Below are 72089 nucleotides of genomic sequence, written 5' to 3'. Positions count from 1 at the left end.
GGGATCCAGGACGTCACGAGGAGCTCCGGAATGGTCCGGAGAATAAGATTCATATAAGGGAAGTTGATTTCTAGGTTTCGGAAAAGTTCGGGATTTTTCCGGTGGATGACCGGGAAGGTTCTAGAAGGTTCCGGGGGTCCCACCAGTGGGCCCACGACCCTAGGAGGCCTAGCATGGGCCAAGGGGGTGCTTCCTAGCCTAATGGGCCAGGGGCACATGCCCCTCAAGGCCCAGCCGGCCAAACCCCTAGGGTTTCCCCAAAACCCTAGGGGGGATCAACTTGGGGGGGAAGAAATCCCTCTTCCCCCCACTTGGCCGCCGCCCCCCCTAACCCTAGATGGGAAAGGGGGCCACCCCAGCCGACCTGGCCCCCTATATAAAGAGGGGAGGGGGTGGCCGGCCACCCCATCCCCCCGTGCCGCCTCCTCGGGCCGCCCCTCTCCTCCTCCATACGCTGCGCAGGCTTAGGCGAAGCCCTGCAGCTTTTCTTCCTCCACCACCACCACCACGCCGTCGTGCTGCTGGAACTTGGAGGAGATCTACCACACCTCCGCTGCCCGCTGGAACGGGGAGAGGACGGGCTTCATCGACACCGTACGCGCGACCGAGTACGGAAGTGCTGCCGGATTGCAAAGATCGGGGATGATCGTCTACACCAACAACGAGATCTAATCTCGTAGGCTTTGGAAATCTTCGAGGGTTAGTCTCACATCAATCTCGTTGCTTCGATCTTGTAGATTGGATCTTGGGTGTTCCATAGATTAGATCTTGGTTTTATTCATCTTGCGGTAGGAAAATTTTTGTTTTCTATGCTTCGAACCCCATCAGAAGGAAAAGCTAATATTCCTTACAACTAAATTTTCACAAGTTTTAGTTGATTATGCCCTAAACAAATTAATTGAGTTGTGGAGGTTGATTTGATGCGAGAAAATAAAGTGCATAAAAAAGGTTTTCTCTTATAGGACAAGACAAAGGTTTTCTCTTATAGGAACAATGGACATGGTTTCATGGGTTCACTCAATCCTCCCTTTCAATCTATGGTGGTGATCATGTTATAGGTAATAAAAGTACACAACATAGTCATGTTTTAATGCAGCATATATAGTCATGTTTTAACGGTAATACTACATGTCCAAGAACACATAGGTGAAATAAATAATCCTTTGTGTTGTTGTTGTCACCCCAAAAGTGGTTATTGTCACACCACACATGATATTTCTCCCCTTTTACTCCCAGATAAAGGATGTGGTGCTGCAATGTTTGTGTCACTCAATGCATATGCCAACTATCACTTGGCCATCCAATACCTACATACATCATACTACTTTATGGTAAACACTTTTAGATATGGATGCAATGATTTATGTGTTGTGTGAATCAAAAGTTGGTTTAATTGTCCACAGTACTTGTTCATTTACTATTATGCAAGATTCTCTTGCTCTTATGCATATTGGAGGCTTATGTTTACTTCTACTTCATATGATGATTCTCGCTTCTATTTACTTATAAATAAACTTTATGCTTTGAGTAGAAATGATCATGAACTATTTATTGTGTATATGTTGACAACAAACTATAAAGCCCATTTAGTTATCACCTTTATGCTTGAGGATGAGTATAGGTTAAGCTTGGGGATGTTGATGCATCTAAAATGCATTTACGTTCTTTGTAGTTTATTGTGCCATATTCCATAACTATTGATTCATATAAGTGGTTATAATCATGATTTTGAATAATTTTAGGGATTTACCTAAAAGATCCCTTTTATTTGCATTATAATTCTGAAGGGCTGAAAAACCGTATTTTCATATTTCTGTCTTTCAGGGATCTTCACGAACTCAAGATGACGTAGTATTTTTTTTTGCAAAAGTTATTATGGAAAAAAGAAGGTCTGGAGTACTTGGGCCACACCTAAACTGGCCGGAGTGTCGAGATATTCATGGTGGTGCGGCCTGATACCCCCGCCGTACCATATCACCCTCGTGGCTCCGCTGGTGTCCATATTCACGTTGATCTCCTTGTATTGACCTAAAACCATGTACAAAAAGGGTCCCAATCGCGATCTCACGACGTACAAAGGCAGAGATCGAAAAAACAAAAAATTGATAGTATACTGCCCGATGGCGGAGATCGAAGGAGTGAACCGCTGTCGGAATCGCCTTTGGTTGGCTCCACGCCCCTCCGGCATGGTCATCATGAACATCTACAGCAACACTGGCTTCATCCTTTCCATACCCACAATGTAATATCTTGCCAAACATGATGTATGAGGCGGTATATCGTTTTTCCATGATGTACAAGATCTCTATGTCTAGTTTTGAGTAGTAACTTGTTCATGACTGTGGTAAAATAATTTATTTATGGTTTCATACAAGTTTGTTATCTTCTATGATGGTCTTACGTGTACTGATATATGAGTGTACACATATATTGGAAAAATGCATAAAGTTATCAATGTTGCACGTGTTCAGAGGTTTAGGATGACCGAAGATGATAGAAACCGTGTCCCGCATTTTAGATGCATGACCATTAATAACGTGTTAATCAACGAGAGGATAAACTAATAGAGACCTTGAAACTTACAATGCTAGTTGGACTTTACATCTGAAAGGACACGGATGTCGCCTAGAGGGGGGGTGAATAGGCGATTTAAAACTTTTACGAGATGGGCTTAACAAATGCGGAATAAAACTAGCGTTTACTTTGTCAAGCCCAAAGCCTATATACTATTGTTCACCTATGTGCACCAACAACTTATTCTAAGCAATGGTTCACCTATGTGCACCAACAACTTATGCTAAGCAATACAAGCAAGTATGTGATAGCAAGATATATATAACTTCAAGCACGATGGCTATCACAAGGTAAAGTGCATAAGTAAAGAGCTCGGGTATAGAGATAACCGAGTCACGCGGGAGACGATGATTTATCCCGGAGTTCACACTCTTGCGAGTGCTAATCTCCGGTGGAGAGGTGCGGTTGCTTAGTGCTCCCGAACGCCACAAGAGGCTCACCTTGAGGTGTGGTTGCTCGATGCACACCAACGCCACAAAGGTCTCACCCCAAGATGCGGTACTCACACCACACACCGAACGCCACGAAGGCGCCTCACCTAAATCTCCGGTGACCCTCGCCACAAAGGCCTAGGTCACGGTTCCACTAAGGGATTTCCTTCGAGGCGGAAACCGGGCCTTACACAAAGCTTGGGGCACGCATCCACAACTTAATTGGAGGCTCCCAAGAAATCGCCACAAAGGCCTCAAATCCGTCTAGGGTTCCAAGAACCCAAGAGTAACAACTTTCTTGCTTTCACTTCCACGAATCACCGTGGAGAACTCAAACCGATGCACCAAATGCAATGGCAAGAACACCACAAAGATGCTCAAGTCCTTCTCTCTCAAATTCCAACAAAGCTACAAAAGCTATTGGGGAATAAGAGAGGAAGAACAAATAGGAGGAGGAACACCAAATTTCTCCAAGATCTAGATCTAGTGGGTTCCCCTCACAAAGAGAGGGATTTGATTGGTGAAGGTGTAGATCTAGATCTCCTCTATCTATCTCTCAAATAGATGCAAGATTCATGGGAGGGAGAGGGAGATAGCAAGCTCAAAGAAGGTCAACAATGGAGGCAAAAACGAGCTCAAACGGTTGGGGAACTTTGGGGAAGAAGACCCCCTTAAATAGGGCAAGAGAAATCTGCCCGTTATGCACAAAACTCGTCAAAACCAGAACTTCCGGTCATTTGGGGCGGAACTTCCGCCCCCCGGAAGTACCGGCCAACTTCCGGGTGAAGTCGGGCGTCCCCGGAATGCTTACAGTATACTTTCTGCGTGCAGATTCGTCATTTCCGGAAGTTCACCGGAAGTAGGGCGGAAGTTCCGGTTCCGGTCACCGGAACTTCCGGCCAACTTCCGGCCAAAAAACTGCTTCGCGAGAACTTCAAGAACTTTTGCATCCGGACTCCGATTTTGATGATCTTGGGCTCGTTTCGAAGCTAGTAAAAATCTCTACAAGATAATGCAGGAAACCATCATAGTCCAGTAAGGTAGGATAGAAACAAATGGATAAAGGTTTTACCTATCTATAAACAGCAAACCGGTAAAACCTCCAATATGGAAAATGCAACAACTTGAGTTAGGAAACTCGGATTTAGGTGAAACCAATTTTGTTGTAAAGAAGATGACAAGAGCTACCCCACAAAGAGTGAAAAGCTTAAGAACAAGTGGGGTAGGTTTTTCTATGTATTTTAGAGTGAAACCTCTCAATACGAGAAACCGAGAAAAACTCCAATATCGAAAACGCAACAAGTGATTCATGCGGAATCCGTTTTCGATGAACTAGAGCTTGCTATGGAAATAAACACAAGCTCTAAATCACCACATGGATAAGATCCAAATAACAACCAAGAAATATGATGCAAGGATGCAAAGGTTTGAGCTCTCTCCGAACGATGCGATCGAGTTACTCACTCGAGAGCCCTCTTGATAGTACGGCAACTAAACTATAAACCGATCTCCAACTACACTATGAGACCGGTGAGAAAGAAACCCTATCAAGAGCAAACCTTATACTTGCGCATTCCACTTGAGCTCGATGACGACGATCTTGACCTCAACAAGATGGAACGCCTTTCTTGCTTGTGCTTGCTTGACGAAGTCTTGTGGATTGCTCCCCCATAATCCACCATGGGAGAGCTTCTTCTTCGGCGCATCTTCACATAACCATGACCACCATGTGGATTGCTCCCCCATAATCCACCATGGGAGAGCTTCTTCTTCGGCGCATCTTCACATATCCATGATCACCATATGGATGGCAAGACTCAAGCAAAGGATCTCTTCGAGATGGCTCATCTTGAACTTGCACTTCATTTTTCCATGGCAAGCTTCAAGCTTATGAACTCTTCGAGTTGGCTCATCTTGAACTTGCACTCCATTCTTCATTCTTCATCATATTGATGTATTAAAGTAACTTGAGGGCTCACTTCATCTTCATCTTCAAGACATACTTGACACTTGATATCCTTCATCAATTTCTTCTTATTGCAACCTTGAAGCCAACAAATGGTTCAAGAAATGCCTATGGACAACTCCTATAAATATAACTCAATGCAAACATTAGTCCATAGGGATTGTCATTAATTACCAAAACCACACATGGGGGCTCCATGCACTTTCAATCTCCCCCATTTTGGTAATTGATGACAATCTCTTTGAGAGGGTTTATATAAGCAATTTAAGTAACAAATAAGTTGAATATATAGAGCAAACTCCCCCATAATATATGCATGTGTGAATGATCTTGACTTTCATTGCATATATTGGCATTCAAAGCCTAGTGGTTGCATATATTGGCATTCAAAGCCTAGTGGAGTTTCCTCTAAATATTCAACTATGCAAAGCAACAAGATGCAATGCAATAAAGGCACATGCTTAAGCACAAAGCAAAGACATAACCAAATTCCCTTAAACCCTCCAAACTTCTCCCCCATTGGCACCAATTGCCGAAATGGGTGAAAAATTTAGAAGGCCAATATAGTGAGAGTTCCTCCATAGCGTGTGCATTTCTCATAATTTGAGTGGAATCAAATGCACATATCCAATGATGAATATTCGGAAGGAATCACACTATAGATAGGATCAAAGATTGCAAAAAGATAACAAAGTCAAGAAGCTTCAACAAATGAAGCAAGCAACCAAATGAACCACAAGGAAGATACCAAAAGAAAGATAGATATTATGATAAGATCAAAAAGATTGCTCTAAATAATATGAGGAAGCTCCCCAAGGTTTGTGCACAAAACTAGATAATTTGCATTGGAGTATAAAGTGCACAAACATGGAATTATCACTCCCATAATATCATTCAAAAACAAAAGATACCAAGTGAATCAAACTCTAATGATCACCACAAGATAGTGTTCTAAATCAAATGCGGAAGCTCCCCAAGGTACATGCATAAAATAAAATGTTGCATTTGAATACAATATGCATAACATGGAATCCTCACTCCCTCATTTAAAACACAAACATTTGTAATAGATCATAGATAGAAAAGTAAGCTAAACACTTGCAACAAACAAATAGTTGAGCAACAAGTAAGAGGCACCATAATAAAAGGCTCAACCAAGAGGATATGTGAAAGGCATGATAAAGCATATTATAAGACTATTACAAGGATGAGCAAAAAGCATCATCATAGTCTTCAATGAATTATATTGCTTAGCATGACCAATCAACACGCAATAAATAAATAAGATATCAAAAGGAGATGTATCATCTCTTATGTGTATAAGTTTCTCTAAGTGGGCAATATCACAAAGATATTTATCCACAAAGAAACATGCACACATAAAATAGATACGCAAGAAAAATAGTATGATATCCAAGACGAAGTCATGCAATATACCAATAAGAATTTTTGCTTAATAGCATGGCCAAAGGCTCAATTTTATCTTATTGTACATTCATGAACTTCAACCACAAACAACTAAAATACATCACAAATATCAACAAGGGATAGAAGATAGTTGGGATGCATTTGAGAAAGGCAACAAGTATCACAAATGGGGATACCAAAAGAAGTAACTAAATTTGCACTTTCATCTATATTGCACATGTGAGAGCCTTGAGGAATTGATATGCAACAAAATTGCTAGATAGGCATAGTTGGGATGGATGAATCATGAGCATGATTTAAAATACTTCCCAACAAATGCACTCATCTCAAATTACTCACATTCACAATAAAGAGGTTTCATTAAGACTTTTGCAAGAAGCACAACATTTGCAAATCAAGAGATTCATGCCAAGATGCAACCATAAGGTTGGATACAAGAAAATTATGCATGAGAAGATACTTGTTACCAAGATAGCATTGGTGTGGATGTAGTAGATATGTGTTCGTTGACCATCCTAGCTTGCCTCAAGTTACCATTGAGTCACCACTTCTTTCCAAGAGTGAGACAAGCATTCAATGCATATCCATTGTACCTAACACAAAGGTAAGTACAAAATGGTTCCCAAACTAATTGGGTCCGAAGTAGTTAGGCACACTACAACATATAGGACAAACTCCACAATTCTATGTGCATATAGATATGAAATTGAATTTCATGCACATCTTAGCCAAATTAGGATTTGATGGAGTTTACCCTATATATTGGATCAAAGAAAGTGACACATGCCATAAGATATACATATATTAAATATGCATGCACAATACTTTCAAGAACCAAAGGAAGATACAATTTGGACAAAACACCAAATAAACCAAGAGACAATGGTTGTCCAAATTATATCAAAGAATCAAATCAACACAAGATTGACTTCAAAGACTTATCTCATTATGAGAAGCTAATTAAACCTAAACACAAAGGAATGAGATAACCAACTCCCAAGAGAGCAAGGTTCCAACAAATAAACCAAACCCTCGACACTTCTTATGATGGCACAAAGTACCAAAAAGAAAGTTTATGTCTCCCAAAACCAATTTTTTTATAATGATCAAGAGATGTTAAGCATTTTAATAAATATAGAAGAGCTCCCCCAAGATTGGTGCATTATCTAGGATTTTTCATATGAATACAAAATGCACAAAACTAGGATCATTACGCTACCTATATCTTCTAAAAATGCTAGAAAGTTTGAATAGACAACTTAGATCCATAAGTTGCAAGGAAGACACATGGGAGTCAAAGCACAACAAATTCATGGCAATAAATAAGGCAATTTAAATACAAGAGCCAATGTAGATATGATCAATAAATATCTACCTCATAATTGATTACCAATTATCCTAGGACAAGAGGTATTAGAAAATATTTCCCGGTGGTAGTTTGTAAGTATACATAAGATCATATTTACAACGAACAAAGCATATGGTAAAAGATACGAGTTAACCATCATGCAAAGAAAGTTTCTTGATAGCTTCATTTAGTCATACCAACATGCAAGGCAATTAATAGTATTCATACCAATATGCAAAGCAATTAATAGTATTCATACCAACATGAAAAGCAATTAATAGTATGACTTGAAGCACACGGTTTTCCAAAAATGTATTGAGGGACACGTTGTGAAAAACCATGCCAAGAAAAACTTTCACAAATAAGATCCACAAAGATATTAGCAATGAAGCTATTTAAGCAAATCGGAGCTTGTTTGAGCAAACATGCCACATAGGAGAGAGATAATTTACGATATCAATTCTATGTGACACAACCTCAAATGTTCACATTTTCTAGGCTTGTAATATGCACAAAGCTTATTACTCCCCCATAATGTGATAAGGAATTTATTTTCACAAGAGGCAAATAAGATCCAACTAGAGATATTAATGGACATTAGAATTTGAATTTCTCATGAAGATGACATACCACATAGAGAATAGATAATCTTGCAATATCAATTCTAAGTGATATTCCTCATGTACACACATTGTTAGGATTGTGAAATTCCTAAAGGCATATCACTCCCCCAAAATGTTATAGTCCATTAATCTCTCATAAGAGCCATATAAGATACAACAAGATGCAAAGAGGCTCCAACACAAACACAAATACATGGTGTGCAACCCAACATGCATAGACTTGATTTCTCAAGCAAAACTATTAGGAAGCACAACATATACAAACACATGTTAGGAACAAAACTAACACATGCAAAGGGGCGAGTAACTTTCAATATAAATGAGTTGAGCACATGTTACCGCAAGGAGGAACATTGAATATATGATAGAAGCAAGATAACCAAGACTTGGCTTGAGATAATATAAATGATGAAGATCCCTTAATTCTTCATGATGTAGCCAAGTCTCCAATGCCCTCCAACAAGCACCTATTGATCAAGTTTTGGATTGTTGGTCCCCAACTAAGTTGGGTCCTAAGAGGTTAGTCACAATAGGCTTGGCAACCCAAATGGTTCTTTTCTTGACACCACTTTGAGCACCAACATATTTGGCAAACACATTGCCACCCTCATCCTTACGAATAGAATAAACATCATCAATGGTGATAGAGTTGGATGAGGTACCAATAGTGCAACAGGAGGAGATGTGGCCCTTCTCGCGACATATGTAGCAAGTTCTTGACTTCTCCTTCTTCTCACTAGATTTCTCCACAATGGGAGCATTGGCTTGGTTCTTCTTGGGAAGTGGCATTTCTTCAACTTGAGGTTGAATATGAGTTTGAACTTGAGGCCGCTTCACTTTTTGCTTCTTCTTCAAAGGGCAAGATCTAACATGGTGCCCTTCAATTTTGCACTTGAAGCAAACAATCTTGGCCGGGTCTTTGACTTGTACTTGGCCCTTCTTCTTGTTGTTGTTATTGTTCTTGGACTTGTTCTTGTTGTTGGATTTGAATCCAAGTCCACTCTTGTCATTGGGGGATTGTTGCACACTTAACATCGCGTCAAGTTTGCATTTCCCTTCATGACTCTTTACCAAGTCGGTCTTCAAAGAAGTGACTTGAGCCTTGAGCTCTTTGATTTCCTCTACATGGTTAGTAACAACACAAGTACTAGAGGAAGTAGAATCTTCATTATTAGAGCAACAAGGCAAGGAAGATAATTCATCACAAGATTTAGCAATATTATGAGTGGATGAATTACTAGGACTAGCACATGGCAATATAGCATTTTGAGTAGTAGTGCTAGTATCCACATGAGGCTTACAAGGTGTTGCCTTTGATATGATAGCCTCATGAGCTAACTTTAGCCTATCATGAGAGGCTAGAAGATCCTCATGGGAGCTAGAAAGCTTTCCATGATTTTCTTCCAATTTCCCATAATTGCTAGTTAGCAAATCAAGTTGAGCCCTTAGCTCAACATTCTCCTTCAAGATAGATGCTTCACAAGAAGTAGAGTTAGTAGCACAAGCATCATCACAAGACACATCAAGAAGAGAGGGTAACATAGCATGCTCTTTTAAATATGAAGCTTGTAGTTGCTCATATGACTTGGTGAGGATAGAGTGTTCGCTCTCCAAGGCCTTGTGGGCCTTGTCTAGATCATCTAGATCCTTAACAAGTTTATCATGACCAACACCAACTTTGGACTTTTCATTTTTAAGCAATTTTAATTTAGCTTTAGCATGATCTCTTTCTTTAGTGAGTTTAGCAAATATTTCATTTTGAGACACCTCAAGGGTTTCAAGTTGCTCCTCTAGAGAGGCTACGGTATCTTGTTCTTCTTCAAGATCATTCTTTAAGGATGCTACATCATTGGCATACTCCCGTTCAAGAGCACCCTTTTTATCAATGGTGTTCTCATGCATCCAAATAAGTTTTTGGCTCTCAATAGCGGTAGTCAAGATTTCAAAGAAGTGAGTGCTAGCAATTTTATCTTTGCAAATAACCTTGAATACGCTCTCACCCTTATCGCGTAGAGAGACAACCCAATCCTCTTCTTCATATTCATCCTCATCCTTATCACCACGAGACATATTAGGATCCATGGCAGGAGGTACCGTGGAACCCTTGGCCATAAGGCATATATGGGGACCGTGAGATAAAGATGAGGAGTTACTTGAGGCTCCTTTCAAGATCTTGTCTTGACCAATAGAATCTTTGGTTTCCTCTACAATGTTAGTCACACAACAACTAGAGGAAATAGAAGCATTTTTATCATGGCCACAAGACAAAGCAAGCATATCATCATTAGATTTATTCAAGCAACTTACACATGATATGCAAGGACTATCAACACAAGCATGTAAATCATTTCTAGTGCTAGATGTGTTTAAGTCCAAAGATGAACCATTGCAATGAGATAGAGATGAAGAATCATCAATAGTAAGCTCAATATCAACATTGCAATTTTCATCACCACTCACCATATCATTACCTTGTGTCTTACCACACTTTGGTGAAGTGGATGAAGATGAGAACTCATCACGGCCGGAAGTGGAAGCAATACAATCATCCTCAATAATATTGGACACATCATATTTGTCTTGAAGCTTTGTCCATAATTCATGAGCGCTCCCAAAAGGCATGATTGAAGAAGTAACTACATTGCTCACAACAATGGAAAACACATGAGAAGCAAGAGCATCGAGACAAGAGTTTTTCTTCTCCTCATAAGATAAATTTTGGGGATCCTTAGGAGAAGAAAAACCCATGTCAAGAAATCGCTCCATGTTCGGGGAAATACCCCGCAAAATATTAAGCACATAAATTTTCCATAGATCATAGTTTGTGCCATCAAATATAAACAAGTTATTGTGATCTAATCCCCTAACCGACATCTTTACTCTCAAGGCGGTGAAGCCTAAGAATGAGAAACCTTGCTCTGATACCAATTGAAAGGACACGGATGTCGCCTAGAGGGGGGGGGGGGGGGTTGAATAGGCGATTTAAAACTTTTACGAGATGGGCTTAACAAATGCGGAATAAAACTAGCGTTTACTTTGTCAAGCCCAAAGCCTATATACTATTGTTCACCTATGTGCACCAACAACTTATTCTAAGCAATGGTTCACCTATGTGCACCAACAACTTATGCTAAGCAATACAAGCAAGTATGTGATAGCAAGATATATATAACTTCAAGCACGATGGCTATCACAAGGTAAAGTGCATAAGTAAAGAGCTCGGGTATAGAGATAACCGAGCCACGCGGGAGACGGTGATTTATCCCGGAGTTCACACTCTTGCGAGTGCTAATCTCCGGTGGAGAGGTGCGGTTGCTTAGTGCTCCCGAACGCCACAAGAGGCTCACCTTGAGGTGTGGTTGCTCGATGCACACCAACGCCACAAAGGCCTCACCCCAAGATGCGGTACTCACACCACACACCGAACGCCACGAAGGCGCCTCACCTAAATCTCCGGTGACCCTCGCCACAAAGGCCTAGGTCACGGTTCCACTAAGGGATTTCCTTCGAGGCGGAAACCGGGCCTTACACAAAGCTTGGGGCACGCATCCACAACTTAATTGGAGGCTCCCAAGAAATCGCCACAAAGGCCTCAAATCCGTCTAGGGTTCCAAGAACCCAAGAGTAACAACTTTCTTGCTTTCACTTCCACGAATCACCGTGGAGAACTCAAACCGATGCACCAAATGCAATGGCAAGAACACCACAAAGATGCTCAAGTCCTTCTCTCTCAAATTCCAACAAAGCTACAAAAGCTATTGGGGAATAAGAGAGGAAGAATAAATAGGAGGAGGAACACCAAATTTCTCCAAGATCTAGATCTAGTGGGTTCCCCTCACAAAGAGAGGGATTTGATTGGTGAAGGTGTAGATCTAGATCTCCTCTATCTATCTCTCAAATAGATGCAAGATTCATGGGAGGGAGAGGGAGATAGCAAGCTCAAAGAAGGTCAACAATGGAGGCAAAAACGAGCTCAAACGGTTGGGGAACTTTGGGGAAGAAGACCCCCTTAAATAGGGCAAGAGAAATCTGCCCGTTATGCACAAAACTCGTCAAAACCAGAACTTCCGGTCATTTGGGGCGGAACTTCCGCCCCCCGGAAGTACCGGCCAACTTCCGGGTGAAGTCGGGCGTCCCCGGAATGCTTACAGTATACTTTCTGCGTGCAGATTCATCATTTCCGGAAGTTCACCGGAAGTAGGGCGGAAGTTCCGGTTCCGGTTACCGGAACTTCCGGCCAAAAAACTGCTTCGCGAAAACTTCAAGAACTTTTGCATCCGGACTCCGATTTTGATGATCTTGGGCTCGTTTCGAAGCTAGTAAAAATCTCTACAAGATAATGCAGGAAACCATCATAGTCCAGTAAGGTAGGATAGAAACAAATGGATAAAGGTTTTACCTATCTATAAACAGCAAACCGGTAAAACCTCCAATATGGAAAATGCAACAACTTGAGTTAGGAAACTCGGATTTAGGTGAAACCAATTTTGTTGTAAAGAAGATGACAAGAGCTACCCCACAAAGAGTGAAAAGCTTAAGAACAAGTGGGGTAGGTTTTTCTATGTATTTTAGAGTGAAACCTCTCAATACGAGAAACCGAGAAAAACTCCAATATCGAAAACGCAACAAGTGATTCATGCGGAATCCGTTTTCGATGAACTAGAGCTTGCTATGGAAATAAACACAAGCTCTAAATCACCACATGGATAAGATCCAAATAACAACCAAGAAATATGATGCAAGGATGCAAAGGTTTGAGCTCTCTCCGAACGATGCGATCGAGTTACTCACTCGAGAGCCCTCTTGATAGTACGACAACTAAACTATAAACCGGTCTCCAACTACACTATGAGACCGGTGAGAAAGAAACCCTATCAAGAGCAAACCTTATACTTGCGCATTCCACTTGAGCTCGATGACGACGATCTTGACCTCAACAAGATGGAACACCTTTCTTGCTTGTGCTTGCTTGACGAAGTCTTGTGGATTGCTCCCCCATAATCCACCATGGGAGAGCTTCTTCTTCGGCGCATCTTCACATAACCATGACCACCATGTGGATTGCTCCCCCATAATCCACCATGGGAGAGCTTCTTCTTCGGCGCATCTTCACATATCCATGATCACCATATGGATGGCAAGACTCAAGCAAAGGATCTCTTCGAGATGGCTCATCTTGAACTTGCACTTCATTTTTCCATGGCAAGCTTCAAGCTTATGAACTCTTCGAGTTGGCTCATCTTGAACTTGCACTCCATTCTTCATTCTTCATCATATTGATGTATTGAAGTAACTTGAGGGCTCACTTCATCTTCATCTTCAAGACATACTTGACACTTGATATCCTTCATCAATTTCTTCTTATTGCAACCTTGAAGCCAACAAATGGTTCAAGAAATGCCTATGGACAACTCCTACAAATATAACTCAATGCAAACATTAGTCCATAGGGATTGTCATTAATTACCAAAACCACACATGGGGGCTCCATGCACTTTCAACGTCTTAATAATTTCCTTGTTTGTTTGCTTATGTGGCGTTGCGATCAATCACTAGGGTGTATCTGCTTATGTAAACGGTTGCACCTATTTACGCCCCTCCCTAAAAAAATAGATTATCTTCATAAAAGTTATATGTGATGGTTAGGTGCGTTGATGTTAGACACACTTTCTTAATTGGCCCATTGTGTGCTAGTTTCTAGGCCTGGGGTTTTCGCCATCGAGTTCTTCGAAACTTATGCATCTAGCTGGTATAAAACATGTGTTTCACTAGTTGTGACAATAAAAAAAAATCAAACAACCAGATGCCTAAAACGTTTGCTCCCTTGAGTAACATTCATCCAGCTCCACCTTGCATCTTTATTTTCAGCACTTAGTTGTTTTAGTTCTTAGTTGTTTTAGTTTATCGCTTGATAAAACCTTACATGTTTGTTAAAAAAATCTTACATCTTTTATTTTTTTGCATTGCACGAAGGGCCATATAAATGTGTTATAGGGCTTTAAAGAATAGATAGTTAACTTCAGCTCCTAGTGGGTTCGACACTCAAATATTTATTGAATTATGCTACGGTGATTTCTTCCCCTTGGGGATTATAAGGCGATGCCATTGTGCAAGCGAGGAGTTCGAGCGAGTGAGCTGCTAGGAGGAGGAGCAGTAGGAGGAGCTGCAGGCAGCAGGGGTGGATCAACGTCACCGACAACAAATGAACGAGCTCGTCGCCGTCGCCGCCTCTCCCGCTAGACCTCGGCGAGGTATCTGCGGGCTAATTGTTGTTATTCTAGCGCGGGTTAGAGTTAGCGGTAGGCTAATTAAGTTTACTTTGGGTTTGATGTAAATTATATGCACTCTATGTATGAGAATTCTCGATGATCTATTAACAAATTTCCGCAGTTTGTCGCTTAATTTTGTCGCGAGTACTTTTCTAACAAGATTAACGTTTTTGTTATAGTTTATGTTATACCCTATGCAATTTCAAACACGAAACCTCTTAATCAGTGGCTTTATCTGTCTTTTTAAATAAGGTATGGAGATTCTCTTAGTCGATGTAAAGGCCGGGTATTTCCCTTTTTCGGAAAAAGAAAAGAAAAGAAAGAGATGGGTGATGTGGGGACACCGACGAAGATCACGAACGTTTATCAACATGACAGCAAGCATGCATTCCATGGGAGTAAAGGAAATCCAGGTCACAAAAAGGGTTAATTGTTGAAGAAACTTGATCGTGCATATGTAATCAAGGATGGCAAGTAGAGTAGGTGATGATTGACTCATCCGAGCGACGACCAAATTAGGTACACGTTGAGAACAGGACAGGAGAGTTACGCAATGACTACGGCGCGGCACAGAAGCTAGCTACGTATGCGCTGAACGACGGAGGATGACGTACCGGGCACCGTTCGTGCTTGCCTGCTGCCGCAGCTCGCAAGTGGCAACCATGCATATCCATACATAGTGCCGACCCGTATTCATCGTCATATCTCTCAACCTCTCGTGCATGACTAATAAAACTGACCATGGGAGTACCTCTCTTTCAAATTATAAGATGTTGATTGGTTCTGGAGGGAGCGGTGCGAAACTCTTTTTCTTTGATTGACATCAAGTGACTATGGATCCATGATGAAAGTTAGAAGAAGAGAATTTCATGAAGGCCGGAGGGAAGGACTAGCTAAAGGAGGTTCAAGTCTTTGCGTTGTTGAGGGACTTGCTTGGTGTTCCGGGCTTCACAGCAGCGGTATGAAAGTGGGGGCGACAACACAGGTGAAGTGCAGAGTCCTACCTTTCAGGGTGAAAACCCAAGGTCTGACCTTAATTGGTTGTGCCTGGCAATGTCCTTGGTGGAGGCATTTGTTTTGAGAGCGGGGACTAGTCTGTAATTCAGGTGTTGTCTTGGCGGTGGATGTATTGCTGTTGTTAGGCCCGAGTACTGTAGCGTGACTTTTGTTTCTTAGTTTTCTTTTTTGTTTTGGCTGTGTGCATCCGTAGTGCCATTAGGGTGATGCGTTGTTGCAGAGACTGGGTGTAATTGGTATCTTCTTGATATTAATATATTCCCTTTATCGAAAAAAAAAACCATAAGATGTTTTCGTAGGCTCCCCTATTTAAAAGGAAAATGCCTCCAATGTTATACTTCTATGACTCATACTAATACTTATAGCTGAAATGAGTGAATAAACATACTATAATATGTCTAGATAAGTAGTATTATTCAGCCTCAAGTATAATGGGATCGGAGGAAGCACCTGTACCTGTAAGGCTGTACCAGTTAAAAGGTTACTACCCCTATTGGTATTACCTGGATCTGGAAACTGTTCAGTCAAAGAGGCGCCACTGAATGCACAAGGACAAGAACATAAACAGCCGCAAGTACCAGTCAAAGTGATCAACTCGTAAAGCATGAGGATTCACATGCCACAACCGCACTTTCGGTGCCTGAGTTAAGTGAACAGGACCACATGCGCATTCAGCTCCAGGGCAAAGACGGCCACGACCCAGCCCTGCCGAGCGCGACAGATCGCAGCCACAGAAATTGACGAGCTACAGTAGCCCTGCAACCGACCTCAGGTACTGCGTCCAGTCGAGAGCCACGGACCATGCGTGCAGATCGGTCCAAGTACCCAATTCCATCCATCAATTCCAGTCCATGCTCAACCACCTAGCTAGCAGATCTAGAAAACCGACTATAGCTACTGCCGTCCAAGAATTCGGTATATTGATCTCTTCTGCACCATGTGTACCCTTTCCCTCCTCCTGACTGCAAATTGTTTTAATGTCCGTACGAGGGCAAGACTAGTTTGGAGGTATAGACTGACAGGCAAATCACAAGCGTATCAAAATTCAGAATAGATCAAATTGTGGAGCAATTTGAAGTCTCGCCATTTGGTCAGAATGCATCATCTTTTTTTCCTTAACTTTCTTGAAACTGGCCACATATTTCAGAAACCGCTACATGCGTGGAACAGTTCTTTTGCTCCCGTCCTAATTGACAATATGGCGACTATGTGATAGTTTTGACAGTACACCCACCATCCTTTCCCCCGTCTCAAATTGTAAGTCTTACTTCATTTTTCTTTTGTCTAAGTCAAACTTCTTTGAGTGCAATCAAGTTAACAGAAATAAATATTGATATATAATACATAACAACAAATAAGTTCAGCAGGGAAATATATTTTATGATGTATCTATCGGTAGTCGTTTGGCATTACGAATGTTGTTGTTTTTTGTAAACTTGGTCAAGCCTAAAAAACTAAGTTTAGACATTAGGGGAAAACTAGGACATATTTTGGGAAGGGGGAGTATTATAAATATACTAAATAATCAAAATATTACATCTTGTGTACTCACTATATTGTCAATACAATCAGAAAAAAAAAACATAAAATGTTGCAACTTGCTTAGATCGTAAGGGTGTAGCTTTGTAAAGATTTGTCATGTTTTGGGGCACACAATTAAACCATGGTCAAATAAGGCAAAATATCATGACATAATAGTTTGAAATTTAATATGTACATGTTTTCTAGAGGGGGTTCCCCATATACATTTGCTACCGCAATATATTCACAAGGCATTGTTAAAATAAAGATAAAATGTCTTTTCACTTGAAGGGTTACGGTAGTGTTAGTCAAATGCGAAATAGGTGTATTACGACACGATCTAGATCTTTGTATGCTTCTGTAATTGTGTTTTCGACTATATATAAACATCGTTGTCCTTGGAATATTTTGTGTTAGATCCAGGGAAGCTAGTAACCGGTGGTAACATGTTACCAAACATGTGTGTGAGTCGGTTGTACTCCCTCTGACGTTGTGAACGATGCAAAGGCACAATGGTTTGTGTCGCGCAGTAGCACACCTAGCGACAAGAGTTCGACTCTTGTTGGGATCAAATTTCCGGAATTCTCGCTAAGGAGTCTTCTTCTATAAAAAAACATGCCACCAAGGGCTAGTTCTAGTTGGTTTTAGCGTACTCACTAAGTAATGTGGTTGTCACTGAATCTAGCATATATATTGATGGTTGTGCAGAGTCAAACCAATGTGTAACTCTTGTGTCTACTATTATGATGACATCAAACGATTTAATAATAAGTTTTGACTCCTTCTGCATTTGATAGTTTAAACATTTTCTCTTCTTTGACTTTTATTGTTGACCGTTTCAAATTATTGATTCTAGTACAATCTCACATTTAAAGTATAGTATTTAATACGAGCTATAATAATAAAATTTGTGTTTCCATGGAAATATGTAAGAAGTTTTTACATGACATCAAATCGTGGCAGATGTACGAGTTAATATAAAATTTAAAATTAAAAGAACCGAGCCAACACAAACTTGATTGTCCCTATTAATTTTAGCTAGACTAGGAAGTTACATTTGTGTTTTCAGTGACAAATCATATTATAGTATCCCTTTATTCATAAATAATACATGATGTTTGGACATATACACCGCCTCTAACACAAACTTTGACCATTACTTTGAGTATAAACAAAAAAAGTAACTATGATTGTGAGAATATTTGTCATCACATGCAGTGTTAGTACTTTACATGATTAATATTAATGTCAATACTATATTAATAGTCAAAATTAGGAAAAAAAACAGATACATGTGAATCTTTAGGATGTTTCTCATAAACCAAATTGAGCAGGTTTATTTTATAGGCGGTCAATGTTTATAGATACATGCAGTAGTAGAATGTTGTTGTTCCGTAAACTTTTGTTTCGCTGCACAAATTCTGGAATATTATGCCAAATAAAAAACAACAGAAAAAGCAGCATCCACTCTAGTTGGTGGGATCAATTGCGCAAAAAGTACTCGGATGTGCTGATAGGAAACTGCAATTCAATTCTCATCTCCCAGTTTCGCTTTATCACAAAAGCTTTAGTGAGTGTGGGTGGTCGATAACCACAGCCTTGTAGTAGTATTGCTTAAAGAAAAAGAGGATCCACAGATGCAGTTCAGTGATGCTAGCTGGTCAAAGAAAGCATTCAAAATGGATTTGCACTCAGAGGAATAAATAAGAATACTTTGAACGGCCACTGCATTGACCGGTTTTTTGGGGCTGCTGAATAACTACGAACCTACACAGGGGCTAGATACCCCTCACACACAGGATTATCATTCACACGACTAATTAAGACAATAGAGATGGATATTATCTAGCAAATTAGCTAGAGAATGAGGCTAACGGACGGGGTCACCAATCTAACTAGAAAGCGAATTAGTCACTGAAATCGGCAATTGGAGACGGTGTCAACTGTCAAGTCAAGATGAATCGAACTTGTAGTACTTGTCGACGGCGGCGACGACGTCCCAGGTGCAGCTGAGCCCCTTGGGGAAGACGACAAGGTCACCGGCGCCGAACTCCACGCACTCCGTCGAGCCCTTGATGTGCGCCCTCACCTTGCCCTTCAGCAGGTAGCACGTCTGCCTCGCGTCGAACTTCACCGGAAACTTCCCCGTCGGGCAACCCCATCTGCACGAGCAGGAGAACAACCATTAATTACACACACGGCATGGGATGGAACGAAGAGCCAAGAATGGGCATTTAACGAGTGATCGATCAGCACCGCTACTCACTTGGGCCAGGACTTGACGCCGAGCTGAACCAGGCGCGACTCCGGCGGGTTGTGCTCGACGGCGATGGAGAGGCCGGGTGGGTCCATGTCCATGGTCTCCGGGTTTGAGCTCGAGGCCATGAGCACTTGATGAGGCGACGGAGGGAGAGTGGTAGCTACCCTTGATGTAGGAGGAAAGAATGAGAGATGTTTGTGTTAGTTTGGTAGGTGCTGAGGCCTCTCTGGGTCTAGGGAAAGGCAAGCTTGAGTGGTAGCTTCACTGTATCACCGGAGGGATCTCTCTCTCGCTTCTCGTCGTTAGTGATGAGGCTGGGTGATTTTTTATTATTTCCCTCCAGCATGTGTAGATATTGGGATGGTTGCTTCAGTTGGCGATATATCGTGATATACCAAGTAATTTCGATGAAAACCTAATACACATAGGTACGGTCGACGACTCTAAACACAAAGGCATAACGAGAGCATATCAGCGTATTGTAAAATTGATAACAACAATGACAGGAAAGAGGCTTAATTCAGAGAAATGGCAGTATAGCACCATAGACCATACACCCTAAACAGTTGTGGGCCTACCATGGGATTCAAGTCAGTCCCTCTTGTTAGTTCCTTTTCTGGCGAGATTTCGAAAGGGAAGCGCTGAGAATCCTTCGGAGGCTAGAAACAGCGGAACCTCCGAATTGAGCGCTTGACACGTGTCCAACTGCACCATACACCCACTAACAAAGAAAAAGTAGAAAAAACAACCCACACACAGGGGATCTGGCAGCGCCGTACTCTCGAACTCCGCTCGCATAGGTAGCGCTGCCGCCCGCCACGGTAGCACCGCCGCCCTCGCCGAATCACCGCCGTCCCTGCCGGAAGCACAGCCGACGAAATCCATACCTCCGCCTTTCGAGCTTGCGACCCTGGCTTGAAGCACCGTGTTCGCGCTCCCAACACCCAACTCTTCAATGGTAGCATCAGCGTCCCACGCACGCGGTGCTGCTCGTCGTCGGAGTGAAGCACCGCCTACCACGCCATCGTCGGAGAAGACACCCATCACACCACTGTTTCTCCCTTGCAGCACTTGTGGCGGGCAACTGTAGCTTCTAGCAACGCCGTTTGCAGCTCCGGCAACGGCCATTTGCAGCGCCGCCGGTCGCCGTTGGTAGCACAGAGAAGCACCATTTGCAGCGCCGCCGATCAATGTTGGTAGGACAAGCGGACGGCGTTGGTATCACCGTCGGCCGCTGTTTGTAGCTCTCGGGACAGGGGCTTGCAGCTCCGATGCCCGCCCTTTGCAGGGGCTCGACGCTGAAAGGACACGGATGTCGCCTAGAGGGGGGTGAATAGGCGATTTAAAACTTTTACGATATGGGCTTAACAAATGCGGAATAAAACTAGCGTTTACTTTGTCAAGCCCAAAGCCTATATACTGTGGTTCACCTATGTGCACCAACAACTTATTCTAAGCAATGGTTCATCTATGTGCACCAACAACTTATGCTAAGCAATACAAGCAAGTATGTGATAGCAAGATATATATAACTTCAAGCACGATGGCTATCACAAGGTAAAGTGCATAAGTAAAGAGCTCGGGTATAGAGATAACCGAGGCACGCGGGAGACGATGATTTATCCCCGAGTTCACACTCTTGCAAGTGCTAATCTCCGGTGGAGAGGTGCGGTGGCTTAGTGCTCCCGAACGCCACAAGAGGCTCACCTTAAGGTGTGGTTGCTCGATGCACACCAACGCCACAAAGGCCTCACCCCAAGATGCGGTATTCACACCACACACCGAACGCCACGAAGGCGCCTCACCTAAATCTCCGGTGACACTCGCCACAAAGGCCTAGGTCACGGTTCCACTAAGGGATTTCCTTCGAGGCGGAAACCGGGCCTTACAAAAAGGTTGGGGCACACTTCCACAACTTAATTGGAGGCTCCCAACAAATCGCCACAAAGGCCTAGAATCGGTCTAGGGTTCCAAGAACCCAAGAGTAACAACCTTCTTGCTTTCACCGCCACGAATCACCGTGGAGAACTCAAACCGATGCACCAAATGCAATGGCAAGAACACCACAAAGATGCTCAAGTCCTTCTCTCTCAAATTCCAACAAAGCTACAAAAGCTATTGGGGGAATAAGGGAGGAAGAACAAAGAGGAGAACACAAAATTCTCCAAGATCTAGATCTAGAGGATTCCACTCACAAAGAGAGGGATTTGGTTGGTCAAGATGTAGATCTAGATCTCCTCTCTCTTTTCCCTCAAGAATATGCAAGAATCATGGGAGGAATCAAGAACTAGGGCAAGCTTTGGAGGACAACAATGGAGGGGGAGAGAGAGAGAGAGTGAACCAACCAGCCCAAGGAGGAAGAAGGGGTGCTTAAATACCCCTCCCATCGAAATATGACCGTTTGGGTATGCTCAGGCCGGATTTTCTGGGCCGGATATTTGCAAAATATCTGGGCCCCGAAAAACGACCAAGGACTTGAGAAAACTGCTCGCAGTAAGGGGGTCGGATATTTTGAATCCGGGCCGGAATATCCCCCCCCCCCCCCCCCCGAAAACTACAGAAACACCAAAACGAGAATGATCATAACTTGAGCATCCGGACTCCGATTTTGATGATCTTGGGCTTGTTTCGAAGCTAGTAACAAGCTCTACAAGATCATGCAAGGAACCATCATAGTCCAGCAAGGTAGGATAGAAATAAATGACAAAAGGTTTGACCTATCTAAAAAAGACATACCAGTAAAACCTCCAACCTTGAAAATGCAACAAGTAGCCCGTGCAAAAAACCATTCTTGATGAACTAGAGCTTGTCATGAGAATAAGCACAAGCTCTAAAACATCACATGGATAAGATCCAAATAACAACCAAGAAATATGATGCAAGGATGCAAAGGTTTGAGCTCTCCGAAGGATACGATCGAGTTACTCACCCGAGAGCCCTCTTGATAGTACGGCAACTAAACTATAAACCGGTCTCCAATTACACCATGAGACCACTGAGAAAGAAACCCTATCAAGAGCAAACCTTAACCTTACGCATTCCACTTGAGCCTGATGATGACGGTCTTGACCGCAACAAGATGGAACGCCTTTCTTGACTGTGCTTGCTTGACGAAGTCTTGTGGATTGCTCCCCCATAATCCACCATGGGAGAGCTTCTTCTTCGGCGTATCTTCATATATCCATGAACACCATATAGATTGCTCCCCCATAATCCACCATGGGAGAGCTTCTTCTTCGGCGCATCTTCTCATATCCATGATCACCATATGGATGGCAAGAGTCTAGCAAAGAATCTCTTCGAGATGGCTCATCTTGAACTTGCACTTCATTTCATTGATGTCTTGAAGTTAACCTTGAGAGCTCACTTCATCTTCATCTTCAAGACATACTTGACACTTTGCACTTCATTTCGTTGATGTCTTGAAGTTAACCTTGAGAGCTCACTTCATCTTCATCTTCAAGACATACTTGACACTTTGCACTTCATTTCGTTGATGTCTTGAAGTTAACCTTGAGAGCTCACTTCATCTTCATCTTCAAGACATACTTGACACTTTGCACTTCATTTCGTTGATGTCTTGAAGTTAACCTTGAGAGCTCACTTCATCTTCATCTTCAAGACATACTTGACACTTGATCTTCTACATTTGTTTCTTATTGCAATCTTGAAGCCAACATATGGTTCAAGCATTGCCTATGAACAACTCCTACAAATATAACTCAATGCAAACATTAGTCCATAGGGATTGTCATTAATTACCAAAACCACACATGGGGGATCCATGCACTTTCAATCTCCCCAATTTTGGTAATTGATGACAATCTCTTTGAGAGGGTTTATATAAGGAATTTAAGTAACAAACAAGTTGAATATATAGAGCAAACTCTCCCATAACATATGCATGTGTGAATGATCTTGACTTTCATTGCATATATTGGCATTCAAAGCCTAGTGGGGTTTCCTCTAAATATTCAACTATGCAAAGCAACAAGATGCAATGCAATAAAGGCACATGCTTAAGCACAAAGCAAAGACATAACCAAATTCCCTTAAACCCTCCAAACTTCCCCCCACTGGCACCAATTTCCGAAATGGGTGAAAAATTTAGAAGGCCAATATAGTGAGAGTTCCTCCATAGCGTGTGCATTTCTCATAATTTGAGTGGATTCAAATGCACATATCCAATGACGAATAATCGGAAGGAATCACACTATAGATAGGATCAAAGATTGCAAAAAGATAACAAAGTTAAGAAGCTTCAACAAATGAAGCAAGCAACCAAATGAAACACAAAGAAGATACCAAAAGAAAGATAGATATTATGATAAGATCAAGAAGATTGCTCTAAATAATATGAGGAAGCTCCCCAAGGTTTGTGCACAAAACTAGACAATTTGCATTGGAGTATAAAGTGCACAAACATGGAATCATCACTCCCATAATATCATTCAAAATAAAAGATACCAAGTGAATCAAACTCTAATGATCACCACAAAATAATGTTGGAGATATGCCCAAGAGGCAATAATAAAAGTGGTTATTATATATATCTTTATGTTTATGATAAATGTTTAATACCATGCTATAATTGTATTAACCGAAACATTGATACATGTGTGATATGTAAACAACAAAGAGTCCATAGTATGCCTCTTAACTAGCTTGTTGATTAATGGATGATTAGTTTCATAATCATGAACATTGGATGTTATTAATAACAAGGTTATATCATTGTATGAATGATGTAATGGACACACCCAATTAAGCGTAGCATAAGATCACGTCATTAAGTTATTTGCTATAAGCTTTCGATACATAGTTACCTAGTCCTTATGACCATGAGATCATGTAAATCACTTATATCGGAAAGGTACTTTGATTACATCAAACGCCACTGCGTAAATGGGTGGTTATAAAGGTGGGATTAAGTATCCGGAAAGTATGAGTTGAGGCATATGGATCAACAGTGGGATTTGTCCATCCCGATGACGGATAGATATACTCTGGGCCCTCTCGGTGGAATGTCGTCTAATATCTTGCAAGCATATGAATAAGTTCGTAAGAGACCACATACCACGGTACGAGTAAAGAGTACTTGTCAGGAGACGAGGTTGAACAAGGTATAGAGTGATACCGATGATCAAACCTCGGACAAGTAAAAATATCGCGTGACAAAGGGAATTGGTATTATATGTGAATGGTTCATTCGATCACTAAAGTCATCGTTGAATATGTGGGAGCCATTATGGATCTCCAGATCCCGCTATTGGTTATTGGTCGGAGAGAGTTCTCACCCATGTCCACATAGTTCGCGAACCGTAGGGTGACACACTTAAGGTTTGATGTTGAAATGGTAGAACTTGAATATGGAATGGAGTTCGAAGTATTGTTCGAAGTCTCGGATGGGATCCCGGACATCACGAGGAGTTCCGGAATGGTCCGGAGAATAAGATTCATATATAGGAAGTCATTTTATAAGTTTGAAAATGATCCGGTGATTTTACGGAAGGTTCTAGAAGGTTCTAGAAAAGTCCGAAAGGAATCACTAAGGAAGGAGGAGTCCCGGAGGGACTCCACCTCCCCATGGCCGGCCAACCATAGAGGGTGGAGTCCAAGGTGGACTCCACCAAGGGGGCCGGCCACCCCCCTACATGGAAGGGGGGAATCTCACCTCAAGTGGGAGTCCCACCTTGGGTAGGTTTCCCTACTACATGGAAGGTTCTTGTGTTGGGGTCTTATTCGACGACTTGTAGTCCAAAACTTGGGGATCCACCTATATAATGAGGGGCATAGGGGAGGGGGCCGGCCACCCCAAGACCACAAGGTGGCCGCACCCTATAGTGGTCGGCGCCCCCCTCTCCCAAACCCTAGACGCCCCCCTCTCTCCTCCACCTCTCCCGCACGCTTAGCGAAGCTCCGCCGGAGATCTCCACCGCCACCGCCACCACGCCGTCGTGCTGCCGGATTCAAGGAGGAGCTACTACTTCCGCTTCCCGCTAGAATGGGGAGAAGGACGTCATCTTCATCAACACCGAACGTGTGACCGAGTACGGAGGTGCTGCCCGATCGTGGCACCGTGATCAAGATCTTCTACGCGCTTTTGCAAGCGGCAAGTGATCGTCTACCGCAGCAACAAGAGCCTCATCTTGTAGGCTTTGGAAATCTTCAAGGGTGAGTCTCGATCATCTCCTCGTTGCTACCGTCTTCTAGATTGCATCTTGGCTTGGATTGCGTTCTCGCGGTAGGAAATTTTTTGTTTTCTATGCTATGAATCCCTACAGTGGTATCAGAGCCGTGTCTATGCATAGATGGTTGCACGAGTAGAACACAATGGTTTTGTGGGCGTTGATGCTTATGTTGTCTTTAGTTTGAGTACTTTGCATCTTTGTGGCATAGTGGGATGAAGCGGCTCGGGCTAACTTTACATGACCGCGTTCATGAGACTTGCTCCTCGTTCGACATGCAACTTGTATTGCATAAGAGGCTTTGCAGGTGTCTGTCTCTCCTACTATAGTGAAGATTCAATTTACTCTTCTATTGACAACACTAGTATCACCGTTGTGGTTCATGTTCGTAGGTAGATTAGATCTCACTCGAAAACCCTAAACCACGTAAAATATGCAAACCAAATTAGAGACGTCTAACTTGTTTTTGCAGGGTTTGGTGATGTGATATGGCCATAATGTGATGATGAATATGTATGAGATGATCATTATTGTATTGTGGCAACCGGCAGGAGCCTTATGGTTTTCTTTAAATTTCATGTTGAGTAGTATTTCAAAGTAGTTGTAATAGTTGCTACATGAGGTGAACAACCATGAAGACGGCGCCATGGACCTTGACGCTACGCCGATGATGATAGAGATCATACCCGAAGATGATGGAGATCATGTTCGTGCTTTGGAGATGAAGATCAAAGGCGCAAAGACAAAAGGGCCATATCATATCACATATGAACTGCATGTGATGTTAATCCTTTTATGCATCTTATTTTGCTTAGATCGCGACGGTAGCATTATAAGATGATCCCTCACTAAAATATCAAGATAATAAAGTGTTCATCCTTAATAGCACCGTTGCCAAGACTTGTCGTTTCGAAGCATCTCGTGATGATCGGGTGTGATAGAATCAACAAGTGCATACAACGGGTGCAAGCCAGTTTTGCACATGCGGATACTAAGGTGGCCTTGACGAGCCTAGCATGTACAGACATGGTCTCGGAACACGTGATACCGAAAGGTAGAGCATGAATCATATGATTGATATGATGAACACTATGAGTGTTCGCCACTGAAATTACATCTTGTCTCGTGATGATCGGACTTAGATGTGGTGGATTTGGTTCGTGTGATCACTAAGACAATGCGAGGGATATTGTTTTGAGTGGGAGTTCACCTAGATTTTTAATTATGTTGAATTAAAATTTGAACTCAATTTGTCATAAACTTAGTCTAAACTATTGCAAATATATGTTGTAGATATGGCGTCCCCAATCAATTTTAACCAGTTCCTAGAGAAAGAAAAGCTTAAGAGCAACGGTAGCAACTTCACCGACTGGTTCCGTCATGTGAGGATCTTCCTCGCTGGCGGAAATCTGCAATATGTGCTTGATGCACCGCTAGGTGACCCTCCTGCAGAAACTGGAACCGATGAAGTACAGAATGTTTACGCTACTCGGAAAACTCGGTACTCTCAAGTTTAGTGTGCCATCTTGTGCAGTCTGGAAGCCGATCTTTAAAAACGTTTTGAGCACCACGATCCTCATGAGTTGGTCAATGAGCTGAAAGCTATATTTGAAACTCATGCGGTCATGGAATGCTATGAAGCATCGAAACACTTCTTCAGCTGCATGATGGAAGAAGGCAGCTCCGTTAGTGAGCACATGCTCACCATGACCGGGCATGCGAAGAAACTCAGTGACTTGGGAATAGTGATTCCTAACAGACTGGGGATTAATCGTGTCCTTCAATCACTGCCACCTAGTTACAAGAACTTTGTGATGAACTACAATATGCAGAACATGAACAAAGAGTTACCTGAACTCTTCGCCATGTTAAAGTCTGCTGAGATTGAGATCAAGAAAGAGCACCAAGTGTTGATGGTCAACAAGACCACCAGTTTCAAGAAACAGGGCAAGTCTAAGGGAAAATTCAAGAAGGGTGGCAAGAAAGCTGCCACGCCTCCTATGAAACCTAAGACTGGCCCTAAGCCTGATGCTGAGTGCTATTATCGCAAGGAGAAGGGACACCGGAAGCGTAATTGCTCCAAGTATCCGGCTGATCCGAAGACCGGCCTCGTCAAGAAGAAGAAAGAAGGTATATCTCGATATACATGTTATAGATGTTTATCTCACTGGTTCTCGTACTAGTACCTGGGTATTTGATACTGGTTCGGTTGCTCATATTTGTAACTCGAAACAGGAACTAAAGAATAAACGAAGACTACTGAAAGATGAAATGACGATGCGCGTTGGAAACGGATCCAAAGTCGATGTGATCGCTGTCGGCACACTTCCTCTACATCTACCTTCGGGATTAGTTTTAAGCCTAAATAATTGTTATTTTGTACCCGCGTTGAGCATGAACATTATATCTGGATCTTGTTTAATGCAAGACGGTTATTCATTCAAGTCTGAGAATAATGGTTGTTCTATTTTTATGAATAATATCTTTTATGGTCGAGCACCTGAAAAGAATGGCTTATTTCTGTTAGATCTCGATAGTAGTGATACGCATATACATAACATTGATGCTAAACGAATTAAATTGAATGATAATTCTACTTATATGTGGCACTGTCATCTTGGTCATATTGGAGTGAAACGCATGAAGAAACTCCATACCGATGGATTACTTGAATCACTTGACTTTGAGTCACTTGATAGATGCGAAGCATGTCTGATGGGAAAAATGACTAAGACTCCATTTTCTGGTATGATGGAGCGAGCTACTGACTCCATATACATACCGATGTGTGCGGACCAATGAGTGTAGCATCGCGCGGTGGTTATCGTTATGTTCTAACCTTCACAGATGATCTGAGTAGATATGGGTATATCTATTTCATGAAACATAAATCCGAAACTTTCGAGAAGTTTAAGGAATTCCAAAGTGAAGTAGAAAATCAACGTAACAAGAAGATTAAATTTCTACGATCTGATCGCGGAGGTGAATATCTGAGTTATGAGTTTGGCATGCATTTAAAGAAATGCGGAATACTTTCACAATTGACACCGCCGGGAACACCACAACGAAATGGTGTGTCCGAACGTCGTAATCGAACTCTCTTAGATATGGTTCGTTCTATGGTGTATCTTACTGATTTGCCGTTATCATTTTGGAATTATGCATTAGAGACAGCCGCATTCACTTTAAATAGAGCACCATCAAAATCCGTAGAAACGACACCGTATGAATTATGGTTTAATAAGAAACCTAAGTTGTCGTTCCTTAAAATTCACTACAAGAAAAGTTCTGATAGACAACGTCTCAAAATCGTCCGCTAAGGGGTATTTTTCGTCGCCTATGGGCCTAACCCGACGATATGGGTTCTGTTGTCAAAACTGCGTCAGGCAAAGTCCTACCACGTATTTTTCGGTCCGTCGCGCTTGGGTGCCCTTCCGCCACGGAAAATCGGACCGTTGCAGAAGTGTTTCCGGGAGCCCGTTGACTGCTGACGTCATGCAAACTGCCACGTGGCGTACGGGTTAATCGGCGGTTAACGGCGTTAACCGCTGAAACCCCGTGGTAGATGGTAGGCCCACACGAGGCCCGCCACGTATTAAGCGGGCCGGCCCATTAAGTTTGCGGGCCGGGCCACCGACTTAGTTTGACCTGGTCAACTATATAGTCGGGCTGGTCCATTAGTTACGTGGGCCGGCCTAACCTCTAAGGTTGGATCGGTCAAAACATTAACGGGCCGGCCCACTAAGCATGTGGGCCGGGCCGAATGCACTCGTTTGACTGGTCAACAGGCAAAAGGGCCGGCCCACAAAACATGTGGGACCCACTTTCATGTTATCGGGCCGGCCCATTTACCAAGTGGGGTCCACCTTAAAGCAAGTGGGCCGGCCCAAGAAGTTATTGGGCCGGCCCAATTAGCATGTGGGTCCCACTTTCCTGCTATCGGGCCGACCCATTTAGTGCGTGGGGTCCACATTAGATCAAATGGGCCGGCCCACCAAGCCAGTGGGCCGGGCCAAAAGCACAGGTGGATCCCACTTTCCTGTTAATGGGCCAGCCCATTTAGTATGTGGGGTCCACCATATAGCAAGTGGGCCGGCCCAACAAGATAGTGGGCCGGGCCAAAAACATAGGTGGGTCCCACTTTCCAGTTAAAGGGCCGACCCATTGAGTATGTGGGGTCCACCATATAGCAAGTGGGCCGGCCCAACACGCTAGTGGGTCGGGCCAAAAAACACAGGTGGGTCCCTCTTTCCTCTAAAAGGGCCGGCCCATTTAGTATGTGGGGTCCACCATGCAGCAAGTGGGCCGGCCCAACAAGATAGTGGGCCGGGCCAAAAACGCAGGTGGGTCCCACTTTTCTCTTAAAGGGCCGGCCTATTTAGTATGTGGGGTCCACCATGCAGCAAGTGGGCCGGCCCAACAAGATAGTGGGCTGGGCCAAAAGCACAGGTGGGTCCCACTTTCCTGTTAAAGGGCCGGCCCACCTTAAAGCAAGTGGGCCGGCCCAATTAGAGTGTGGGGTCCACCGTAAATCAAGTGGGCTGGCCCAATAAGTAAGTGGGCCAGCCCGTTTAGTTGCTGTTTATATGCCGGCATAATAGGCGCTTTAGGATTTTGCGGGTCAAGACATATGTGATTTCGGTTAATTGGGCCGTTTAAGGGATGGGAATTCGTGTTTTAGATATCGAGAATATTTACGCAAAGCAATGATTTCTGCTTGATAGCCTCACTTACCACAAGCAACAAAGAAAAAATGCGCGAAAGAACTATAAAAACTAACTAAATATTACATCAGCTGCACGGCTTTGAAAAAATATTACAGAACCCAGAGAAATTGAATGGTAATTAAACCTAGCAATACAATGAAGCGATCCAGCAATCTTTTAAGTTGTCCATGCAGCACCTATTCTGAAACAAAGACATTACAAGTTAAGACAGCAACAATGGAAAGGCAAAGACACTACAATATTGTTTGCCAAAGAATTTGGAAGTCATCATTTCGTCGTTATAACAAGATCATTGTAATGCGCACAATAAGCAAACAAAGAGTGCATGCCGCATACCAACGACTCAATATAACAGAGCATGTTAGAATGAAACAATGCAGACTTACTACCGTCGAGTCCCATGCAAACCAACATGTTCAGGGAGTACAAAATTGGCATGAACAACATAGTAGCAGGCTATAAATTTTGTAACAACGACTGAGCAAGATGAAGTTATGATGGCTACATCTACAGAGCAGGGAATGTAAACCAAACATAGTAGCAGGCTATAAATTTTGTAACAACGACTGAGCAAGATGAAGTTACGATGGCAAAAGCTAAAGAGGAGGGAATGTGAACCAACATGTGCCAAGTGAAATTACTTCATTTTGGCCGTGAACTAAATAATACTCCTGAACTTATAGTGAAGGAGATGCAAATCAAGATGTTTCGGGATATAAACTTGTAATGAGCAACACATAGAGGATAGTTAATGGTGGAGCTTAGGATGGACCAGATACAGAATATAGTGGGATCACCTGTGAACTTGTATAAGAGGGAATGCAAACCAATATGTTCAGCATTCCATATGTGAGTGTCATGCCAAGTCAGAGAAACAAGTCAATAATGCAGCTTTTGAAGAACAAGATGGCACGCAAAATTATTATCTAGTAATATGACAAGTTTATTTGTACTACAGGCTAGATAGCAGAGTGATAGCATGCCAAACTAAGTCCTTACTTTGTTAGCTTACAATGAAGTAGATACAAAACAATGGCATCACCTGTAGTACAGGGAATGCAAGCCAACATGTTCATGGAGTAAAAAATTGGCACAAACAACATAGTAGCAGGCCATAATTTTTGTAACAACGACTGAGCAAGATAAAGTTATGATGGCTAGATCTACAGAAAGGTGCAATGTAAACCAAATATAGAAGTTACGATGCCAAAAGCTATAGAGCAGGGAATGTGAACCAACATGTGCAATTACTTAAAATTGGCCATGAACTAAATAATAGCAGGATGTTACTATAATACCTATAATTTTTGTAACAACGACTGAGCAAGATACAAGTTATGATGGCTACATCTACAGAGCAGGGAATGCAAACCAAAATGTTCAATCGCTTAAAGTTAGCAATGAACTAGAAAATAGCAAGGTGTTACGGTTATAGCTAGGAATGAACTAAAAGAGCTTCAGACAAACAAGCATCTGAACCCAGAACATGGCGCTAAAACAAGGGACTTACATTAGAAGAAGCACTTTGTAGGAGTCACAGCAGATCTTCCTGGGGTTGATAGATCCGGTGATGAAGTACGCAACATGTGCTACTTGGGGTTGGAGAGACGGCCATTACACTTCATGGTTACTCATCTCATCTGCAAAAACGTAACGGCGCGTCGTTAGCACAAACAGGTTCCCCCCAAGATTAAACAAGAACTTGCAGGCAAGCAATAGAAAAGCGACAGTAGAAGAGTTTAGATCATGCACGGCGCCGGTGAAGCAGATCCGGTTCATGCACAGCGGTGTCGGTGAGCAAGATCCGATGCGGTGGACGACGGATCCGGCGAAGCGGCTCCGGTGGGGTGGACGATACCGCAGCTGAAGCGACTGCGGTAGACTGCTGGATGAGCATATGGTTTTGAGGTTCGTCGGGGATGATCCGGTCCGGTTGATGACGGCGTCGATGAAGCGGCTCCGGCAGGCAGCCGGATGACGAGGATCGCGAGGCCTCGGGTAGGCCAGGGAAGTCCGGCGGGGATGTTCCGGTGCGGTGGTCGTGGAGGTGGGAGAGAGGAACTTGGGAAGTTCCGGTGGGTGGTCTGAGGGAAATGAATTTTTTTGGGGAGGGTTTCCGGGGTAGGGAGGTGGTGATCCAAAAAATGACGGGCAGACCCCCCCACCAACCGACTTTGCTGTCATCTCCACAGGGGTAGAATGGGAATTTGGAAGCGTGTGAAATTTTTGTATTTTGTGGGCGGGAAGTTTTGCCGCTATGAGATTTTGAATTTGGCTAAGGTCCAACTATAATGATAAAAAATTGTGAGACCGTACTAGTACCTCTGTTCATGGCCGAGTGCAAAATCAAATCATCATCACATTAAATACCGGTTACTACCATGATCATCATCTATCTTCTGGACAGAGATCCAGTGCCCCCACGTTCACAGGGCGCAGCATGACCTGAGGCTTCCCATCCACCATTCGTTTCAATCCAACGGCAAGGAAAGCAACAGCGTGACCCGATTAATTTCTGCTGAACTGAAGAGCTGCTGTGTTCTCTCGAACCTGAACAAATAGAGAAGGGAACAGAAGATGATTTCGGTTCCGAGCGCATCTGGCCGGGCCAAACATGCGTCTCAGTACAAACTCCGACGGGACGACGCATAGTGGTGGGCCGTTCGCAGCGACGCAAACATGCCCAAATATGCGTCTCGGATCCGTCGCGCGCGGACGATGCGTGGGCGCGTAAAGTGTCCGCTCGCGTCCGGCGAACGTTCATCGGGCCCGCTGGCGCGTGACCCAACGTCGATGCGTCTTCTTAGGGCGCCGCTTCGGCAGCTCATGCGGCGCAGAATGGCGATGCCTCGCGTGGCGCGCGCCGTCACCTACCTCTGCGAATGGCGACGCCACGCGTGCAGCGGCCGTCGCCTGCCTCCGACATATATATACAGGGGTGCGCGCATATCGTCTCCTCCCACACTAAACCCTAGCCGATGTCGCTCAACCTCCTACTCACCGCTGTTTAGTGTGGGAGGAGATGATATGTGTGCGCTCCTGTTTATATAGGTCGGAGGCACGCGGCGGCCGCAGCACGCATGGCATCGCCATTCGCAGAGGTAGGTGATAGCTCGTGCCACGCGAGGCATCGCCATTTTACGCGACTGCGGACTGCCGAAGCGGCGCCGCTGAGAAGACGCATCGACGCTAGGTCACTTCCAGGCGGGCCCAACGAAACGTCAGCCAGACGCGAGCGGACACTTTACGCGTCCATGCAGCGGCCCGCGCGACGGATCCGAGGCGCATATTTAGGCATGTTTGCATCGCCGTGAACGGCCCGGGCCACTATGCGTCGCTCCGCCGGAGCGCGTACTCGTACGCATTTTTGGCCCGGCCAGATGCGCTCGGACCGAAATCATCTTCTGCTCCCTTCTATTTCTTCGTGTTCGAGAGAACACCGCAGCTCTTCGCTCAGCAGAAATTAATCGGGTCACGTTGTTGCTTTCCTTGCCGTTGGATTGAAACGAATGGTGGATGGGAAGCCTCAGGTCACATTGTGCCCTGTGAACGTGGGGGCACTGGATCTCTGTCCCTATCTTCTTAATCCAATTCAAAAATGCGTTTGAAATTTTTCAGGATTGGTGGGAGATTTTGCCGCCCGACTGAGATTAAATTAAACCACACGTTCGACAATTCAAACTTGAGACCTTGGCTATGATACCATTTAAGTTCGAACTGATTGAAAAAGGCTATGCAATTAATTTATATAACATCCACATGAACAACTACCAAGTTGATCCCAACCGCAGATAAATGCATCCACCAACAAAAGTAGGAAAGGTGCCATAATCTAAGGAAACATTTCACAAGACCAATGTACTCACTATGTAGTGTTCATCTCCAATTATCTATGGCATTTTCTTAGTCTTTGGGAGATTATAACGAACTTGATTGGCCTCGTGCAAGAGGGGCATCACATGCTTCTAATCTCGATCTCAACATGTCAACTTTTGTTCTTAGCATAGCTGTTGCAACTCGCTCTACTTGGAGTTGTTCCTCCAAAACTTGAGCAGAGAAAGACTTGGACTTGGGCTTCAAAACCCAGCATTTCGCAGGAAAGAGTTTTTGGTGATATCTTTATCTTTCCCATGTTTTGCCATCTCGAATTTCATATTAGCATGACAAGTTTTGAGTTGTGTAAAAAGAAAAGTTATTACAGAGAAAAATGCAGATGGTAGATTTAATGTGTAGGAACGACTTTTAATCATACAAGTTGGCATGCCTGACTATAATAAGGACCATCTATCTTACTAGCAGGCATAATTATTAAGGTATTATTAATGGGCTATCATGTTCATAGTCTTCGAAGAAACAGCCTTTATTGCATTACGAGCGTAAAAACAGTTCACACGTGCGCTCGTATTCAAATTTTCAGCATGCAGCCGATTTATGGTTTAATTGAAGTACACAACAGGATATTATTTCACACAAAATACAGCAGCCACATGGAACATATCTAATTTTAGTACAACAACAAAATTTGCAATTATTACAGACCACGAAATTTTGAATGAAATTTTGAGCAGTAAGTAATTACAGCATTGGCATCAGCAGTCCACTTGACTGAACAACAGAATCAAAGTTTATTTAGACACCTTCAATTCCCGGACACATCACAACTGGCTTACCATGACAAGTGCATAGGAGATTCTTTAGAACATTTTCTGTCAAAGTTTGCCTATTTTTCAATTCATGTATCTCTTGGCGTGTGTTGGCAATTATTTCATCAGTATCTTTGTTTTCCCGTCCAAATATATCAACTGCCTCTTGGAGTGCATCCCCCAAATCTCTTTGTGCCGGATTAAGTTGAGCAATAGATACCATGGGCCTATGCGAGCAATATGCACTCTCACTGCTGCTTTGTGAAACATCAATACTTGAGGCATTGGCCCTTGCTTCTGGCTTTGTAGCTTTATTTGAAGCCTGAAATTTAGATAAAACAAGTTACAACATCATATGATGCAATAAAAGACCTCCAATTTCAAGAGCATCATTGAGCTGATATAACATAGCAAGCAATCCAAAATAGAGCCTCGTACATCTATTTCTTCTGGAACGGTTGGTGTACTGGACTCAGTGGACCAATGAGAGCACATGCCACTGTCACTGTTGCTCTGTGAAATGACCGCAACACTTGATAAATGGGTTGTCCCTACTGACATTACAGCTTTGTTTGCAGGCTGAAACTAAGACAAAACAAGTTAAAATGCAATACAATACACGGCAAACAAACATCACTGTTGACATAATTTTGAAAGAACCATGGGCAGATATAACAAAGAAACCAGTTAAGCCACATGCCTCTTAGAACAAACCAAACTAGATCATGGCGATGATGTATACAATGAACCAAGCAACTAGACATCATGTGCCCAATAATGAAGCCAGGTCACTGCATAGAAGAAATCTAGCAAATAGCCAAATACAGTCAAAACATGTGCATGTTGGATTGGATACAATTAGGAAAATAATGTATGATTGATTTAAGCATGACTCAGATAGTGCCTTCGACAACGTAGAAGGTCAATGCAACAATTAATTGTATGGCTTGTATGAAGTGCCATAACATTTAAATTAAGCATAACGAGGCATTGCTTAATCTGAGAACTGAGTGCTAGCTCAGTGGCAAGGCTTGCGAGTGCACAGCCAGCCCACCCGGGTTCGAGTACCAACGGGACCGAATTAAACACGAATGAAGCGAGATGTCAGTACAAGTAGTGGCAATAGAAATGCAAAATCCATAACAGGGCCAATGACAACATTCACTTGCCAACAAAATCTAAGGCTTTAGCTTTCATATACCATCAAAATTTAAAATAGTGTAATCCCCCAAAAGAGTATCATGGTATCATTTAATCTCAGCCATCTCACCCCTAATACCAAACATGTATCATTTAATCTCAGCCGTTCTTTTGTTTTACTCAAGAAAACATTTTTGTTTTGGGAGTTTATAGAAGCACAAGCCATCGTCTACATTGGCACTGTGTTATGAAAAATATCATATTCATCGTACATGGTTATGTGAAGATATTGATATATAATTCTGTGCTAGGAAAACAAATAGCAATTACTATGTTATAAGAACCATCTTCAAGCTCGAAGATACGAAGTTCATTGGTCCACCAACCAAGGTTGATAAAATATTATATATTAATTTAGTACTAATATTTCGTATTTACTCATATTAAGGTCTAACTTTTTTTCCCATGACAAACCAGTTTTGATATAAAATCTAACGGTGGCCATGTGTGGGTCACATAAAAAGTATTGAGGTAGTAAATTTATACATAGATATTGGATAATGTATTTTAAATTTCAAAAAATATGGTACGGAGTAGAAATATATAAATTAGATAGTCTTGCCGTGCAATATGCATGCTGCAAAAGGAAAGATAGATCCTTAAAAATTCTCGACTCTAATCACAAAAATATACATAATCCTAATGGGGTGTCCATGAAAAAGTTTTGTCACTTTCGTATTAGGGTATACTTCTATTTCATACTGACTAAAAAACTTAATTGTAGTGAACTCACATATTACTCCTTCCATTACTTCTTTTAGGGTGTATTAGTTTTTCAAAAGCCAAACTTTAGGCTTTGTGAGTAATTTTAGCAAAAAATAATAATTATCAACATCAAATAAAATATGGAAATATATTTTAAAATTATATATGTCGTGACGTGCAAAGCACGTGCTACTTACTAGTAGATTACTAGAAAATGAATGAAGCAATTGAACATGGAGCGTATTATATAAACAGCCAGATCATTTGAATATGGATATACCACATCATGTCAATGGGACTTTAAAAACAAAGCTAGACATTTAAACAAGTAATATAACTATTTTTTTCACAATGTTTCAAGTAGAATAGGAAGCTAGGTTAGGAATAAAGCAATCATGTTTCAAGTAGAATAGGAAGCTAGGTTAGGAATAAAGCAATCATGTTTCAAGTAGAATAGGAAGCTAGGTTATGAATAAAGCAATCATGTTTCAAGTAGAATAGGAAGCTAGGTTAGGAATAAAGCAATAAAAAAACACGAAGTGCATCATTTCAGCTAGGATCATTTCTATCAAACTTCATGCACTAGCCATGGAACAACAGGCAAACTCAATGAAGCAACGAGGCAAAAAATTAACATAATAGAATTTCAGGACTTGTTTAACATAGCCAAATCATGTAACTTATACCTGTGCATGCCGGATGCCGATGGGTCAAAGGCAAAGGTGCAATGTTCCATATGGTAATTGTTTATATTTATTAGATTCCATTAGGAAACTTAGGTAGTGCAACATACAGAAAAATGATGCAATTGAACTACGCACAGGAGGTAAATTAACATTCCAAAAAAAAAACAGGGAACTTACGTGAGCTTTTTTTTGAGTCACACGGACCTCATCGTACTTGGACAAGAAGAACCTCGGTGCCTCACTGTTTCTCCTCTGATGAAGGAGAGGCCAATTGTAAACAGAAATAGGATCCAAGATATAGAAGTTTGCATTAAGCAATATACAAAAAACAGCAGGTACTTACATGATTATAGGCGAGCTTTACTCTACGTTTCTGAGTGTAAGATGTGCCTGCTGCACATGTAATAACAACAAACAGTTACGAGTCAAGGATTTGCTATAATTAAATTGACACCAAACAGTAGTAGAAGCATTATGACGTGCATAAACATGTAATACAAGATCGCAGAAAGATATCAAACATGATGTAACTAGAGCAGTAGCCTACGGCCAAATAGTGAGAAATTGTAATTGTGTCAATGGTGGACTTGTATAGCCTACCCCAACTTGTTTGGGAATAAAGGCTTTGTTGTTGTCAATCGTGGACATGTAGAGCATTCAACGGTTCATGATTGGTGGCTCATATTTTGTAGAGTTTCAGCGAATGGGTGGGTTAAATCACTCAGACCACCACACTCTGTATTTATATCATCTGAGTTAGGGTTACAATACCACTGGACATGGGCCTCTATGGGCCTCACACTAGATACAATATTACTACAGCGCTACTACTAAACTCACTCATGGTCCAACACACCCCCTCAAGATGATCATGGGTAAACAACCATGGCCATCTTGCAACAACAACATGACACATATGACAACGACGAGTAATGAACTTTCAGCATAACTCCTAGGATACATGATAGCATTGCACTTTCCATCATCTTGTCATCTCGATTCATCTCTTCATCAGCAGCGAAGACATCCAGCTTCAACCATCTGGGATAGGCACAACTCCTAACCATACACGTCCTCAACAACCCCGGCTGCCTCACCACACAAGTTCCGCAGAACCATCCACACTCGCCTCAATGTCCTCAGCCTCTCTTCTCCACTGCCCGGCCACTGACCTCTTCCGTCTCTCCCACAAACCCCCAGCCAACTCCTGCCTCAACCATCCACTCCTCAAGCACCCATGCCTATCCCCCGGTCAGGCCTCAACCAGTCTCACCTCAGGCACGCATGCCTTTCCCCTGGACATATCCACAACCATCACCATCACTACTAAACCGCAGCCTCATCAACTCCATCACGACTCAACCGCAGCCTCATCAACTCCATCACAACATATCCTCACAGCCTCACATCTCCATTTTCTCCTCACTTCCACTCGGATGGCGCCTCGTCTGCGCGCCCTGGCCAACCTGGCAGACCGCATGTGGCCACATCGACCGGCTCGCGCTAGTCAACGTCCATCACCAACCTCCGGCTCCGCCCTGCGCTCAAAGGCTCGGCCCACTCCGCACGCCTCCAACATCTCCCCCTCGCACGGATCCAGATCTCTCTGCCACGGATTAACTTCCTCTTCTCTCCTTTCTAAACCAAAACGATTTTCACCCTCTTCTTTGTCCCCGCGCGAGTAGCCGCCGATCTCACACAACTCACATCGCTGTGTGTGATAGCCGCAACCCACGCAGAGCACCTGATGCGGCCTCCCGCCGCCGGGATTTCTACATCTCAACGGTGGTTTTTGTGGTCAAAGGAAGAACTTGTATGGTACTGTTTGGGGCGGCTAGCACTAGCAGGAAGGAAACCTAGGCTCTGATACCATGTAGAGTTTCAGCAAATGGGTGGGTTAGGTCAGGGAAAAAATACTTATGCGTCGTGTTTAAATCTAAAGTATGAGGTGGTTACCAACGAAAGCACTTGTAAGTTAAAAATATAGCAAGAATTCAGAAATACAGTCAGCTGCAATAATCCTAATAGAACAAAACACGCATGGATGTCTGGTTACCTATTTCTGGGCGGCGTTTAGACGTGTTCCACGTTCTTACGGGTGACGTGGAGGTCGGCGAGGGGACTGCTGTTGCGGTGGGTGCCGGGGAAGCAGATCTTGGGGGGTCGGAGAAGGACATGCTGGGTGGTCGATGAAATGTTCAGCGCGCCGACCGAAGTAGAAGGTCGGTGAAGCAGATGATGTGCAGTGCACGGGGACGTCGGTGTCGGCGAAGCTGGTCAGGTGCGGTGGTCGATAGAGTCGGCGAAAGAGATACGGTGCAGCGGACGCCGGAGTAGGTGCGGATCAAGCGGATAGGGCAGCCTCGAGGTTTGAAGCCGTGGCAGCTTGAACGGCGAAGTGCGGCGGTGATTTTCCGGTGTAGCGGCCGTGAAGGTGGGAGGTAGGTAAGAGGGGCGATTTCTCTGAGGGCTTGCGGGCGAAACTAGGGCGAAGCTGGGCGATAGAGGAGAAAAAGGGAATTTCGCAGTCCTTCTTTTGAGGGGAAAAAATATTCGCAGATCTGAAACTTTGCGGCGCGAGATATTTGGGCGTTGGCGGGGAATTTTACCGCTCGATGAGATTAAATTTTGGCTGCAGTAGGTAATAATAATAAAAAATAGTAGGCCCTACTAGTAGTACTGTAAGTCTGTTCAGGAATCCAAGGGGTCGAGGTAGAGGAATCCATTATGTGAATCCACATTTCAAAGTGTCAAAAAATTCTAAACTAAAATTTTCCCGTAAAAAAGACAAATTTTGATGTCAGAACACGACTACGTACAGCACATTTTTTGCCTTTTTTGTACACACCACACAAAATGTTGTTTTTCCACAAAAACTTATGAACGAACATAGGATGTCACAATGTATACCAAAAAAATTATGTCAGATTTTTTTAACATTTATATAATTGTTTTTTTATTATTTTCAATAATGGGTGCATATGCACGCGTGTGCCAAAACGCCACCTCTAGGGGCTAGGAGTTTCTAAACTTCTTATGGCACATCAAATAAAATGTTGTTCAATCAATAATAATAATGTGCTTATGATTGTTACTCCCTTCCACCATTAATAAAGTCCACATCGGTTTCGTGTCAAACTTTGACTCAAGATTTAGGTACCCACATGATAGTGCTAGTATCATAGCTAGTATCATACACATTGGTCCCACAAAACTGCTGATGTGGCAGCTAATTAAGTAGGAGAGAGGAGATTAGTGTAACATAGGTAGATATTGTATCATAGCGCAAACAACGAGATACATGCTTAGGGTTAGGGGTAGATACATGATTTTTTTGGTTTGAATATGTCTAGACCTTATTTATCAACTTAATTGAATGCTTACTATATAACATAAGAAGACCTTGTTTTTTATTTTATTTTTTAATTTTTATACGGATTTGAATCTTGGTCAAATCCTAGGTTTCACCAAGATTTGAATAAGTTTAAAACATGAATATGAAAAAGTAAGCATGCATGTATGCTTCTTAATTAATCACTTCAAAATGAAGCTCTTGGGAGGGTTTTTGAAATTTCCATGTTTGAAACCAAAAACCACATATCATCATGCTTGACTTCATGAGACAGAGTTTAGGGTTAGGGGGTAGATACATGATTTCTCTGGTTTGAATATGTCTAGACCTGGTTTATCAACTTAATTGAATGCTTACTATATAACATAAGAAGACTATGTGCCTTGGTTTTTCATTTTTTGTTTTTTTTTAAATTATGCCCATTTGAATCTTGGTCAAATCCTAGGTTTGACCATGATTTAAACAAGTTTAAAACCTGAATATGAAAAAGTAAGCATGTATCCTTCATAGTCACTCCAAAATGAAGCTCGATCTTGAGAGGGTTTTTGAAATTTCCATGTTTGAAACCAAAAAACCACGTACTTATCTTCATGCTTGACTTCATAAGACAGAGTTAAGGGTTAGGGGTAGCTTGATACATGATTTTTCTGGTTTGAATATGTCTAGACCTTGTTTATCAACTTAATTGAATGCTTACTATATGACATAAGAAGACCTTGGTTTTCATTTTTTATACCCATTTGAATCTTGGTCAAATCATAGGTTTAACCAAGATTTGAACAAGTTTAAAACATGAATATGAAAAAGTAAGCACGTAAGTATGCTTCTTAGTCACTCCAAAATGAAGCTCTTGGGAGGGTTTTTGAAATTTCCATGCTTGAAACCAAAAACCACTTCTCTTCATGCATGCTTGACTTCATATATAAGACAGAGTTTAGGGTTAGGGGGTAGATACATGATTTTCCTGGTTTGAATATGTGTAGACCTTGTTTATCAACTTAATTGAATGCTTACTATATAAGATAAGAATACCTTATTTTTTTGAATTTTTATACCCATTTGAATCTTGGTCAAATCCTTGGTTCCACCAAGATTTGAATAAGTTAAAAACGTGAATATGAAAAAGTAAGCATGTATGCTTCTTAGTCACTTCAAAATGAAGCTCTTGGGAGGGTTTTTGAATTTCCATATTCGAAACCAAAAACCACATATCTTCATGCTTGACTTCATGAAACAGAGTTTAGGGTTAGGGGGTAGATACATGCATGCTTTTTCTTGTTTGAATATGTCTAGACCTTGTTTATCAACTTAATTGAATGCCTACTATATAACATAAGAAGACCTTTTTTTTTTTTTGAATTTTTATACCCATTTGAATCTTGGTCAAATCCTAGGTTTCACAAAGATTTGAATATGTTTAAAACATGAATATGAAAAAGTAAGCATGCATGTATGCTTCTTAATTAATCACTTCGAAATGAAGCTCTTGGGAGGGTTTTTGAAATTTCAATGTTTGAAACCAAAAACGACATATCTTCATGCATGCACTTGACTTCATGAGATAGAGTTTAGGGTTAGGGGGTAGATACATGATTTCTCTGTTTTGAATATGTCTAGACCTTGTTTATCAACTTAATTGAATGCTTACTATATGACATAAGAAGACTATGTTCCTTGATTTTTCATTTTTTTTCAATTTTTCCCATTTGAATCTAGGCCAAATCCTAGGTTTGACCATGATTTAAACAAGTTTAAAACATGAATATGAAAAATTAAGAATGTATCCTTCGTAGTCACTCCAAAATGAAGCTCTTGAGAGGGTTTTTGAAATTTCCATGTTTAAAACCAAAAAACTGCGTACTTCTCTCCATGCTTGACTTCATAAGACAGAGTTTGGGGATAGGGGTAGCTTGATACATGAATTTTCTGGTTTGAATATGTCTAGACCTTGTTTATCAACTTAATTGAATGCTTACTAGATGACATAAGATGACTATGTGCATTGGTTTTTCATTTTATTGTTTTTTTTATTTTTATGCCCATTTGAATCTTGGTCAAATCCTGGGTTTGACCTTGATTTAAACAAGTTTAAAAAATGAATATGAAAAATTAAGCATGTATCCTTCGTAGTCACTCCAAAATGAAGCTCGATCTTGAGAGGGTTTTTGAAATTTCCATGTTTGAACCAAAAAACCACGTACTTCTCTTCATGCTAGACTTCATAAGATAGAGTTTGGGGTTAGGGGTAGCTTGATACATAAATTTTCTGGTTTGAATATGTCTAGACATTGTTTATCAACTTAATTGAATGCTTAATTACTAGATGACATAAGATGACTATGAGCATTGGTTTTTCATTTTTTTTGAATTTTTATGCCCATTTGAATCTTGGTCAAATCCTAGGTTTGACCATGATTTAATCAAGTTTAAAACATGAATATGAAAAATTAAGCATCTATCCTTCTTAGTCACTCCAATATGTAGCTCTTGGGAGGGTTTTTGAAATTTCCATGTTTGAAACCAAAAAACACTTCTCTTCATGCTTGTCTTCATAAGACAGAGTTTGGGGTTAGGGGTAGCTTGTTGATACATGATTTTTCTGGTTTGAATATGTCTAGACCTTGTTTATCAACTTAATTGAATGCTTACTAGATGACATAAGATGACTAAATGCATTGGTTTTTCATTTTATTGTTTTTTCTGAATTTTTATGCCCATTTGAATCTTGGTCAAATCCTATGTTTGACCAAGATTTGAACAAGTTTAAATCATGAATATGAAAAATTAAGCATTTATCCTTCTTAGTCACTCCAAAATGTAGCTGCGGGAGGGTTTTTGAAATTTCCATGTTTGAAACCCAAAACAACTTCTCTTCATGCTTGACTTCATAAGACAGAGTTTAGGGTTAGGGGTAGATACATGATTTGTCTAGTTTGAATACGTCTAGACCTTGTTTATCAACTTTAATGCTTACTATATGACATAAGAAGACTGTGTGCTTTGGTTTTTCATTTTTCTTATATAAATTGTTTTAAGTGCTAATTTGTGTAGGTTGCACCGGTTAATAGCCGACCGATTAAATCAGTTAATCGTCTGAATTCTGATTAATCGCTACTCCCAAGCCGGCCGAGCAGTTAACGATTACCGATTTCCTTAACATGTCTGGATGTATACTATCGTACATGGCATGCATTTGCCTAAGGCTAGTCATAGTGCTAGTATCATAACTAGTATCATGCAGATTAGTCCCACAAAAATGCTGATGTGGCAGCTAATTAAATAGGAGAGAGAAGATTAGAGTAACATAGGTAGATACCATATCATAGCGCAAATAACGAGAAAAGTTAATGCTAAACAAATCTTGTACACAAATTTGCATTGAGATTCTAAAAAACAATAAATATAACATGACTATGATACTACTCCATGATAGTACCCACTATAGAGATAGTATCATGTAGTAGTATCATATGCATGATACTTACCACTATGGCTAGCCTAATGAGCAGCATTGTATTGCTATTCTAGCCAACCTGATCGATCTGTCAAGCTTCATGCACGAGATGCCATATTTAATTTACTCCCTCGCTCTGAACTTTAAACAGGACCAGGAGCATGAGGGCCACATTAACCCACGATCCTAAAAAACTGTTGGTCTATCCCGAGAAACGAGGAGGTTTAAGGAAACGAGGAGTCCAGCCCGTGCGGAAGGTGCTTTAATCGTGCGAGCATGCATGGGAAAAATGAGGAAACTAGCGATTACTTTCTCTCCTGCCAGTCTTATACCTTAATAAATGGGCAAACTGAGCACGTTGTAGCTAATCCTTTTATTAATTAAGCAGCTATATTAGTCAATAATATTGCCTTATGTTTTTCCTCAGTTATCGCAAGCCCTTATTTGTAACCCGCAGAAGGAGCTCAGACGGGAGGATTCCCGTTTAGTTGACCGTTCCGTGCTGACATGTGGGGCTAGTAGAAAGGGACCGCGTGGGACAGGACGAGACCGCGTTTGGTTGTACGTGAGCAGGAGCTGGGTTCTGTCTCTCTCGGCGCGAATTGGCATTTTTAAGAGCACCTTTTCCCCTCTCTCTCAAAAAAAGAGCACCTTTTCCCCCTATGTCTCTTTGTCTTTTTCAACCAAATTAGTATCAAATCTAGAGAAGCTTGCATTTCTGTCTTTCTTCAATTATTTGTGCCTTTTGGCCCTCGTTGTTTGCCCAATATGGCAGCAAATCTAGTAATCCCTCTGGTCCATATGTATGTAGTTAAATCTAGAAGCAAATCTCCAGGGTAATGTACGCCAAATTCACAGTCATAGTAAATCTAGAAAACATAGTAGGGCCAACAAAATATAGTAGAATAGGGATCCCTCCCTAGATAATAAGCCGCATACACAGCAGCCAACATAGTAACAGGTTCGAGGTTCTTCACAACACCATCATACTAACAACATAACAACAAGGGATCCCTAGCTAACAACAAAATAGAAGCTGCTTTGCAGCAGCAGCACACGTCCAGGACTCCGCCTACCCCATCTGCCTCTGCCTCCACTTGTTGCTCCCCTTGGGAGCCTTGGGCTTGAGTGGAGGCATGCGCCCAGCGGAGATCTCCACCTGCTGGACGCTGCGTAGGTGCATGCCGAGCGCCTTGTGCTTGGCGCGGAAGGAGTAGGGGTTCACCGACGCGCCGACCTTGGAGAAGATGTTGCCGATGTTCTCGGCATGCGTGAGGAGGCAGTTGAAGTCAGTGCCGCCGAGTCTCCTAGTGCAGAAGGGGCACCTGTAGACACCCTTGGCGACGTCGAGGTAGGAGACGCATCGGCCGACCTGCAGCCTCCGCAGCACCTGGCGAGTCTTGGTGTCATGGTCCTCGTCGTCGCTGCCGACGTCGCTGCCAGACACCTGATCCATATCAAACTGGAACTTGAGTGAAGGAGTTGCAACGATGTCTAACATGCATGATAACAAAGTAAGGAAAAACAGAGCCAGCCTCAGTTAGAGTGGAGACGATTATATGTCTACAGGGATGGTGTTAGCGAACCAAAACTCATGCACAACAGATTTGTACACAGCAATGGTTCGCTGAACCCACTCTGTAAAAATTTGTGCCCAACGATTCATCATAGGCAAAGAAACAGATTCCAGATCTGAATTTGAACAGATTCCAGATTATTTGCAAAATTAAACGGTTGATATCTTTTGATTCGTGCATAAAATAACTGATTGAGATCCCATGATTACTTGCATAAATTAACTGATTGAGATCTCATTATTACTTGCATAAATTAACCGAACGGCCGAACTCCAAATCTTCGATGAAATCAAGAAGGGGTCAAAGCAAAATGGAATAAAATCGGCGCAAATATTAACCCAATACTCATCCATCTACAGATCGGCACTAATAGTTACTAGGGAACCAGCAAAAATAGGGTTCAAAGAGGAATGGGGAACAAATAAAGGGAGCAAACCATAGTTACCTCGTTCCATGGGTTGTCCATGCAGGTGTCGTAGGGGTTCGGAGGCGGGATGTACGGCACCTCCTCATAGGGGTCCCATCCCGGCGGGATCCGACCGCCACCGGCGGCGGCGACGGCCGTTGAGGGGACGGCATCGAAGAGGGAGGCGCCGCGCTTGGAGCCGACGGCGTCATGGACGATGGGATTCGCATTCTCCTTGCACATCATCTCGCCGGCAGAGAGGGAGAGGGTTTTTCTCTTTGGAGAAGATGATGATGGGACGTGAGAGGAGGCGTTGCATGAGCTAGTGAGAGAGACAGAGAGAGTGCGAGGAGGCGTCTATAAAGGCGAGGGGTGGTTAATGCAGCCCACGTCCTACGCCTCCACCATTGATCGTCTGCACGTCTTGGGCTTCTGCAACGCGACACGAGTCCACGATTGCACGTCTTCGACTTCTGCACCGCGACCCGCGTCTACGCGTCAACAATTGCACGTCTACAACTTCTGCACCGCAACACGCGTACTCGAGTCTAATACTCGCTAGTGCAATATACTCAGTTTTACCTCAAGTGGATGGTCAACAGAGAGTCAACAAATGGGATTAACTAGTTAAATGAGTCAACAAATGGGATTATCAAGCTTACTTATTCGTTTTCACGTGTTAAACTTGTCTAAATCTTGGTCAAACCTAGGATTTGATCAAGATTCAAATGGGCAGAAAATTCCAAAAAAAAAAAACAGAAAAATGAAAAACCAAAGCACATAGTCTTGTTATGTCATATAGTAAGCATTACATTTGATAAACAAGGTCTAGACATATTCAAACCATACAAATCATGTATCTACCCTGTAACCCCTAAACTATGTCTTATGAAGTCAAGCATGAAGAGAAGTGGTTTTGGGTTTCAAACATGGAAATTTCAAACACCTCCCAAAAACTTCATTTTAGAGTGACTAAGAAGGATACATGCTTCCCTTTTCATTTTCATGTTTTAAACTTGTTTAAATCTTGGTCAATCCTAGTATTTAACCAAGATTCAAATGGGCATCAAAATTTAAAAAAATCACAAAAATGAAAAACCAATGCACATAGTTTTTCTTATGTCATATAGTAAGCATTCAAGTTGATAAACAAGGTCTATACATATTCAAACCAGACAAATCATGTATCTATACCCATAACCCCTAAACTTTGTCTTATGAAGTCAATCATGAAGAGAATTTTGGTTTTGGGTTTCAAACATAGAAATTCAAAAACCTCCCAACAAGCTTCATTTTAGAGTGACTAAGAAGGATCCATGCTTAGCTTTGCATTTTCATATTTTAAACTTGTTTAAATCATTGTCAACCCTAGGATTTGACCAACATACAAATGGGCACAAAATTAAAAAATTCAGAAAAATGAAAAACAAAAGCACATAGTCTTCTTGTGTCATATCGTAAGCATTCAAGTTGATAAACAAGGTCTAGATATATCCAAACCAGACAAATCATGTATCTACCCCATGTCGATCTTATGAAGTCTAGCATGAAGAGAAGCCGTTTTGGGTTTCAAACATGGAAATTTCATGAACATGTCAAAAGCTTCATTTTAGAGTGACTAAGAAGGATCAAGGCTTACCTTTTCATTTTCATGTTTTAAACTTTTTTTTTTGAAACTTTACCAGCAGGAGAGGCTCCTACTGCTTCATTTTATTAAAGGAAACTCGAAAGTGGCTGAAAGCCTTTTACAACATATTTACAAAACCCCTCTCGGGAAGGAGTAGAGGCCTAGAGAAAATGGGAACCCAAAAGGTTTTATGAAGAGGTAAGTAAATAACTATGTGGAGATCTTGGTTATCAGGTCCTTGATAAACCCTTGGTGATTCTCCTTGACACGGCAGGAGAGGGTGTTGAGGTCTTGGGAAAATTGCCTTTGCCAAGTTTGCATACTAGGTTCTTCCCCCTCAAAGTAAGCCCTATTCCTCACTTTCCAAATATTCCAGACACCAAGGATAAGCACCTCAGTAAAAAGCGGCTTGCTCCAACTGATTTTTGCTTCCTCTAGCATGTGTTCTAACTGCAAATCATCATTCCAGGCAATCCCAATATTGGCCCAGCACCTGGTACTGAAGGTGCACGTGAAGAAGAGATGGTTTCTAGCTTCTGTTGCACCAGTATCACAGATCAAACAAGAATAGTCCGATCCAATGTTGTACTTTCTTCGCCTTAGCATATCTCTGGTGTTAATTCTGTCCACGAACATCAACCATGCAAACACCTTATGCTTCATCATACATTTACTTTTCCAGATAGCCGATATATGGATCGGTGTTAGGCATTCTCTGAAGCAGTGCATGTAGAAGTCTTTGGCTTTGTAATGGTCAGCACCCCAGATGGGTTTCCAAACATCAGCTGACTGTTCCTCAAGCTGTATCTCATTCAATTCTTCCTCAAGGTTTACTAAATCTGCATGAGCTTCATGAGACAGGGGAAGTATGAATTGTTCTGCAAGGTTGTGGCGGTTAACAAATTCCGAGACTGAGACGTCTTCTCGTAGCGCGAAGGAGTGTAACCTGGCTGCTTTGACCTTAAGCACAGGATCAGACCAGGGATCTTTCCACAGAAGAATAGAGTCACCAGCTCTGATCTTGCAGGTAAAAGAACCTCTGAAAATATCTGCCATCCCCATAATATCTCTCCACCAGAAGGATCCACATGGGATATGGGCATGGGGAACTCCTTCTGAGTAATGTTTGTACCAGACGAGTTGAACCCAGGGGGTGTCCTCTCTTTTATAGAACTTGTCTAGATGTTTGAGCAGAAGGGCTTTATTTTGGATTTGCAGGTTAGTGACCCCTAGACCTCCTTTTCATGTTTTAAACTTGTTTAAATCCTGGTCAAATCAAGGATTTGACCAAGATTCATATGGACATAAAATAAATAAAAATGAAAAACCAAAGCACATAGTCTTCTTATGTCATATAGTAAACATTAACGTTGATAAACAAGGTCTAGACATATTCAGACTAGACAAATCATGTATCTACCCCCTAACCCCTAAACTCTGTCTTATGAAGTCAAGCATGAAGAGAAGTGCATAGTTTGGGTTTCAAACATGGAAATTAAAAAAACTCCTAAAAACTTCATTTTAGAGTGACTAAGAAGGATACATTCTCCCCTTTTCATTTTCATGTTTATACTTGTTTAAATCTTGGTCAAACCTAGGATTTTACAAGATTCAAATGTGCATCAAAATTCCCAAAAAAAAAGATAACTAGAAAACCAAAGCACATAGTTTTCTTATGTCATATAGTAAGCATTAAAGTTGATAAACAAGGCCTAGACATATTCAAACAAGAAAAATCATGTATCTACCCCTACCCCTAAACTTTGTCCTATGTAGTTAAGCATGAAGAGAAGTGGTTTTGGGTTTCAAACATGGAAATTTCAAAAACCTCCCAAAAGTTCATAAACAAGGTCTAGACATATTTTTTATTTTATGCCCATTTGAATCTTGGTCAAATCCTAGGTTTGACCATGATTTAAACAAGTTTAAAACCTGAATATGAAAAAGTAAGCATGTATCCTTCGTAGTCACTCCAAAATGAAGCTCGATCTTGAGAGGGTTTTGAAATTTCCATGTTTGAAACCAAAAAACCACGTACTTATCTTCATGCTTGACTTCATAAGACAGAGTTAGGGGTTAGGGGTAGCTTGATACATGATTTTTCTGGTTTGAATATGTCTAGACCTTGTTTATCAACTTAATTGAATGCTTACTATATGACATAAGAAGACCTTGGTTTTCATTTTTTATACCCATTTGAATCTTGGTCAAATCATAGGTTTAACCAAGATTTGAACAAGTTTAAAACATGAATATGAAAAAGTAAGCACGTAAGTATGCTTCTTAGTCACTCCAAAATGAAGCTCTTGGGAGGGTTTTTGAAATTTCCATGCTTGAAACCAAAAACCACTTCTCTTCATGCATGCTTGACTTCATAAGACAGAGTTTAGAGTTAGGGGGTAGATACATGATTTTCCTGGTTTGAATATGTGTAGACCTTGTTTATCAACTTAATTGAATGCTTACTATATAAGATAAGAATACCTTATTTTTTTTGAATTTTTATACCCATTTGAATCTTGGTCAAATCCTTGGTTCCACCAAGATTTGAATAAGTTAAAAACATGAATATGAAAAAGTAAGAATTTATGCTTCTTAGTCACTTCAAAATGAAGCTCTTGGGAGGGTTTTTGAATTTCCATATTCGAAACCAAAAACCACATATCTTCATGCTTGACTTCATGAAACAGAGTTTAGGGTTAGGGGGTAGATACATGCATGATTTTTCTTGTTTGAATATGTCTAGACCTTGTTTATCAACTTAATTGAATGCCTACTATATAACATAAGAAGACCTTTTTTGTTTTTTTTTGAATTTTTATACCCATTTGAATCTTGGTCAAATCCTAGGTTTTTCACCAAGATTTGAATATGTTTAAAACATGAATATGAAAAAGTAAGCATGCATGTATGCTTCTTAATTAATCACTTCGAAATGAAGCTCTTGGGAGGGTTTTTGAAATTTCAATGTTTGAAACCAAAAATGACATATCTTCATGCATGCGCTTGACTTCATGAGATAGAGTTTAGGGTTAGGGGGTAGATACATGATTTCTCTGGTTTGAATATGTCTAGACCTTGTTTATCAACTTAATTGAATGCTTACTATATGACATAAGAAGACTATGTGCCTTGATTTTTCATTTTTTTTCAATTTTTCCCATTTGAATCTTGGCCAAATCCTAGGTTTGACCATGATTTAAACAAGTTCAAAACATGAATATGAAAAATTAAGCATGTATCCTTCGTAGTCACTCCAAAATGAAGCTCTTGAGAGGGTTTTTGAAATTTCCATGTTTGAAACCAAAAAACTGCGTACTTCTCTCCATGCTTGACTTCATAAGACAGAGTTTGGGGATAGGGGTAGCTTGATACATGAATTTTCTGGTTTAAATATGTCTAGACCTTGTTTATCAACTTAATTGAATGCTTACTAGATGACATAAGATGACTATGTGCATTGGTTTTTCATTTTATTGTTTTTTTTATTTTTATGCCCATTTGAATCTTGGTCAAATCCTAGGTTTGACCATGATTTAAACAAGTTTAAAAAATGAATATGAAAAATTAAGCATGTATCCTTCGTAGTCACTCCAAAATTAAGCTCGATCTTGAGAGGGTTTTTGAAATTTCCATGTTTGAACCAAAAAACCACGTACTTCTCTTCATGCTAGACTTCATAAGATAGAGTTTGGGGTTAGGGGTAGCTTGATACATAAATTTTCTGGTTTGAATATGTCTAGACATTGTTTATCAACTTAATTGAATGCTTACTATGTGACATAAGAATACTATGTGCCTTGATTTTCCATTTTTTGTTTTTTCTGAATTTTTATGCCCATTTGAATCTTGGTCAAATCCTAGGTTTGGCCATGATTTAAACAAGTTTAAAACATGAATATGAAAAAATAAGCATATATCCTTCTTAGTCACTCCAAAATGTAGATCTTGGTAGGGTTTTTGAAATTTCCATGTTTGAAACCAAAAACCACTTCTCTTCATGCATGCTTGACTTCATAAGACAGAGTTTAGGGTTAGGGGTAGCTAGATACTTGATTTTTCTGGTTTGAATATGTCTAGACATTGTTTATCAACTTAATTGAATGCTTACTATATGACATAAGAAGACTATGTGCCTTGGTTTTTCATTTATTTTGATTTATTTTGAATTTTTATACCCATTTGAATCTTGGTCAAATCCTAGGTTTGACCATGATTTAAACAAGTTTAAAACATGAATATGAAAAATTAAGCATGTATCATTCTTAGTCACTCCAAAATGTAGCTTTTGGGAGGGTTTTTGAAATTTCCATGTTTGAAACCAAAAAACCGCGTACTTCTCTTCAAGCTTGACTTCATAAGACAGAGTTTGGGGATAGGGGTAGCTTGATACATGAATTTTCTGGTTTGAATAGGTCTAGACCTTGTTTATCAACTTAGTTGAATGCTTACTAGATGACATAAGATGACTATGTGCATTGGTTTTTCATTTTATTGTTTTTTTTTAATTTTTATGCCCATTTGAATCTTGGTCAAATCCTACGTTTGACCATGATTTAAACAAATTTAAAACATGAATATGAAAAATTAAGCATGTATCCTTCGTAGTTACTCCAAAATGAAGCTCGATCTTGAGAGGGTTTTTGAAATTTCCATGTTTGAAACCAAAAAACCACGTACTTCTCTTCATGCTAGACTTCATAAGATTGAGTTTGGGGTTAGGGGTAGCTTGATACATAAATTTTCTGGTTTGAATATGTCTAGACATTTTTTATCAACTTAATTGAATACTTAATTACTAGATGACATAAGATGACTATGTGCATTGGTTTTTCATTTTTTTTGAATTTATTTTAAATTTTTATGCCCATTTGAATCTCTGTCAAATCCTAGGTTTGACCAAGATTTAAACAAGTTTAACACGTGAAAACAAAAAGGTAAGCATGGATCCTTCTTAGTCACTCCAAAATGTACCAATTGATAGATGTGTTAACTTTGCTTCATGGAAAAAATAATGTCATGTAAATGAGTTAACTTGGATTTCCTACCCTTGAATCCATAGGAAACTTTGTTCTAATGCACTATAATAATCAACCGAGGTTTTTACACCAACAGGTCTGTCACTTATGTGTGGTGCCCATGCGTGAGATCCCACACTTCAGTGAGCACAAGTCATGTGCAATAGGTACGCAAACTCCCAGCCATTTTCTTTGTCAAGAGAAGACGCATCAGGATGCGTATTGGAAGTCTCTGGGTCCTTCAGGATCCTTCGGTTGTCCCTCTCACAAAAAAAAATCTCTCATTCTCGGCCTCGCTCGCTCGCTCGCACCTCCTGCTCACTGACAAACCCTGCACAACAGTCAACATCATCGCCCGAAAAAGGGGAGACACCATAATGCTCTCCCTCCTTCTTCTCTCCTTCCGAGTTTCACTCGACGGGCAAACACATATGTGCTGCATAGTAGAGAAATAATAAAAAGGTACGTAGAAAAATCGACCTACGAATCTATAATTAAATAGGTTAAACTAGGGTTTTGCCCAGTACTATAGATCAAGGTTCAAAAAAATCCAACTACGGGGTTCGAACAACCCCATTTCTAATCAAAGAATTTTTTCGATGTCATCCAAATGGCCTCAAACTATAGCATGGGCAGATCCAGACTATAGCCAAGGGGGGCAGCCGCCCCCACTCAATTTTCTGAAACCTTGTACTTAGAAATATGTTAAGCTAAAGGCTGGTTTGCCCGCACTTAGAAATGATATTTGCATCACTTATCATATGTTTGCCCATTTGAATCTTGTCAAATCCTAGATTTGACCAAGATAATTTAAACAAGTTTAAAACATGAAAATGAAAAGGGAAGCTTGTATTCTTAGTCACTCTAAAATGAAGTTTGGGGAGGTTTTTGAAATTTCCATGCTTGAAACCAAAAACCACTTCTCTTCATGCTTGACTTCATAAGACAAAGTTTAGGGTTAGGGGGTAGATACATGATTTTTCTGGTTTGAATATGTCTAGACCTTATTTATCAACTTAATTGAATGCCTACTATATAACATAAGAAGAACTTTTTTTTTGAATTTTTATAAACCATTTGAATCTTGGTCAAATCCTAGGTTTCACCAAGATTTGAATAAGTTTAAAACATGAATATGAAAAACTAAGCATGCATGTATGGTTCTTAATTAATCACTTCGAAATGAAGCTCTTGGGAGGGTTTTTGAAATTTCCATGTTTGAAACCAAAAACCACATATCTTCATGCGCTTGACTTCATGAGACAGAGTTTAGGGTTAGGGGGTAGATACATGATTTCTCTGGTTTGAATATGTCTAGACCTTGTTTATCAACTTAATTGAATGCTTACTATATGACATAAGAAGACTATGTGCCTTGATTTTTCATTTTTTTTAAATGTTGCCATTTGAATCTTGGTCAAATCCTAGGTTTGACCATGATTTAAACAAGTTTAAAACATGAATATGAAAAATTAAACATGTATCCTTCGTAGTCACTCCAAAATGAAGCTCGATCTTGAGAGGGTTTTTGAAATTTCCATGTTTGAAACCAAAAAACCACGTACTTCTCTTCACGCTAGACTTCATGAGACAGAGTTTGAGGTTAGGGGTAGCTTGATACATAAATTTTCTGGTTTGAATATGTCTATACATTGTTTATCAACTTAATTGAATGCTTACTAGATCGGTGACATAAGATGACTATGTGCATTGGTTTTTCATTCTTTTTGAATTTTTATGCCCATTTGAATCTTGGTCAAATCCTAGGCTTGACCATGATTTAATCAAGTTTAAAACATGAATATGAAAAATTAAGCATATATCCTTCTTAGTCACTCCAAAATGAAGCTCTTGGGAGGGTTTTTGAAATTTCCATGTTTGAAACCGGCCAAAAACCACATATCTTCATGCGCTTGACTTCATGAGACAGAGTTTAGGGTTAGGGGGTAGATACATGATTTCTCTGGTTTGAATATGTCTAGACCTTGTTTATCAACTTAATTGAATGCTTACTATATGACATAAGAAGACTATGTGCCTTGATTTTTCATTTTTTTTTTAAATTTTGCCATTTGAATCTTGGTCAAATCCTAGGTTTGACCATGATTTAAACAAGTTTAAAACATGAATATGAAAAATTAAACATGTATCCTTCGTAGTCACTCCAAAATGAAGCTCGATCTTGAGAGGGTTTTTGAAATTTCCATGTTTGAAACCAAAAAACCACGTACTTCTCTTCACGCTAGACTTCATAAGACAGAGTTTGGGGTTAGGGGTAGCTTGATACATAAATTTTCTGGTTTGAATATGTCTATACATTGTTTATCAACTTAATTGAATGCTTACTAGATCGATGACATAAGATGACTATGTGCATTGGTTTTTCATTCTTTTTGAATTTTTATGCCCATTTGAATCTTGGTCAAATCCTAGGCTTGACCATGATTTAATCAAGTTTAAAACATGAATATGAAAAATTAAGCATATATCCTTCTTAGTCACTCCAATATGTAGCTCTTGGGAGGGTTTTTGAAATTTCCATGCTTGAAACTAAAAACCACTTCTCTTCATGCATGCTTGACTTCATAAGACATAGTTTAGGGTTAGGGGGTAGATACATGATTTTCCTGCTAGTTTGAATATGTCTAGACCTTGTTTATCAATCTAATTGAATGCTTACTATATATGACATGAGCAGACCTTGGTTTTAATTTTTTTATACCCATTTGATTCTTCATCAAATCCTAGGTTTGTTGACCTAGATTTGAACAAGTTTAAAACATAAATATGAAAAAAGTAAGCAGGTACGCTTCTTAATTAGTCACTCCAAAATGAAGCTCTTGGGAGGGTTTTTGAAATTTCCATGTTTGAAACCAAAAACCACTTCTTCTCTTCATGCTTGACTTCATAAGTCAGGGTTTACGGATATATAGGGGGTAGATACATGATTTTTCTGGTTTGATATGTCTAGACCTTGTTTATCAACTTAATTGAATGCTTACTATATGACATAAAAGACTATGTGTCTTGATTTTTCATTTTTTTTAAATTATGCCCATTTGAATCTTGGTCAAATCCTAGGTTTGACCATGATTTAAACAAGTTTAAAACATGAATATGAAAATTAAGCATGTATCCTTCATATTCACTCCAAAATGAAGCTCTTGAGAGGGTTTTTGAAATTTCCATGTTTCAAACCAAAAAACCACGTACTTCTCTTCATGCTTGACTTCATAAGACAGAGTTTGGGGTTAGGGGTAGCTTGATACATGATTTTTCTCGTTTGAATATGTCTAGACCTTGTTATCAACTTAATTGAATGCTTACTATATATATGACATAAGAAGACTATGTGCATTGGTTTTTCATTTTATTGTTTTTTTTAATTTCATGCCCATTTGAATCTTGGTCAAATCCTAAGTTTGACCATGATTTAAACAAGTTGAAAACATGAATATGAAAAATTAAGCATATATCCTTCTCAGTCACTCCAAAATGAAGCTCTTGGGAGGGTTTTTGAAATTTCCATGTTTGAAACCGGCCAAAAACCACATATCTTCATGCTTGACTTCATGAGACAGAGTTTAGGGTTAGGGGGTAGATACATGATTTCTCTGGTTTGAATATGTCTAGACCTTGTTTATCAACTTAATTGAATGCTTACTATATGACATAAGAAGACCATGTGCCTTGATTTTTCATTTTTTTTAAATTATGCCCATTTGAATCTTGGTCAAATCCTAGGTTTGACCATGATTTAAACAAGTTTAAAACATGAATATGAAAATTAAGCATGTATCCTTCGTAGTCACTACAAAATGAAGCTCTTGAGAGGGTTTTTGAAATTTCCATGTTTGAAACCAAAAAACCACGTACTTCTCTTCATGCTTGACTTCATAAGACAGAGTTTGGGGTTAGGGGTAGCTTGATACATGACTTTTCTCATTTGAATATGTCTAGACCTTGTTATCAACTTAATTGAATGCTTACTATATATATGACATAAGAAGACTATGTGCATTGGTTTTTCATTTTATTGTTTTTTTTTAATTTTATGCCCATTTGAATCTTGGTCAAATCCTAGGCTTGACCATGATTTAAACAAGTTTAAAACATAAATATGAAAAATTAAGCATCTATCCTTCTTAGCCACTCCAAATTGTAGCTCTTGGGAGGGTTTTTGAAATTTCCATGTTTGAAACCAAAAACCACATCTCTTGATGCTTGACTTCATAAGTCAGAGTTTAGGGATAGGGGGTAGATACATGATTTTTCTGGTTGAATATGTCTAAACCTTGTTTATCAACTTGAATGCTTACTATATGACATACGAAGACTATTTGCTAACGGAGGGAGTAAGCACTCTAGCTATGAAAAGTACCAAACGATGCATACCAAAATGATTTTTTAGAGGAATACTAGTTCGGATTATATAATTTTATATTAGCAGGCCAAATCGAACCCCGTAGTTGGATTTTCGTAAATTGATCCGTAGCATCGGGCAAAACCCTAGTTTAGCTTATTTAATAATAGATTCGTAGGTCGATTTTTTTACGTTATTATTATTATTACTAGGCAGCACATGTGTTTGCCCGTCCAGTGAAACTCTTTCATTTCATTTTTCTTTTCCGCAAGGTCGGGAGTCGGAGGAAGAGGGATCACACGGGAGGAGACGAAGGGAGAGCAGTCACGGGGCCCCACTTATTTATGGTGTCTATCCTTTTTCTGGTGATATTGACTGTTGTGCAGGGTTGTCAGTGCGCAGGGGGGTGCGACTCGATCATGCGAGCGAGCGAGAAAGGCCGAGAATGAGAGAGATTTTTTTTAGAGGGACAACCGAACGATCCTGAAGGACCTAGATTTCCAATACGCATCAGAGCGCAGTTTACAGCAGGACACAAAATTAACAGGAAATTACGTCTAAATCCCTAAGATTTACATGGTAGACCCCATGCTGAAAGCAAGAAATGCGATCGGGTCCTTAACAGCCACCGTCCGGATTGATCCTCGTCCCAGCCGGGGATGAACCACTTGGCGCGACCAAATCGCCATGGCTACAGAGCCTGCACACCATGGCCTACGAGCTGAGCTAGAAACGACCTGCCAAAACCGGCAGCCAACGGAGGTGGATAATTGGAGAGAGAGAGAGAGAGTGTGTGTGTGTGTGTGTGTTGATGCCTCTCTCTTGACAAAGAAGATGGCTGGGAGTTTGCCTACCTAGCGTACATGACTTGTGCTCACTGAAGTGTGGGACCTTACGCACGTGACAGACTTGTTGCTCTAATAACTCGGGTGATCATTATACTATATTAGTACATAGTTTCCTATGGATCCTTCTTAGTCACTCCAAAATGAAGCTCTTTGGGAGGGTTTTTGAAATTTCCATGTTTGAAACCAAAAACCACATATCTTCATGCACTTGACTTCATGAGACAGAGTTTAGGGTTAGGGGGTAGATACATGATTTCTCTGGTTTGAATATGTCTAGACCTTGTTTATCAACTTAATTGAATGCTTACTATATGACATAAGAAGACTATGTGCCTTGATTTTTCATTTTTTTTTAAATTTTGCCATTTGAATCTTGGTCAAATCCTAGGTTTGACCATGATTTAAACAAGTTTAAAACATGAATATGAAAAATTAAACATGTATCCTTCGTAGTCACTCCAAAATGAAGCTCTTGAGAGGGTTTTTGAAATTTCCATGTTTGAAACCAAAAAACCGCGTACTTCTCTTCATGCTTGACTTCATAAGATAGAGTTTCGGGATAAGGGTAGCTTGATACATGAATTTTCTGGTTTGAATATGTCTAGACCTTGTTTATCAACTTAATTGAATGCTTACTAGATGACATAAGATGACTATGTGCATTGGTTTTTCATTTTATTGTTTATTCTAATTTTTAAGCCCATTTGAATCTTGGTCAAATCCTAGGTTTGACCATGATTTAAACAAGTTGAAAACATGAATATGAAAATTAAGCATATATCCTTCTTAGTCACTCCAAAATGAAGCTCTTGGGAGGGTTTTTGAAATTTCCATGTTTGAAACCGGCCAAAAACCACATATCTTCATGCTTGACTTCATGAGACAGAGTTTAGGGTTAGGGGGTAGACACATGATTTCTCTGGTTTGAATATATCTAGACCTTGTCTATCAACTTAATTGAATGCTTACTATGTGACATAAGAATACTATGTGCCTTGATTTTCCATTTTTTGTTTTTTCTGAATTTTTATGCCCATTTGAATCTTGGTCAAATCCTAGGTTTGGCCATGATTTAAACAAGTTTACAACATGAATATGAAAAAATAAGCATATATCCTTCTTAGTCACTCCAAAATGTAGATCTTGGTAGGGTTTTTGAAATTTCCATGTTTGAAACCAAAAACCACTTCTCTTCATGCATGCTTGACTTCATAAGACAGAGTTTAGGGTTAGGGGTAGCTAGATACTTGATTTTTCTGGTTTGAATATGTCTAGACATTGTTTATCAACTTAATTGAATGCTTACTATATGACATAAGAAGACTATGTGCCTTGGTTTTTCATTTATTTTGATTTATTTTGAATTTTTATGCCCATTTGAATCTTGGTCAAATCCTAGGTTTGACCATGATTTAAACAAGTTTAAAACATGAATATGAAAAATTAAGCATGTATCATTCTTAGTCACTCCAAAATGAAGCTCTTGAGAGGGTTTTTGAAATTTCCATGTTTGAAACCAAAAAACCGCGTACTTCTCTTCATGCTTGACTTCATAAGACAGAGTTTGGGGACAGGGGTAGCTTGATACATGAATTTTCTGGTTTGAATATGTCTAGACCTTGTTTATCAACTTAATTGAATGCTTACTAGATGACATAAGATGACTATGTGCATTGGTTTTTCATTTTATTGTTTTTTTTAATTTTTATGCCCATTTGAATCTTGGTCAAATCCTAGATTTGACCATGATTTAAACAAGTTGAAAACATGAATATGAAAAATTAAGCATGTATCCTTCGTAGTCACTCCAAAATGAAGCTCGATCTTGAGAGGGTTTTTGAAATTTCCATGTTTGAAACCAAAAAACCACGTACTTCTCTTCATGCTAGACTTCATAAGATAGAGTTTGGGGTTAGGGGTAGCTTGATACATAAATTTTCTGGTTTGAATATGTCTAGACATTGTTTATCAACTTAATTGAATACTTAATTACTAGATGACATAAGATGACTATGTGCATTGGTTTTTCATTTTTTTGAATTTTTATGCCCATTTGAATCTTGGTCAAATCCTAGGTTTGACCATGATTTAATCAAGTTTAAAACATGAATATGAAAAATTAAGCATCTATCCTTCTTAGTCACTCCAATATGTAGCTCTTGGGAGGGTTTTTGAAATTTCCATGTTTGAAACCAAAAAACACTTCTCTTCATGCTTGTCTTCATAAGACAGAGTTTGGGGTTAGGGGTAGCTTGTTGATACATGATTTTTCTGGTTTGAATATGTCTAGACCTTGTTTATCAACTTAATTGAATGCTTACTAGATGACATAAGATGACTATGTGCATTGGTTTTTCATTTTATTGTTTTTTCTGAATTTTTATGCCCATTTGAATCTTGGTCAAATCCTATGTTTGACCAAGATTTGAACAAGTTTAAATCATGAATATGAAAAATTAAGCATTTATCCTTCTTAGTCACTCCAAAATGTAGCTCTGGGGAGGGTTTTTGAAATTTCCATGTTTGAAACCCAAAACAACTTCTCTTCATGCTTGACTTCATAAGACAGAGTTTAGGGTTAGGGGTAGATACATGATTTGTCTGGTTTGAATACGTCTAGACCTTGTTTATCAACTTTAATGCTTACTATATGACATAAGAAGACTGTGTGCTTTGGTTTTTCATTTTTCTGATTTATTTTTTATTTTTGATGCCCATTTGAATCTTGGTCAGATCCTAGGTTTGACCAAGATTTAAACAAGTTTAAAACATGAAAATGAAAAGGGAAGCATTTATCCTTCTTAGTCACTCTAAATGAAGTTTTTGGGAGGTTTTTGAAATTTCCATGTTTGAAACCCAAAACCACTTCTCTTCATGCTTGACTTCATAAGACAGAGTTTAGGGTTAGGGGTAGATACATGATTTGTATGGTTTGAATATGTGTAGACCTTGTTTATCAACTTGAATGCTTACTATATGACATAAGAAAACTACGTATGTGCTTTGGTTTTTCATTTTTCTGTTTTTATTTTTGAATTTTCCGCCCATTTGAATCTCTGTCAAATCCTAGGTTTGACCAAGATTTAAACAAGTTTAACACGTGAAAACGAAAAGGTAAGCATGGATCCTTCTTAGTCACTCCAAAATGTACCAATTGATAGATGTGTTAACTTTGCTTCATGGAAAAAATAATGTCATGTAAATGAGTTAACTTGGATTTCCTACCCTTGAATTCATAGGAAACTTTGTTCTAATGCACTATAATAATCAACCGAGGTTTTTACACCAACAGGTCTGTCACTTACGTGTGGTGCCCATGCGTGAGGTCCCACACTTCAGTGAGCACAAGTCACGTGCAATAGGTACGCAAACTCCCAGCCATTTTCTTTGTCAAGAGAAGACGCATCAGGATGCGTATTGGAAGTCTCTGGGTCCTTCAGGATCCTTCGGTTGTCCCTCTCACAAAAAATCTCTCATTCTCGGCCTCGCCGACTCGCTCGCTCGCTCGCACCTCCTGCTCACTGACAAACCCTGCACAACAGTCAACATCATCGCCCGAAAAAGGGGAGACACCATAATGCTCTCCCTCCTTCTTCTCTCCTTCCGAGTTTCACTCGACGGGCAAACACATATGTGCTGCATAGTAGAGTAATAATAAAAAGGTACGTAGAAAAATCGACCTACGAATCTATAATTAAATAGGTTAAACTAGGGTTTTGCCCAGTACTACAGATCAAGGTTCAAAAAAATCCAACTACGGGGTTCGAACAACCCCATTTCTAATCAAAGAACTTTTTCGACGTCATCCAAATGGCCTCAAACTATAGCATGGGCGGATCCAGACTATAGCCAAGGGGGGCAGCCGCCCCCACTCAATTTTTCTGAAACCTTGTACTGTACTTAGAAATATGTTAAGCTAAAGGCTGGTTTGCCCGCACTTAGAAATGAAATTTCCATGTTTGAAACCAAAAACCACATCTCTTGATGCTTGACTTCATAAGTCAGAGTTTAGGGATAGGGGGTAGATACATGATTTTTCTGGTTGAATATGTCTAAACCTTGTTTATCAACTTGAATGCTTACTATATGACATACGAAGACTATTTGCTATCGGAGGGAGTAAGCACTCTAGCTATGAAAAGTACCAAACGATGCATACCAAAATGATATTTGCATCACTTATCATATGTTTGCCCATTTGAATCTTGTCAAATCCTAGATTTGACCAAGATATTTTAAACAAGTTTAAAACATGAAAATGAAAAAAGGGAAGCTTGTATTCTTAGTCACTCTAAAATGAAGTTTGGGGAGGTTTTTGAAATTTCCATGTTTGAAACTCAAAACCACTTCTCTTCATGCTTGACTTCATAAGACAGAGTTTAGGGTTAGGGGGTAGATACATGATTTTTCTGGTTTGAATATGTCTAGACCTTATTTATCAACTTAATTGAATGCCTACTATATAACATAAGAAGACTTTTTTTTTGAATTTTTATAAACCATTTGAATCTTGGTCAAATCCTAGGTTTCACCAAGATTTGAATAAGTTTAAAACATGAATATGAAAAACTAAGCATGCATGTATGGTTCTTAATTAATCACTTCGAAATGAAGCTCTTGGGAGGGTTTTTGAAATTTCCATGTTTGAAACCAAAAACCACATATCTTCATGCGCTTGACTTCATGAGACAGAGTTTAGGGTTAGGGGGTAGATACATGATTTCTCTGGTTTGAATATGTCTAGGCCTTGTTTATCAACTTAATTGAATGCTTACTATATGACATAAGAAGACTATGTGCCTTGATTTTTCATTTTTTTTAAATTTTGCCATTTGAATCTTGGTCAAATCCTAGGTTTGACCATGATTTAAACAAGTTTAAAACATGAATATGAAAAATTAAGCATGTATCCTTCGTAGTCACTCCAAAATGAAGCTCGATCTTGAGAGGGTTTTTGAAATTTCCATGTTTGAAACCAAAAAACCACGTACTTCTCTTCATGCTAGACTTCATAAGATAATGTTTGGGGTTAGGGGTAGCTTGATACATAAATTTTCTGGTTTGAATATGTCTAGACATTGTTTATCAACTTAATTGAATACTTAATTACTAGATGACATAAGATGACTATGTGCATTGGTTTTTCATTTTTTTTGAATTTTTATGCCCATTTGAATCTTGGTCAAATCCTAGGCTTGACCATGATTTAATCAAGTTTAAAACATGAATATGAAAAATTAAGCATATATCCTTCTTAGATACTCCAATATGTAGCTCTTGGGAGGGTTTTTGAAATTTCCATGCTTGAAAACCAAAAACCACTTCTCTTCATGCATGCTTGACTTCATAAGACATAGTTTAGGGTTAGGGGGTAGATACATGATGTTCCTGCTAGTTTGAATATGTCTAGACCTTGTTTATCAACTTAATTGAATGCTTACTATATGACATAAAAGACTATGTGTCTTGATTTTTCATTTTTTTTAAATTATGCCCATTTGAATCTTGGTCAAATCCTAGGTTTGACCATGATTTAAACAAGTTTAAAACATGAATATGAAAATTAAGCATGTATCCTTCATAGTCACTCCAAAATGAAGCTCTTGAGAGGGTTTTTGAAATTTCCATGTTTGAAACAAAAAAACCATGTACTTCTCTTCATGCTTGACTTTATAAGACAGAGTTTGGGGTTAGGGGTAGCTTGATACATGATTTTTCTCGTTTGAATATGTCTAGACCTTGTTATCAACTTAATTGAATGCTTACTATATATATGACATAAGAAGACTATGTGCATTGGTTTTTCATTTTATTGTTTTTTTTAATTTCATGCCCATTTGAATCTTGGTCAAATCCTAAGTTTGACCATGATTTAAACAAGTTGAAAACATGAATATGAAAAATTAAGCATATATCCTTCTTAGTCACTCCAAAATGAAGCTCTTGGGAAGGTTATTGAAATTTCCATGTTTGAAACCGGCCAAAAACCACATATCTTCAAGCTTGACTTCATGAGACGGAGTTTAGGGTTAGGGGGTAGATACATGATTTCTCTGGTTTGAGTATGTCTAGACCTTGTTTATCAACTTAATTGAATGCTTACTATATGACATAAGAAGACCATGTGCCTTGATTTTTCATTTTTTTTAAATTATGCCCATTTGAATCTTGGTCAAATCCTAGGTTTGACCATGATTTAAACAAGTTTAAAACATGAATATGAAAATTAAGCATGTATCCTTCATAGTCACTACAAAATGAAGCTCTTGAGAGGGTTTTTGAAATTTCCATGTTTGAAACCAAAAAACCACGTACTTCTCTTCATGCTTGACTTCATAAGACAGAGTTTGGGGTTAGGGGTAGCTTGATACATGACTTTTCTCGTTTGAATATGTCTAGACCTTGTTATCAACTTAATTGAATGCTTACTATATATATGACATAAGAAGACTATGTGCATTGGTTTTTGTTATCACCAGAATTTGACCGAGTCGGAGGTGGGCCGCGATCAAGATGGGCTTGAAGAATATACATGGAAAATATACGTGAATCGGCCTTATATGCAAAGTTTGGGCTAGTTTGCCCGTGTATCTATAATATAGTAGGATACGTGTCGGTTAGTTAGAGGTTGTCTCGTACACGGTTGGGATTATTCCCACGTTAGAAAGTCTACGGACTATAAATATGTATCTAGGGTTTATGAAATAAACAACAATCACGTTCACCACAAACCAATCTAGGCGCATCGCCAACTCCCTTGTCTCGAGGGTTTCTTCCGGGTAAGCATCATGCTGCCTAGATCGCATCTTGCGATCTAGGCAGTACAAGTTTATTCGTCGTTCATGCGTTGCTCGTACTGAAGCCTTTTTGATGGCGAGCAACGTAGTTATCTTAGATGTGTTAGGGTTAGCATTGTTCTTCGTATCATATGCTATCGTTGTGCAACCCTTAGACATCTAGCCGCCCTTACGCCTATCTTAGGCGTAGGGGCGGCACCCCGCTTGATCATTATTTAGTAGATCCGATCCGTTATGGTTGCTCCTTGTTCTTCAAGGATTAGTTTAATATCTGCATAGTTAGGCCTTACAAAGGGTTGAAGGATCCAGCGGCGCATAGGGTGTAGTTTGCTAGCCCTAGATAGGATGTTCCGGGGATCAACCTCGTGTTGGTTTTTAGGCCTTGTCTAGGATCGGCTTACGATCACCGTGCGTGGCCGCGAGGCTCAATCACGAGTAGGACGTTCTGATTATGCGGTGAAAACCCTAAATCGTCGTAGATCATTTTAGCTTTATCTTGATCAAGCAGGACCACCATATATTCGTACACCTCGTGCGAATCATGGGTGGATCGGCTCTTTGAGCCGATTCACAGGACAACCTGAGAGCCGATCGAGGCTCGTATTTAATGTTTACATGTATGCCATGCAGGAAACTAAGCGAGGCATCTCCATCACCTTCCTGACCAGGTATAGGTCAGGTGGCACGCCCTTGCACCAGCATCGGACGTGCGTGCCGGAGTCTTTGCGGGCCGTCGCTCGGAGGGACCAGGGCCAGCCGCAGCCCTAAATTGCTCCCGGCTCTCCTGTGTTGCCCGTCGTTGCTCGCCGGTGGGTTTCTGACCGCAACACATTACGCACGCCCGGTGGGACAATCTTCGACATCAACCACATCGCCATCTACATCTGAGATGGCGGACGGCACCCCAGTCACGTACGAGGATCTGACCGAGGAGCTCAAGAAGAAGTATGACGAGGTCAAAGCGATCCTCGAAGCCGACCTCATCAGCTCCTTTCACAGAACCCGCTCACATGGCATCAGGTGGAAAGGGTTCTCACCTGAAGGTGCGCTCGATGGAGTGGACCTGTCCGCCCCGTCTGAGGAACGCACCAGGTCCCTGCGTCAGGAGATAAACTTCATGGTAGCTCATTCGCTACACCGCCACTCTGAGAACCTGGTGAACACTTTGGAGCGTGTCGCTCTTCGGGTGATCCAGGAAATCATGAGGCACCAGTACTCTCCATCAGGACCAGCTCTCGGGACATACCAAGGAGAGATGCCACTCCAGTCCCGTCCGCCGCTGCCATTCGCGTTGGCAGCACCAGAAGTGCCGAATTCACCGGCATACGTCGTCTACAAGATAGGTGGTGACCCTAGTGACTACCAGTTCTTGCATGAGGCGCCTAAGGAGATCCCTCATGGGTACACGTGCACATACGTGCCAGACTGCGGTAACTGGGCGCTCACAAGCCAGGCCGCAACAGCAGGGACTTCTGGAACAACAGGAGGAACTTCGGGAACGGATCTTGAGAAGCAGACGTGGCTAGCTAAGTATGCCACTCCGACAAACCTCCAGAGCTCAGCTCCTGCAGTTGGCTCAGAGCTGGAAAAGCAAGCATGGCTGGCTAAGTATGCCACTCCGGCGAATCTTCAGAGTTCGACTCCTGCAGCCAGTACCGCGGATCAGATCAGTACCATCCTGAGAGACCAGTTCGGCATGGTGCCGAAAAGGAAGACAATCGGCTATTCCAAGCCGTACCCCAACAAGTACGAGTTGATCCCGCTACCACCCAAATATCGGCTCCCTGATTTCTCCAAGTTCAACGGATCAGATGGTTCCAGCTCCATCGAGCTTGTGAGCCGATATTTGGCACAGCTAGGAACGGTCTCAGCATCGGATCCACTACGCGTGAGGTTCTTTGCACAGTCCCTCACAGGATCGGCTTTCGGGTGGTACACTTCGTTACCACCAGACTCGATCCAGACTTGGAAGCAGTTGGAAGAACAGTTCCACATGCAGTATCACTCAGAGGCTTTCGAGGCCGGCATTGCCGATCTAGCTCAAGTACGTCAGAAGCGCGGGGAAACTGTGGCAGAATACGTCCAGCGCTTCAGAAATCTTAGGAACCGATGTTATTCGGCTCGTGTGACTGAAAAAGAAGCAGTCGAGTTGGCAGTGGTGGGCCTTGCATCACAAATCAAGGATATGGCCTCCCAAGCAGACTACCCTTCGCTGGCGCACATGGTTCAGAAACTGTCGTTATATGAACAGCGCCACCCGGACTTGTACCAGGACAAATTCAAGTGTGCGGTAGTCCTGGTTGAGGCAGATGAAGACGAAGGCTCTGCGGGAGATCAAGAAGTAGCAGTGGCTGAATGGACTCGGGGGGCAGCCCCCGTGTCCTGCAAATGGGTTAAGCCACCAGGTCCGCCCAGAGGATTCGATTTTGATGTGACTAAAACTGAGCAAATCTTCGACCTCTTACTCAAGGAGAAGCAGTTGAAGTTACCCGAAGGCCTCAAAATCCCCACGGTACAGGAGCTGAACGGAAAGCCATACTGCAAATGGCATAACTCGTTCTCCCATACCACCAACGACTGCAGGGTGTGGCGTCAGTAGATCCAAATGGCGATAGAACAAGGACGTCTAATTTTCAACCAGTACGCCATGAAGGTCGACACCCACCCCTTTCCCGCCGTTAACATGGTGGAGTGCACTTACCCTGAAGGGTGCCAGCCAGGATTCTCGTTCAACATCAACATGGTAGGACCTGGACACCACTCTGGTAAGGACGGAGACGAGGGCAGCTGCTCTCGTAGCAAGGACACAAAGGAGGCCACTCCACGCGATCGGCTCCGTCACGATGGCAAGCGCTACATCACAGAGGGAGAAGTGAAGAATGTAAGATATCAGCGACCTCTCTCCGATCACCTCCTCAACAAGTACGTGAGTCAATATAGCCAACGCCGACGATCCAGCGACGATGATGATAGGGACCGTCTGGCTAGGGACGCCAGGAGACATCGTCGGCATGATCGCGGTGAGGAGGAGTATGAGCGCCGTGCCAAGGAAGAATCGAGGGAGCAAGACGACGAGGATAGGCACTGGGACTGCCCCTTCTTCAGACACTGCTGGGATTCAGGAATGAGCCGATTGCCTACATTCGGCAACTACCCAGAGTGTAGACAGAAGAGGAAGGATGCAGCTAACGTGTCCGTGTTCAAACGTCTAGGGCCTCTCCCACCTCGGAGCAAGCACGCTGAGTTCCCTCGGGTGGAAGATCTCGAGGATTTGGAAGGCGATGATGAAGAAGAAAAAGACAGGTACCACCGGCCAAGGTGGTGCCCTGATGGACTCAGCCGTTCCCAAAAGCGTAGGGTTCAGCGACTGCGCGGCTTGGAGGAAGCCGAAAGGTTATACCTGCACACGCTAAGGAAGGCGCGGCCTGATCTGGCCGCGAAAATTCAGCGAACCCTGGATGAAGAGGTCGACCACAAAAAATGGAGTGGCGCCCCAAGCAAAGGAAAGCCGATGATGAAACATCGGCTGGCACAAACATGGTGCTTATCCTTCCAACGGAGTTTAGTACTCCAGGATTAGACGATGCACCCAATTTGGACGACTGCGAGCGCATCGACGTGACAAAGGACGGGGTTAGGCTGGTCTTATCCACCGGCCTGACCGTGTAGCAAGAACAAACCGATGAGCAAACGTGGCGAGGCCGATCCTAGGGCTCGGCCCCAAAGATCTATGAAGGAACATTACAAAACCTTCATTGAGCGATTCATGGAGGCCGATTCCAGCAATCGGCCAAAATTATCCTCACCACATGTTCTGCTTGTGTTCAACATCGATCTACTGGGCAGCGGTTTTACGTCGGCTGATGAGTTAGGAAAAATCAACATTGGTCCTACCGGAGCCGACGTGCAAATACAGTGCCTTGGCTAACTACAGAGCCGATATCTGCAGTTACCTGACAGATTCGGCTCGGGGGGCACCTAATCAGATGAACATGTGCGATACATGTGTGCAGTAAAATATTGGGGGCCGATAGAAAAAATCGGCCAGTAAAAAAAAATTCTTCATAGTATACAGCCGATGCAAGGACATCGACTTTAGAGCTAAGAAACAAAGCCGATGCACAGCCATCGACTCTAGTACGATTACACAAGATCTACCAGCTGCGTGTTCAACACACGGATTTCGACCAGGTCGGTTTTCAGTTCAGCTGTGAGGCCTTCTGCTTCCTCGAGGGAATGAACAATGAGCCGATTTTGGTGCCTGAACCTTCTCTTCGAGGACTTCCAACCCTTTGCGCCAGTTCAGCAGTACTGTCAGAAGCATCAGTTTTGGCGTGCGAGGAAGCCTCTTTCTCATTAAGCTGTTGGTGTTTCGTCAACATCGGCTTTCAGCGGAAGAAAGGTGATCAATAGGGGCAAGTTTGGCTGGCTCTGCATGGTGGCTGTCTCAGATTACCTGAGCTCAAATCCCTTTGTTTGATCTGTGTATCCTCACCGTTAGTCTCGCCTTGACTGAGGCTCGGGGGGCAGATGGCCTGGTAGATGCTCTGTTAAGCCGATTGGAGTGTCGTTGGCTGACCCTGCATCATAACCTTCTGAGTTGTTGCAGTAGAAGACTACTAGAGCTGTTGAAGGGGAAGTCGTCATCATCTACAGGGTCAGAACCGTTTCTGTTGTTGCGAAACGATGGAGCAAGGCGCTATGTTCGGACAGTAAGGGGCAGTTAAGGATCACCTTCAGGCTGGAAACCATAGCGTGGGCATTGGATGGTGCTGCCCATGGATTCATTGCAGTTGCGAACCTGCGCGATTGACATCTGAGGTTCGTATGGCCGTGGGTTGGATCTTTTCAAGTGGCGCTTTGGGGAATTGAGTTTTGCCCTTGCGGACAGGCCACAGATTACCATTTGAGAAAACAATAGAGTTGGTTCTGCTCATGTTTTTCATGGCAAGGACCGGTGCGCTGCCATCGGCTCGTAATTTGTTGACTTATTTTAGCAATCGGTAAATTTGGTGAAAGGACAGAATCAGCTGAGAAGTTCTTCTTCATAATAAGAGGGATTTTTTACAAAAGAAGAGCCGATTGCTCAAAAAGGGGAAAACAAAAGAAGAGCCGATTGCTCAGGGGCTACTAGTCCTACTCTACTAGTCCTCGCTGGCCTCGTCGTCGGCATCGCTGCCGTCGGCGCTGCTTCCGGAGAGTTCCTCGTCGCTGCTACCCCAGCCCTCGGCCGGAGTCTCTTCTTCCTCGTCATCATCATCATCCTCGCTGTCCGCCCAAGCGCGGAAGCGCTTTGCCGGCGGATATCCAGCGGAGGAGGAGGAATCATCCTCTACCTCTTCCTCTTCTTCCTCGTCATCATCATCGTCCTCGCTTTCCGCCCAAGCGCGGAATCGCTTTGCCGGCGGATGCCCAGCGGAGGAGGAGGAATCATCCTCCTCCTTTTCCTCTTCTTCCTCTACTTCTTCTTCTTCCTCCTCCCCGTCGGAGGAGGTGGGTTTCGCCCAGGGGTGGAGGTCATCTTCGCTTTCGCTCATCAGCTCCCCTTCGATGAGGAACTTGAGGTCGTCTTCCCCATCGGTCAGAGGCAGGTCGCCATCTGACCCGACGAGTGCTTCGGGTGGGCCGTCTGGCTCGCTCGAGGAGGAAGACTGGAGGGAGAGGCCGGAGGAGACGGAGGAAGAGGAAGACATTGCTACAGGGGAAGAGGGCTTTTCGGTGCCGATAGCTAGAACAGAGGAAGGGGATGAAAAGGCTAATCAATCGGCACAGTTAAATAAAGGGGAAGCCTAGTGGAGAGTTAATGCCATTGCAGTTTCCGAGGAAGTGATGCTAAAGCTATCAAATTTTGCAGAGAAGTTGAGAAGGCAAGGCATCATGATGAAGAATACTGCGACGGCTCTGTTCTGCCACGACATGACCCGACGAAGAAAAAGCAGAGTGATTTTGGAATTATCAATTCCAAAACCAGGGGGGCATGTGTTATCACCAGAATTTGACCGAGTCGGAGGTGGGCCGCGATCAAGATGTGCTTGAAGAATATACATGGAAAATATACGTGAATCGGCCTTATATGCAAAGTTTGGGCTAGTTTGCCCGTGTATCTGTAATATAGTAGGATACGTGTCGGTTAGTTAGAGTTTGTCTCGTACACGGTTGGGATTATTCCCACGTTAGAAAGTCTACGGACTATAAATATGTATCTAGGGTTTATGAAATAAACAACAATCACGTTCACCACAAACCAATCTAGGCGCATCGCCAACTCCCTTGTCTCGAGGGTTTCTTCCGGGTAAGCATCATGCTGCCTAGATCGCATCTTGCGATCTAGGCAGTACAAGTTTATTCGTCGTTCATGCGTTGCTCGTACTGAAGCCTTTTTGATGGCGAGCAACGTAGTTATCTTAGATGTGTTAGGGTTAGCATTGTTCTTCGTATCATATGCTATCGTTGTGCAACCCTTAGACATCTAGCCGCCCTTACGCCTATCTTAGGCGTAGGGGCGGCACCCCGCTTGATCATTATTTAGTAGATCCGATCCGTTATGGTTGTTCCTTGTTCTTCAAGGATTAGTTTAATATCTGCATAGTTAGGCCTTACAAAGGGTTGAAGGATCCAGCGGCGCGTAGGGTGTAGTTTGCTAGCCCTAGACAGGATGTTCCGGGGATCAACCTCGTGTTGGTTTTTAGGCCTTGTCTAGGATCGGCTTACGATCACCGTGCGTGGCCGCGAGGCTCAATCACGAGTAGGACGTTCCGATTATGCGGTGAAAACCCTAAATCGTCGTAGATCGTTTTAGCTTTATCTTGATCAAGCAGGACCACCATATATTCGTACACCTCGTGCAAATCATGGGTGGATCGGCTCTTTGAGCCGATTCACAGGACAACCTGAGAGCCGATCGAGGCTTGTATTTAATGTTTACGTGTATGCCATGCAGAAAACTAAGCGAGGCATCTCCATCACCTTCCTGACCAGGTATAGGTCAGGTGGCACGCCCTTGCACCAGCATCGGACGTGCGTGCCGGAGTCTTTGCGGGCCATCGCTCGGAGGGACCAGG

The 72089-nt window shown here is 41.5% G+C and overlaps 2 protein-coding genes and 1 long non-coding RNA gene across 3 annotated transcripts; all 3 read right to left on the bottom strand.

The window, feature by feature from the left end:
- Positions 1-18825: 18825 nt before the first annotated feature.
- LOC127307078 (uncharacterized) lies at positions 18826-19738 on the bottom strand. The gene is made up of 2 exons (XM_051337775.2): positions 19444-19738; positions 18826-19339 (listed from the first exon to the last, which is right to left on the bottom strand). Exons 1-2 carry the CDS (start codon positions 19560-19562, stop codon positions 19129-19131), a joined length of 330 nt encoding a protein of 109 aa, XP_051193735.1. The 5' UTR covers positions 19563-19738; the 3' UTR covers positions 18826-19128.
- A 15116-nt stretch (positions 19739-34854) lies between these two features.
- Positions 34855-35598, bottom strand: LOC139832081 (uncharacterized). Its single transcript, XR_011746609.1, has 2 exons — positions 35434-35598; positions 34855-35317 (listed from the first exon to the last, which is right to left on the bottom strand). It is a non-coding gene; the product is annotated as an uncharacterized lncRNA (long non-coding RNA).
- A 12614-nt stretch (positions 35599-48212) lies between these two features.
- LOC139832544 (uncharacterized) lies at positions 48213-49058 on the bottom strand. Its single transcript, XM_071822326.1, has one exon. The coding sequence runs from the start codon at positions 49056-49058 to the stop codon at positions 48213-48215; it is 846 nt and encodes a 281-aa protein (XP_071678427.1).
- Between the last annotated feature and the right edge of the window lie 23031 nt (positions 49059-72089).

The sequence above is a fragment of the Lolium perenne genome, chromosome 6 (assembly GCF_019359855.2).
Source record: "Lolium perenne isolate Kyuss_39 chromosome 6, Kyuss_2.0, whole genome shotgun sequence".
NCBI lineage: Eukaryota > Viridiplantae > Streptophyta > Magnoliopsida > Poales > Poaceae > Lolium > Lolium perenne.
Note: the sequence above shows the minus strand (reverse complement) of the source record. Positions and strands in the feature narration are given on the sequence as shown.

Bases quoted from the DNA above. Each gene is read 5' to 3' on its own strand.
- LOC127307078 (XM_051337775.2), bottom strand. From the start codon at position 19,562: ATGGCCTCGAGCTCAAACCCGGAGACCATGGACATGGACCCACCCGGC. The intron at 19,340-19,443 runs GTGAGTAGCGGT...CTGCTCGTGCAG, and splicing joins GGCGTCAAGTCCTGGCCCAA to ATGGGGTTGCCCGACGGGGA.
- LOC139832544 (XM_071822326.1), bottom strand. From the start codon at position 49,058: ATGGCAGATATTTTCAGAGGTTCTTTTACCTGCAAGATCAGAGCTGGT.